This window comes from Miscanthus floridulus, chromosome 6 (genome assembly GCF_019320115.1).
Source record: "Miscanthus floridulus cultivar M001 chromosome 6, ASM1932011v1, whole genome shotgun sequence".
Classification (NCBI taxonomy): Eukaryota; Viridiplantae; Streptophyta; class Magnoliopsida; order Poales; family Poaceae; genus Miscanthus; species Miscanthus floridulus.
The window spans coordinates 31,345,775-31,416,966 of record NC_089585.1 but is presented as its reverse complement, the minus strand read 5'-3'; the positions used below and the strand labels follow the sequence as shown (position 1 = coordinate 31,416,966).

Genomic DNA, 71,192 nt, shown 5'->3' with positions numbered 1-71,192 from the left:
TCGCCTCCACTGAGAGTCGAAGGGAATGGAAGCTTGCTGCTCGACGAGTGCTCACCGTCGCTTCAGAAGAAACTACCACCGACCCCAGCTATCGTCCATGGTCCGAGATCCCCATCACCTTCAGCAGAGCTGACCAGTGGGTAGACATACCATATATAGGGCATTTCCCCCTCGTCCTCGATGCAACCATCCAGAAGGTGCTATTCAGGAAAGTCCTTGTTGATGGTGGTAGTGCTTTGAACCTACTCTTTGCCGGAGCCCTAAGGGAGTTGGGCCTCACGATATCAGATCTCACACCCTCGGACTCCTCCTTCTAGGGTGTGGTACCTGGAAGGGCATCTAGGCCACTTGGAGAGATCACCCTACCAATATAGTTTAGCATGGCAAGCAACTACCGCATCGAGCATATCAACTTCTACGTCGCCGACTTCAACACCATCTACCACGCCATACTTAGTCGGCCAGCTCTGGCCAAATTCATGGCCGTACCACACTACACATATCTAGTGTTGAAGATGCCTTCGCCTACAGGAGTCCTGGCTCTACAGGCCAACCTTTCTGTCGCCTACGCCTGTGAGACAGAGAGTCTCGCCCTTATCGATGCCACCGACCTCTCCATCTAGATGGCTAGCGTGGTCGTCGAAGCCAGGATAGTACCCATCGATGACATGGAGATTCTAGAGCTTGAGCTTCCCCGTGCCTCTGCCAAGTCTAAGGAAGTCAAGGAGGTCGGCCTCGGCCTCAATGATGCTTCTAAGACCGTGAAGATTAGGGCTCACCTTGACCCTAAATAGGAAAGCATGCTCGTCTCCTTCCTATGTGCCAACGCCGATGTGTTTGCTTAGAAACCTACAGACATGCCAGGGGTACCATGGGAGAAGATCGAGCACTCCATGAATGTCTTGCCGACCGCCAAACCGATCAAGCAGAAACTTCACCGATTCGTGCTAGACAAGAAGGAGGCTATTAGGGTAGAAATAAAATGGCTCTTAGCTACCAGGTTTATAAAAGAAGTGTATCATCCAGATTAGTTAGCAAACCCTATTCTCGTTTGAAAAAAGAATAAAGATTGGAGAATGTGCGTTGATTATACTGATCTTAACAAACACTGCCCTAAAGACCCCTTTGGCTTGCCTCGGATAGACGAGGTTATAGACTCTACCACCGACTATGAACTACTCTCTTTCCTTGACTGTTACTCTAGCTATCATTAGATCTCCCTCAAGGAAGAAGACCAGATAAAGATGTCGTTCATTACACCTTTCGGAGCATACTGCTACAAAACTATGTCCTTCGGACTCAAGAACGCTGGGGATACCTATCAAAGAGCCATTCAGATGTGCCTCGACCAGCAAATTGGCCGCAATGTTGAAGCATACATCAATGATGTGGTCGTCAAAACTAAGACAGTCGACAACCTTATCACCGACCTTGAAGAAACCTTCGCCAATCTAAACAAGTACCGATGGAAGCTGAACCCTTCAAAGTGCATCTTTGGAGTTCCATCTAGTATACTGCTGGGCTACATCATCAGTGCTCAAGGCATCGAGCCTAATCCAGACAAGGTCTCCACCATCACCAATATGAAACGGCCAACATGTGTCAAGGATATACAAAAGCTTACAGGTTGCATGGCTGCTTTAAGCCGCTTCATATCACGCCTAGGTGAAAAAGGGTTACCCTTCTTTAAGCTCCTTAAGGCCTTCGAGCACTTTTCTTGGTCGGAGGAGGCAGATTCAGCTTTCAAACAGCTCAAGTTGTTCTTGACTAAGCCGCCGATCATGACAGCGCCAAGGCCAGATGAGACTCTGCTCATATACATCGCCGCCACTTCTCACGTCGTGGTATAGCTATTGCCGTTGAACGTGAGGAAGCCGGGCACGCTTACAGGGTGCAACGTCTAGCCTACTTTATCAGTGAAGTACTCAATGAGCCAAAAACTCGTTATCCTCAGGTATAAAAGCTGTTATACACAATTCTGATTATGTCGCGCAAGCTCCGGCATTACTTCGAATACTACAAGATCGTTGGGGTCACTGAGTTTCCCCTGGTGGACATTCTTCGCAACAAAGAAGCCAATGGCCGCATCATTAAGTGGGCTGTTGAGCTCGGCACCTATTCCATTTAATTTAGAAGTAGACCTACCATTAAGTCATAGGTGCTCGCTGACTTTATCGCTGAATGGACTGAGATCCAAGAGCCCATCGCCACCACTTGCCCTAAGCACTTGGTGATGTACTTTGACGGTGCCCTCAACATCAATGGTGTCGGTGCGGGCATTCTGTTCATTACGCCAACCAAGGATAAGCTACATTACGTTCTTTAGATACACTTCCCAGCCTCCAACAACACCACGGAATATGAAGCATGTCTCCATGGTCTTCATATAGCCATCGCGCTCGGTGTCAAACGCCTCATGGTGTACGAAGACTCCGCGTTGGTTATCAACCAGCTTAACAAAGACTGGTCCTGTTCCAGTGAGAAGATGGATGCATACTATGCCGAAATCGAGAAGCCTAAAGGGAAGTTCTATGGTATCGAGTACCACCACGTGGTACAAGATCAAAATCAACCAGCCGACCAGCTCTCAAAAATAGGTTCGTCTCACGCCGCAGTTCCACCGGGGGTCTTCATGCAAGATCTCCTGGTGCCATCCATTAAAGAAGAAAAGGAAGTTGAGGAGGTTCCCCCTGCCGAGCAGTTGGTACTTGCGGTGCCTTCGGTGGTCGCCGATTGGAGGAAGTAATTCATCAAGTACCTCACCAACTCTGAAGTATCCACCGACAAGACTGACACCGAATGCCTAATCCGCTAAAGTAAGCACTATGTGTTGGTAGATGATAACTTGATGAGGAAGAGTGCCAAGGAAGGGATATTGTAGAAGTGCGTCCCTCAAGATGAAGGAGTGAAGTTGCTTCATGAAATTCATTTGGGTTCTTATGGTAATCACGTGGCCTCGAGAAACCTGGTTGGCAAAGCTTTCCAAGCTGGCTTCTACTGGCCCACAGCCATCTCCGACACAGAAGACCTTGTCCGGCACTGTGAAGGATGTCAGTTCTTTGCCAAGCAAATACACGTACCGGCACAGCAATTGCAGACCATCCCAGCTTCTTGGCCTTTTGCATGCTAGGGACTGGACATGATTGGGCCCTTCAAGCCAGCGCCAGGAGGTTTCAGGTATGTATACGTCGCCATTGATAAGTTCTCCAAGTGGATCGAGTACAAACCGCTCATTTTAGCTACTGCAAAGAAAGCAGTCGACCTCTTTGAAGATATTATACACAGGTTCGGTCTCCTGAATAGCATTATCACCGACCTCAGAACCACATTTATCGGCCATCATTTTTGGGATTTCTGTGAAGGCCGGTGCATCTCCATTAAGTACATTTCTGTTGCTCATCCTAGAGCTAATGGCCAGGTTGAGCGGGCTAATGGTATGATCCTTGATGCCCTCAAGAAGAGGCTATATCAGAAAGAAGAAAAGCATCCAGGCAGATGGCTCAAAGAACTACCGGCTATGGTCTGGGGACTGCATACTCAAGCTAGTCACGGTACCGGTGTGTCTCCATATTTTTTGGTCTATGGCTCAGAGGCCATACTACAAGCAGATGTTGACTTCCGAGCACCTAGGGTGGAAAATTATGTTGAAGAGTAGGCCGTGGCTGTTCGGACAGAGGACATTGACCAGGTCGAGGAAGAACACCTGATCACCTACGTCCGCACAGCCAAGTATCTAGAAGATCTGTGAAGGTACTATAACTGCAACGTAAAAGGTCGTTCATTCACCATCGACGACCTCGTTCTCCACAGAAAACAAAAGACCAAAGGGTTGCACAAGCTTTCTTCCCCTTGGGAAGGGCCCTACATCGTCAAAGGGGTCACCCGACCAGGATCTTATCGCTTATGTGACTTAGATGGGATTGATGTTCCAAACTCATGGCACATTGAGCACCTTATATGTTTCTACCCTTGAAACGCTCCAGATATGTACTCTCCATTTTATGATGAATAAAGTTTTGGTCTCCATAATTTGTCTCCATTTTTTCTCCTTTAACTTTCGATCTCCGCGTATGGTCGTCGAAGCATTACGATACTCCATAATGATCTCCGAAATCGCCGAACAGTTTTCTCCAAAAATGCCGAGCAATTTTCTCCGAAATCGCCAAACAGTTTTCTTCGAAATCGCAAAACGGTTTTCTCCAAAATCTCTGAACGGATCTCTCCAAAAAATGCCGAACGATTTCTCCAAATCGCCAACCACAATTTCGCCGAATAAAGTTCTCCAAATCTCTAAAATCTCCGAATGGTTCCCTCCAAAAAACACCAAACCATTTCTCCAAAACGTCGACACATTTTTGCCAAAAACGCCGAATAATTTTTCCCCAAACACGTCTCCTCTAAATCGCCAACGTGTCTCACCACATGTTTTTCTCCAAACCGCCAAATAATTTGCTGTAAATCTTTAAAGATATTTCGCCGATTAGCGAGCAGCTTACTTTCTTTTTAGTTCTCTTCAGAGAAGACCTAGCCTCCGATCTCTCCCTACATATGCCACGGGCTTCGCGCTCTGCATTATCGATGGTCGGCTATGGTTCCTTGGTCACGCCTATTTTTCCTTCACATGCACGGGCTCTGCACTCGACGTTATAGATTATGGGCTATCCGAGGCCGAGAGCTCAGAGCAGAATTTATTGCTCGATCGCCGTTTCCGCCATCTACAGTCATTTCGATAACCGCTGAGCAGCATACGTTTCGCTCTTTTCTTTATGGAGAAGACCCAGTTTCTGATCTCTCCCTACATGTGCTATGGGCTCCGCGCTCTGCGTTATGGGTGGTCGGCTGTGGTTCCTTGGTCACGCCTTTTCCCCCAACACATGCTTGGGCTCTGCGCTTGACGTCATGGACTATGGGCTAGCTGAGGCCATAGGGGTTAGTAGCAAACTAACTGCTCGGACTCTACTTATACTCCGTATAAATATCTTATGGTCATAACTACGATGATTTTCTCACCGAAATACAATCTAATTGCATACACATGCACTTTATAACATTAATCGTATATATAAGTGTTCTTGCGCTTTCATGCGTTCTAATGGCATTGCGCAGAAATTATAGATGATATCAGCCAAGCAGATCATTGGGCTATGTCACTGCCATTCGTCTCACCAAATAGATCTATGTCGCTGGCCAGTTTCTTCGCTACGTCCTCCACCTCATCCTCCAGCTTCTGGGTCTCCGCATCGCTCAGTCCTTCGGCAAAACCGCCCCCTATCGACTGAACATCGATGGTTGGGTAGTGGGACCGAACAACCACAAGGACATGAGTAGCAACGGTCATAATGGCATCGCGGTTGAAGATCTTGAAATTCTCCCACGCTGCCTTGCACCTCCGGATGATGGTATCTGACCCCTGCCTCCTATCGTCAGGTCGGGGTGCCATTTCTAGATCGACACAGTCAAGCACTGGTTTTGTAACACCCTAGGTGTTTGGCTTCCACTAATTGCATGTCATTTCATAAACATGTGCATTATCTATATCATCATGTCATTATCATTGAAACATAATGTATGAATTGCTTGTTTTACTTTTCTTATCACATGTGATCAGTAGAAGTGGAATAACAACTTTGTAAAATGGTTGATCATGGTCTAATACACCTTAACTACATTTATTTTACTTGTTGGAACATTGTTCATGTAGGTAAAAATGACAAAATTGCCCTTGAGTGAAGGTTTGACTAGAATTGACCCTAGGAGTCTCACTGTTTGACTGTTTAAAAAGAGTAACTTAGAGTCTATGCATGCTTGAGCAACCTAAAGCAAAGTTGTAGTAAATTTATTAAGGAACAAAAGTTGTTTTATGGTCAACTCATGAAAAGGTCTAGAGCATGGTCAAACATGGCCCACAAGTCAGAAATACATGCTATTTTCAACACTTAGAAAAATACCCTAAGTCATGTTGCATTTCAGTGAGATCAGGCCAACTTGGGCTTCATATAACTGCTGATCCTTGGCAAATTAGGAGATGGTCTTTGAAAGGAAAATGTAGCTGGATGGTACCTCTACATTTTTCATGTACACCATTTCTGCAAAGCATCACTGGATTAGCTGTAGTATGGCGTTGAATTCACGCTGTCAGACGATCCAAGTCGACTGAATGCGCGCTACAGTGACCGACCGTTTTCAGAAAACGCCGGACGCGTGTGCGTCGCGCGTCGCCGGCTTGCTGTCGCGCTAGCCACGCGCCGTGCACCTCCTGGCGTCGCAGCCGTGCCTTGAAGCCACTCGCGCCTGCCCGAACGCACTCGCCTCCCCATTTCGCTTTTCCTCTCCTCCCACAGCACGCAGCGACGGGCGAGCTCTGCCGTCCGCCATTGCCGACCAAGCATCGCCGCTGCCATACGAGCAAACCACCACGAAAATGCGTTGCCCCGTCCGCCTGCAGCCTCACCGTGACCTCCTCCACCTCCTCCACCTTTCAGCCGGGTCGTTTGAGCCTCGGTAAGAGCGCATTGCCGTTTTCCCCCACCGCGGCCATGGCGGGAGCTCGCCGGAGTTGGCGCTCCACGCGGCCAGCTGCCCTCGCGCCGCTCCCATTCCTTCCTCGGCCACGCGCTAGGTCATAGGAACACCACTAAAGCTTGTAGGGTCACCGATAGGGGCTTTGTCGTCGTCGGTTCACCGGAGCCGGCCGTGCCGTGACCGTGCACCGCCGTGTCAGTCGCCGACCCCTCTAGCCACCACCATAGCACCGATTGAGGTCACCAATAGATGTGCATGTTCGTGGCGAACGTCGTAGAGTAGATGGTTTCGCCGGAGAAACCACCTACGTTGAGTTCCACCGTCGCCGAGGCCGCCTCCCCTGTTTCCCTCGCTGACGCGCGGGCCCTTCTTGTCAGCCGTCGCGGTTCAGGCGGGAGCCCAGCATGGGCCACGTCGTGCTGAGCCACGCCGTGAGTTGGGCCATGCCGGTGTGCTCGCGGGCCGCTATTCCGTCGGGCCGGTCCAACAGCTGTGGATGCATTTTGATTTTTTATTTGTTTGCTTTATTATTTCACCGAATTGTGTTGTTATTCAAAAATATGTAGCTCCTAGTATATAGATCCAATTGATGTGGTTCTAATTTTGTTAAGTTCCTGGTCATGTCTAGTATTTAACAAAAATAATGTATGAGCACATGTTTTAGAAATTTTTGATGAATTAATTAGGACTTTGAAAGGTGTTTTTAGATGCATGCAAATTTGTTTGAATTTTATCTTGAGTTTCTGTGGTCCAAAAATTATGAAATTTTGTGGGTCCTCTATTTTGGTTTAGTAGAGTCTCTGGTTAAAATTTCAGAGCTAGTGCATGTGTAGTTTTTAAGTTATAGAATTTCCTTTTATTACTAGGTGGATCTTGTGTGAATTTTCATAATTTTTCTATAGATCCAGTGAAGGTGAAATTTGATGGGTGCTATTATTATGATAGAAGGATGCTAGGAAAAATGGGAAATCTGTTGCTTGACACTTTTCATTAGGATTTCTTAATTATGCCATTTTAAGCCAGTATGCCTTATCATTTTTGTGTAGACTGTTATACTAACTTAATGGCTTTGAAATTTTTATGGTAGTCTATGTGAAGCATGAGATAGGTACTGTAATTTTTGTAGATTTTTCTGAACAGTTTTACTATATATTGCTTTAATCACCTAATTAACTAGGTAAATTAGAAAAGGATATTAAATAATTTATTTAGAAGTTAGCACTATACTTTCTGATGTTTCTTAAGTATGAAAAACAAGTTGGTAAACTTGGTTTGGTCAAATTAGACTTTTGCACCATCATTAAATAATTAAGTTAGCAACCCTGTCATTGCGGGACAGATTCTAGGTCTACTGGAATTGGATTCGGTCAACTTCAGAATCATGCTTTGATGTTTACAAATGAATTGTAGAGAATTTCATAAGCTTTCCAGAATGTCCTCTTGCGAGTCAATTGGAGTTATAGAACTCTGGTTATGATAGAATTAAGTTACTACTTGTTGCATATGAAGCTTTAACTGTTATTTTAAGTATGTCTTTACTATCCTAAGTTCATGGTACTGTTCCTAGGTGTTAGGCCTTTAACTGAAGATGGGCATCTTTATCTTAGGTTATGCAAGCTAGGTAAGTTGCTCTTGTTATTTAAGTTAAGTTGGATACATGCTTAAAGTGATTTGAATAGAGCTAAGTACTCGGTAAACGAGTGTCCAGTAATACTTTCGTAAACACTCACTGTGATTCATTCATCATGAGCACCATGTCATTCCTTATGCATTCATGATATTTATATTGTGCATCGGCATGCAATAGGTGTACCAGAAGGAGTAACCCTGCTGGAATTCGAGGAACTGAACGAGCAGCAGCAGCCGACACCGAAGATTCAGGAGGAGCAGCCTTCAGGAGAAGTGCCAGATGAGGTCGCCGTTGAGTGCCCTGACCACCGTCCTTGCAACTTTGTGAAAGGCAAGCCCTAGAGCATATTAAGCCTCCTAATTTCCGAACTACAGTTACAGTATTATTATTATATATATTGTTGCATTAAGTTTAGGTGTTGGATGCAAACACTTGCTGCATTGGTTACTCATTCCTTGTCCAGATATTGTTACCCTGAATCCTATATAGCTCAGGCTCGAGTAGTGCTTAGCCCTGCTTAAACTCGGTAGAAGTCGGGTGATTTCCTGTCACCTGCGAGATATAGGATGATACATGTGGCACGGTTGGCTATATTTGCTATCGTGGAAAAGAACCAGTCTTAATTTGAAATGAAGACCGGACGGAGGCTTGCCGGTTTGCAGTGACTCCGTCTGTGTCGATTAAGGACTGAATCTTGGAGCCTTTCCTAGTTCATGTTGAATGCATGCCTCTCTCTTAGTTGGCCGGCCTTGAAGACCGACCGCGAAGCCGAGTAGCTCACCTCAGGCCGGGAGTCGATAAGTATAAAGTGCGCCTCGGAAGGGAGCCGTAGGCGTGAGTCCAAGGGCAGGTGATTTAAAAGTCCTGGTCGTCCTGGCAGAAGGGTAATCCCTGAGAGTGCTAGCGCTGATCGAACCCGTGAATTTGGTTCCTGAGATGTCCCAAAGGTGACCCACGGCTGCTCTTGCAAAGTATGCCAGGGTGAGGGTTAGGAATACCCCCTCAGCTGAGTTGTAATTCGATTCGAATCGCCGTCTCTCCCGGTTAGTGAGAACTTGACGGGCTTATCTCCAATGTAGATACACTTAATAACTTAATGGTTCGGAAATGATGATATGATGATGACAGCCTTATTATACCTGCTATGGTTAATACTGTTTGCTCCTAATAAGTGAGTGCTCTAGTACAGGTGCTAATCTAGTGGATAGGTAAATAATGATAAGCTTGATGCTAAGTTTAAATTGGTTACTATAATCTTAAGTTCTTTTATGCAACTGTGTCAAGCTAGCCCACCTGAAAAGCCTTGCATGATCCTTGGTGTCTTTATTTCTGTTTTTGTCGGGTAAGTCTAGCTGAGTACCTTCTTGTACTCAGGGTTTATTTCCCACCTGTTGTAGATGACCAGTTCTACTTTGGTTGCTGCAAGTACTGCCTTCTCCCAGCTGGGATGAAGACTAGACCGTTGGGCGCGGTTTCTACTAGTTCTCGTACCTGATAATGCTTTTGTGGGACATGACTCTGATCTTGGCAATGTATTTGAAAACTATGATGTTTTGTACTAAACTATGTTGCTTCCGCGCACTCAAACTTGGTTTGTAATATTTATTTGAACTCTGATGGATGTAATCCGAATGCTACTTGTGAAATGTTGTAACGGATGATGTGTTGTGTTGAATCATTACGATCTTGGTTTGTATGTCGAGAGTTGGTTGAAATCCTTCGTGATTTCCGGACTACCGGGATTATGGGAGCTTAAGTACAGGAATTTGATCGCTTCGGTGATTGTTTTTGTACTTACGTTCTTATGATTTGGTCGGTTCTGTTACAGGTTTTATTGCGGTAACTAGAGCATTGAAGTTGTGTTTTTGGACCTAGGCTTCCTGCACCAGCACATCGAATTGTGCCTTGGCTTTACGGCGATAACCTACAAACGTTACAATGTTTCGTCATACTAGAAAAATACTTCAGCAGTAATTCCAACCAGGAGGTATTCACCTTTCAGCTCCTCGGCCAGTTTGTTTGCTCGCTCCGACTCTTTTGCTTTCTCTTGTTGGATTTGCTCGATGGTCTTGCGAAGTTGGCTGAGCTCCGCATCTCGCTCTGCAAGCAAAATAGTTATCACCTAAAAGATGGTTGTTCAACCAAATACAAACTATATTCACCAGTAATCATACCAGAGTTCTGATCGATTAAGCTTTTCAGCTGCTGGTTTTTCTTTTCCAACTGGTCGAAAGCATTTTTCAGTTGTTCTGACGCTACGGCCAGCTGCTCGATTTTCTTCTGTAGCTATTCGGATGCTACTGCCAGCTGATCGGATTTCCTCTGTAGCTGCTCGGTTGTAGCTACCAACTACTCGGACAGAACCCCCTTCCGATGTTCTAGGTCCCACAAATTGGACTCTGCAAGGTCTCGCTCATGTCGGGCCCTCTGGATGTTCTTCTCATATAGGTTCATTGCCTCCCAGAGTTTCTTGTTCTCTTCGATAAGGGGCTCCATCCTCTTTATCAGTTGATGCCGCTACTCGGCTGTACGCGTTATACCCTATGGATGTACAATGCCAGTGATGAACTTCGATCTCCAACACCATTTATTAATATTATAGTTGAAGTACTAACCTCGATTTGAGTCATTACTCTAGCTACTGCGGATTTCAGCCTCTTCATCTCCCTGGTGGTGTTTTCTTCCTCGATAACAACCACTTCTTCCCCGCGTTTTCAGATAATCCAGATAGACTAGGGTTGAGGTTCGGCTTGCTCGATCTCCTCAACCTCGTCCTCAAAAACCATCGCTCGAGGCACCACTAGGGGGCTCTATGGCCGGACAGCGGCTCCGACCATTCCTAGCATCGTTACGGGTGGTCCAGTTTGTTGCTTGGCCATCGCCGGAGTGGCTTCCCTAGCCTCCGGTGCATCAACAGTAGCTACAGCTTCCGCTCCCAAAGTACCGACGGTTTTAGTCGTAGCCTTGGTCGCTGTCGCCAATGCGCCTGTTGTTTGTGCCAATGGTTCGCCATCGCCAGGACCGCCGGCACCTGTAGCTAACCTCTCTTCTAGTTGCTAATCACTCGGGGACTCCAGGACAGGAGCAGTCGATGTTGTTTCTACCACGGGCACGGTCCTTAGCGTTGCTCTACATAATGTCAACTTGTTGGTATTCCAAAGAGGTCAAGGAACAACATTACTACTACAAGACAAATATACTCACGGTTTGGTCTTCCTGGTTCAACTTCTTGAACCGACGATACCTGCCTGATCCTCTAGGTGTAGTTGTGTGGTTTCGCCTTAGTGCTCTGCTAGGGAGGTTCCCTGCTCCTCAAGAGAAGACCACCGATCCGATTGGTGTTCCAGATCCCTCTCCACATGCTGCTCTGAGGTTACTCCTGTTTGTTGCTCGGGGACTCCAGGTCGTCTACACCACTGGGACTTCCGTCATCGGTTGTGCAGGAATCTCTTTCATGCTTTGAAATGGGGACTTCAGCGCAGAGCTGGTGGTTCCTTCAGTGCTCGGTGGACGCGCTGTCAGGTCTTCATCATCAGTCAGAGCACTCCAACACTGTAGTCTTTCACGGTCGAGTAGCCTGGTCATCACCAAGCGAGATGCCGCTTGGTTTGTAGGAAGCGGTGCCCACTATTTTTCTTCTCTTCTGAGCTGGCTCGTCTACTGCTGGCCTTTTCCCATAGATTTTCTTCGATACTGGGGATGCACCATCCGACGAGGTGCTCAGCCCCTCCTCTTTGGGATGCAGCGGTTGTCGGCTGTCTACTCTAGTCAGCCATTCACTCCTCGGTACACCCGAGAAGTATATGGCTCTATCTTGCGAGTGGATCTTTTTATAGGTGAATGAGTCCAGATGTTTGGAAATGACGATAGATTAAAAGCATTAGGAATATAATGCTGAGACATTTACCTAGGGTGGCTGGTTTCTGCAGTTAAAGGGTTTTGAATACCCTGGCATATTGAATGAAACATGCGAAGTGAACAGCTCTGCAGCTCGCTCTTCGATAACCTCCTTTAATAGCATATCTGGTTTCTCCCAGGTACCATCGGTTTTCCCTTTGAATTCAAAGCCAGGATGAGCTCTCTCCTTGCAGGGTTGAACACGGCGTGATATAAAACTCACTGCTACCAATCCACCATTGGTATTCACACCCCGGACTTAAGTCAAGAAGCTCTTTCACTTGGTCCATATCAGCAGTTTCTTGGCATCTCCGACCTAGCTCTTTTGGTTCTCCAGGATGTGATTAGGGTCATAGCGGATGGCTAGGTCAGTCTACCTTATGTAGAACCACCTTGTGTTCCTAGTTTTTCAACGATGTGTTCAGTGGCACAGTAAGATATTCACCTACCATTCCAGTCACGCTAGTTGAAGGTATACTCCGCCGACCACTTTGGAACCACCACCGCCTCTCTTCTTCAGCCAGAATAGATAACAGAAAAGGTTGAAGTGGGGAAGGATACCAAGGAATGCCTCATAGAAGTGGATAAATATAGAGATGTGAAGAATGGTATTTGTATGGATATTGCACAAACTGACTACCCATAGATCCAACAAATCCCTAAGGAATAGATGAACAGGGAATCCCAACCCATGCCAAAAGTAATCTTCAAACACCACAACCTCATCGGTATGAGGTGTTGGGAAGGGCTCACCGAGGGTCAGGCCACCATCTAGCGGTCGCGCGGTCAGGAAGAATGCCTGCCTCAACTAGCCTATTCAGCTCCACCTCTCTAGTGCATGATGGCACCCACTCTTCATCCCTCTAGGCTTCGGTGCCCACTTTCTTTGGGATCGTCTTCCTTGGTTTCACGGCTCCCTTCTTCGGCTCCATCCTTCAGATTCTGATTAGGGTTTGGCGGCGGAGGCAGTTGTGCCTATGAATCTAGAAATGCGAGAGTATTGGAGAAAGACAAAGTGGCAAGGGGGGAGTGGGGACTGTGGCGGCGCCGTTATAAAGCACTTTCCCCACCCTTTTTTGCATCCGAGGGTTTTTAGGAAACCGTTCCCGTGATCTGCTGCCGCTCCAAATTCTCCAACACGTTTTAATGGGCTGCACCTAGGTTTTCACTGCATCCATAGCCCACTGTCATTCATTTATCGGTGTCGTTTATTGTTACTCGCCGAATGACCATAGATTTCTCCACAATTTATTAAGGCTCAGTAACCGTTACTGTACAACCGTTACTCCAATTTTTTTTGCCAATGTTTGATTGCTCTGGTATATCTGCTCATAGCTCGGGGACTGGCTGACTGCTTGGTTGGTCGTCTGTTACTTTTCTACTTTGGACCCAGGCACCATGTGACTACGTCACCTACTATCAGGCTCAGGGACTAAGTGGGCACACTTCACCTTGCGGTGAATGTGTTTCATCTTATTTCGGAAGCTACGCCTGGGGACTGGCTGACTGCTTGGCTGGTCGTCTGTTACGTCTTCTACTTTGGACCCTGGCACCACATGACTACGCCATCTACTATCAGGCTCGGGGACTAAGTGGGCACACTTCATCTTGCGGTGAATGTGCTTGATTTTTCTAGAAGACTCCGTTACTCTGAAAACAGAAGAAGATTATCTCCTTTCCTCGTGGTCGGACTCTAAGTGGGCACACTTGGTCCACTAAGAGTAAATTTTCAATTCTAGACTTGAGCTCCTTATACCCTTATGGCAAGCCATGCTTGGGGCATGCTGCTCGGCGATGGTCCACGCTGCTCGGCGATGGTCCACGCTGCTTGGCTATGATGCACGCTGCTCGCCAATTGCTCACAGTTGCTCGGTGGCTCATCATGGTGGTCGGACCATGAGTTGGACTACTCGGCTTTGTTTCGCACCTGCTCGGACAAGCTCAAGACGGTGTTGCACAATGGGTACAAGGCGCTCGAGGACTAGCTATGGGGTGTACAACCCCAGATACCCATGGTAGACTACATGGGCTATACCCCTAGGGGTGGCTCAGCCCACAAGAAGAAGCCTTGCGAGGCACGACTCTACTCGGTGCCTTCCACAAGACATTAGAAAGATATCCTGAAGATAATACGAGATCTGTTAGGATATGTATGATCCCAAGATTCCTATAATCAGTTATTACTTTCTGGTTATCTCTTAGATCTAACCGACTTGTAACCCTGCCTCCCGAACTATATAAGGTGGGCAGGGACCCCCTCTAAAATCACGGCATATCATATGATAGCTAATACAAACCAACAGACCATAGGAGTAAGGTATTATGTCATACTGATGGCCTAAACCTGTATAACTCGTGTGTCTCTATTGCCTTCTTATTCTTAATCTCACGCTCCTCTACCGATCAATCTACCTTCGTGGGATACCCCTCGAAGGACTATCGATGATAATCTATCGACATGCACTATCTAAACAACCAGCTGAACCCAATCCTTGATGGGGAAGAAGATGGTCCAAATATGGAAGAAAATGACGATGAGGACGAGGAAGAAGTGGAGCCAGAGGAGGAAGACGATCCTATCTCTGACCTCAACAGTGATCATAATGAGGATTAGATTGCTTAGTGACTAGTGGAAACACTAGATGTATCATCGTTATCTATGTAATGGACCTGTAGTTGAGTTTGGTGTTGGTGATTGGACTATCATGTAATATTGGTATTTGCATGTTATCTCATGTTTGGTTAAACGCTAATGCAATTCCAGTTCATTTATCAATGATCATGATTTGAATGTTAACGCGCTATGAGTCTGATAAGTGATCAAATTGGTGGTGTCATGTTGTGAGAATGAATTATTATGCCTCTGTTCTTATTGTATGAATTTAAGATTCTCTCTAGTAATTTCAGTTTGGCATGATTGTAAAATTCATCTACAATCTCCTGACATCATCCAATACTCACTTATTGTTGCAACTTTGCAGATGACTCACACCCGTGCAGGAGCTAGCAGCAGCCATGATGGCAACGATGGTGACTTACCGCCACCGCCACCGCCGTTTGCTCAGGAGTTCTTTGCCTAATTCTTAGGAAGCTAAAGGACAATGGAGGAAGCTCTATGCCTCATTGCGTAGAACACAGCTTGTGCCCACCCACAGCAACAAGGGCCTGAGCCAAACCAGCACAGTACCTTCAAGGAATTTCTAGATACAAAGCCTCCTATCTTCAAGGTGGATGAGGAACCGCTATAGGCGGACGAGTGGCTCAATACTATTGAGCAGAAGTTTCATCTACTAAGAGTCACTGAGCACCTGAAAGCTGACTATGCGTCCCATCAGTTGCAGGGACCGGTAGAGATTTGGTGGACACATTTCTTGTCCTCTCTACCTGCTAATGCACATGTAACATGGGAGCAGTTCAAGTTGGCCTTTCGGGGACATCACATTCCCCCAGGGCTAATGCGCATGAAGGTGGCCGAATTTATGAGGCTCACATAAGGGACTAAGACCCTCACTGAATACATGCATGCTTTCAACAACCTATCTAGGTATGCCCCAGGTTTTGTTGATACCGAAGAGAAGAAGATAGAGATCTTCAAGCGAGGTCTGAGCACGAAACTGATGAAGACTATGGCCAATTCTAAGTGCACCACCTACAATGAGTTTATTAGTGATGCTTTAACCCAGGAAAACCATAACAATATGCATGCGGCAGCTAAGGGCTGCAAGAGGGCAATTGAGGCAGGTGCCTCCGGATCTTCATGGTCTAGAGCTCCTATCATAGCTAGGCCGCAGTTCCACCCACCTGCACCTAAGTTCAGGCCTCTGCCACCAAAAGCTCAGAACATTAGGCCTCAGAAGGTATTCCATAAGGCATTCACTATTGTCTTACCTAAAGGGAATGGCGGTCAAGGAAACTCCATAGGACCTAGGAGTAATCAACCCTGCTACAACTACAATCAAGTGGGTCATTGGGCCAAAGAATGCCCCCACCCTAAGAAGAATGGCAATCAGAATCAGAACAATCAGAGGCAGGCAAATGTGAGGGCATGTCCTGGATACGTGCACTATACCGCTGTTGAGGAAGTGCCCGCTGGAGAAGTTGTCATGGCTGGTATGTTTCTTATCAACAAGCATCCCACTATTGTTTTATTTGATTTGGGACCTTCTCATTCATTTATGAGCCAAGCATTTGCATCTAGACATGATCAAAAAATAATTGAAGTAAGCAAGGGTGGTTATAATATAAGTTCAGCCAGGGCTACTATTTCTATAAATAAGATAGTCAGAAATGTGCTCATCTCTATACTAGAGAGGGAGTATACAATGAATTTGATAGTATTGCTCGGGTTATCCATAAGTGTAATCTTAGCCATGAATTGGATGAAAGATCATGGTGTTCTCATTAACACAAGCACTCGGACTATTATGTTGAGAGAACCAAAGGGAGAAAATGCCTTTCTAGTACCACTCTCCTGAAATTTTGAACTCCAACACTTAGCTTGTGCTATCCAAACCACTACCCTTTGCGATATCCCAGTGGTTTGTGAGTTTCCTGATGTATTCCTAGAGGAGTTACCAGGTTTACCACCTGATAGGGATGTGGAATTTAAGATTGAGTTAGTGCCAGGTACGACACCTATCTCAAGAAGGCCTTATAGGATGCCACCAAATGAGTTAGCAGAACTTAAAATTCAGCTACAAGATCTATTGGACAAAGGTCTCATTCAACCTAGTTCATCTCCATGTGGATGTCCAGCATTGTTTGTAAAGAAGAAGGACAAGTCCTTGAGAATGTGTGTGGATTACAGGCCACTCAATGCTGTGACCATCAAAAACAAGTACCCATTGCCTCGCATCGGCATCTTGTTCGATCAATTAGCAAAGGCAAAGGTATTCTCAAAGATTGATTTGAGATTAGGTTATCATCAGATCAAGATTAGGCCCGAGGATATACCTAAAACTGCTTTCTCCACTAGGTACGGCTTATATGAGTATTTGGTTATGTCTTTCAGACTAATGAATGCTCCTGCCTACTTCATGTACCTGATGAATTTGGTATTCATGCCCGAGCTCGACAAGTTCGTGGTCGTGTTTATCGATGATATATTGATTTATTCGGAGAATGAGGCAGATCATGCGGAGCATCTGAAGATTGTTCTATCCAGATTAAGGGAGCATAAGTTGTATGCAAAGTTTAGCAAGTGTGAATTTTGGTTGAGTAAAGTACCTTTCTTAGGTCATATCTTATCAAGAGATGGAATATCTGTAGACCCATCGAAAGTACAAGAGGTCATGGATTGGAAGGCCCCGACTTCGGTTCATGAAGTTTGGAGTTTTCTAGGGTTAGCAGGCTACTATTGTCATTTCATTCTAGATTTCTCTAAGATAGCTAAGTCCATGACTAGGCTACTTTAGAAAGATGAGAAGTTCAAGTGGATGCCAGAATGTGAAGCAGCACTTCACACCCTCAGGACTCTGTTAACTACAGCTCCTGTTTTAGCACAACCTAACATTGAGAAGCATTTCGATGTATTTTGTGATGCATCGGGTATAGGTTTGGGGTGTGTGCTCATGAAAGAAGGAAGAGTTATTGCATATGTTTCTTGGTAGTTGAGAAAACATGAAGTTAACTACCCTACGCATGATTTAGAACTTGCAGTAGTTGTTCATGCACTAAAGATATGGAGACATTATTTGTTAGGCAATGTATGTCATATATATACTGACCACAAAAGTCTCAAGTACATCTTTACTCAACCTGAGCTGAACATGAGACAACGAAGATGGCTAGAACTGATTAAGGACTACAATTTGGAAGTGCACTACCATCCCAGGAAAGCCAATGTTGTAGCCGATGCACTTAGTCAGAAATCTTATTGCAACATTGTGGAAGCATTGTTGGAAGATGGGATTAATTTGCTACATCTTGTTGTACTGCATAATATCACTATCAGTTGTTCACTTGAGAGTAAAATCATAGAACTACAAAAGACAGATGTAGGTATATTTCACATTAAGGGAAAGATGCAAGAGTAAGAAACTAAGCATTTCAGATTAGATGAAAGGGGTGTGCTATGGTTTGAGGACCGACTTGTTGTACCGAAGAACCGTGAGCTTAGAAATCAAATTCTAGATGAAGCTCATTCGTCCAAATTGTCTATCCATCCGGGTGGCAGTAAGATGTATCAAGATTTGAAAACCTGTTTTTGGTGGACTAAGATGGAGAAGGAGATCATAGCCTATGTCGCTAGGTGCGATAACTACAGTAGAGTAAAAGCTGTTCATATGAAATCTGTCGAGTTACTTCAGCCATTGCCTATCCCAGGTTGGAAATGGGAAGAAATCAGTATGGACTTTATCATAGGCCTTCCAATGACACAGCAAGGTCACGATTCAATATGGGTCATTGTAGATCGTCTCATCAAGTCAGCACATTTTATACCTGTGAACATAAGGTATCACGTGGGGAAGTGCATTGAGTTGTATGTTTCTCAAATCATGAGACTACATGGAGTACATAGGACCATAATCTCAGATCGAGGACCACAGTTTATAGCATGTTTCTAGGAACACTTGCATCAGGCTTTGGGGACTAAATTGATCAGAAGTTCGACATACCATCCACAAACTTCGAGACAAACTGAGTGAGTAAACCAGATCTTAGAAGATTTGCTGAGAGCTTGTGTTATATCTTCCAAGGGTTCATGGGAGAAATGGTTACCACTAGCCGAGTTTTCCTACAACAACAGTTATCAAGCAAGCATCAAGATGGCTCCTTTTGAAGCCTTGTACGGCAGAAAATGTAGAACCCCGTTGAATTGGATTGAGCCCGGTGAAAGGAGATACTTTGGTATCAACTTTGTCACTAAAGCTGAAGAACAAGTGCGTATTATCCAACAACATATGAAAGCCGCCCAATCCAGACAAAAGAGTTACGCGGATAAAAGAAGAAGACCACTAACTTTTGAAGTGGGAGGCTATGTATACTTGAAAGTGTCACCCATGAAAGGAGTGCAGAGATTTGGAGTGAAAAGGAAGCTTGCGCCTAGATATGTAGGGCCGTACAAGATTATTGAACAGAAAGGGAATGTCACTTATATGTTACAACTTCCACCAGAGATGAGTGCAATATTTGATGTCTTCCATGTTTCTCAGTTGAAGAGATGTCTTCGTGTACCTGAGGAAGCTATTACACCCACCAACATAAAGCTTCAATCGGATTTGACCTATGAAGAAAAGGCCAATCTGAGTGTTAGAAGAGATGGAAAGAGTAACCCGGAGTAAGATCATTAAGTTCTATAAGGTGGTATGGAATAATCATAGTGAACAAGATGCTACGTGGGAAAGAGAGGATTACTTACATGAGGTTTATCCTGCCTTTTTCCAAGAATGGTACGTCTTGCTAAATCTTGGGATGAGATTTTTATAAGGGGGAGGGGTTGTAACACCCTAGGTGTTAAGCTTGCATAATTGGACTTGTATTGCATGAGCATGAGCATCAGGCATTCATAACTAAGCTTTTACCTTTGAAACATGTGATTGAAACATATGAAACATGCTTGTTATTTTATGTTTCCTTATATATATGCATATGATCATGAGTGAATACATGTAAATGGTTCATGTGAGTCACTAAAACATCTTAGCTACACTTAGGATGACTAATGGAACATTGTTCATTTAGATCACTTTGTCTAATCAAGTCCTTAAGTGATATTATATATGTTGACCTAGGAAAGCTTTATGTGTAACTCATGTATGAAATGATTGTGTGAACTTGGGAATAGCTTAAACATGTTTAGCATGTCATCATGAACAACTTTGGTATTCATGGCTAGGGCTAATTTGGTCACTAAGTCATAGTACAAGTCATCATTTGAATGTAATAGGTTTGACCAAGTTTGAACTATATGATAGAGACTTTGCATGGATATGTGCACTAAAGCAAAGTTGTAGTGTTTGATGAGAGGAACAACTTTTGTTTTTGGGTCATAGGCTAGTTCAGCTCCTAACATGCTTGAAATTGGCTCACAAAAATCAGATTTACACTATTTTCAGCACTTAAGAAAAATTTTGTAAGTCCTATACACTAACAGTTTGACAAGCTCAACTTTGGGTTGACTTTACTTGATATTAGTTGAGAATTAGGTCTTGATCGTTTAAGAAGAATTGTAGACGGTATGAAGGGCTACAACTTTTATTTAGATTGTTGGTGCTAATACTTCACCGATTACGTGTTTGATCGCCTCCAAATCACGTCGTCAAGCTCGGACTCGGGGCTCTGATGGCCAACTTGCTCGGCCTTCAATGGCCGACCGATGCCAGAGCATGAACGCCGCGTGGAGCCGTGGAGGCCGCGCGTCGCCGCATCCTGCCCAAGCGCAGGCCATGTTGGGCCAGAGAGCACTACAACACGCCCGCACTCGCCGCTCCCTCCCCGCGCTCTCATTTCGTTCTCAGCCTCTTCCTTCGCCCACCCGCAGCAGCCGTAGCAGCGGACAAGCGCTGCCGTCACCATTGCCAGCCACCCCACTCGCCTTGCACCGTGTCACGTCGCTTCTCCGCCACCGCAGCAGTGTCGTTGCAACCCCACCTGCATCACCATGCCCCACTTTTCTAGCTAGAAGTGCATAGTAAGCCAGCCGTGCCACTGTGCGGAGCTCGCCGGCGTTCTGCTGTCGTGGGCCCGTCACCGTGGTCCGGCCAACTCCGACCACCGAGTGCCACGTTTGAGTGCGCAATAGGTTCACCAGATCCTGTAGATGCTTGGTCCGAGCCCTAGTTTGAGTCATCATGGTCCACACCGGCATATCGCCGTCAACCGCATCCGCCTTGCCACCATTGACGCCGCCGTTGTCGTTAGCGCCGGCAATAGGCCTAGCTTAGTAGCGCAATCGGTGCGGGAGGTCTTGGGAGTCACTCTGGTGTCGGTGCCATCGCCGGAGAGGGTTGCCGTCGGCGAACTCCGGTTGTCCCATGCCGCGCTCTGTTTTGTAATCGCTGACGTGTGGGTCGACTGAACCGTGGGCCCCAGCTGTTAGTGACTCGATGAAGAAAGCTAGTTCATTTGTTTTCACTTTTGTTGCAAACTTTGAAAAATGATAAGTGGAGTTGTAGAGATCCAAATCTGGTGAATCAAATTTTGTTGTATTCCTTAGGAAGTGTAGTTTTTTATAAAAATATGAAATATGCATTTTCTAGTATTTTTCATGGTGATTTAAATATAGTTAAATGAGTGCTTTTTGTATGTTTACCATTTTGTAAATTAGATATCTTGAGCTAGAAAAATGATAAAAATGCGATTCCAATTTTGTGGGTTTTGTATTGACATGCTCTAGCTAGGAAAAATAATAAGCTTGCTGTAAACTTGATTTAACTATGGTATTTCTATTTATTTATTAATAAATGGCATTTTCTAAGGAAATTTGTAGGGATAAAAATATATAAAATATTGCTATGCAAATTTTTGTATAGTAGTATGGCACTAATGTGAAGCTAGGAAAAATATATAATCTGTTGCTTGACACTTTTCTATAGGGTTTTCCATTTTCACTAAAATAACCCTTGCTAGCTTATCATTTTTGCATAGGATGTTATACATGTGCAAATGGTATGAAATTTTCACGGTAGCATATTGTGAGCATTAGGAGTCAAATGTAATTTTCTGAGAATTTATTGTGCATATTTGGCATATGTTTATTATTTACCCTAATTATTTAATTAAATTAATAAAGGCATTTAAATAATTAGATTGTGATTAACCATAATGTTTTCTATGGTTCTTATGATGCATAGTAACTATTGATGTCAATGGTAAGGTTTAGAAGTCATTGATTGTATGCAAATAACTAATTATCACTTTATAATTCAAATACAAGACTGCATTTATAGTTTTAATTGTGTGGATGATTTCATATGGATAATGGTCTTTGCTGCAAAACTTGTTAATAACAAAGTTGTAGATAACTTACTAATCTATCTTGTGTTAAATTTTCACAGTCATAGGGCTTAGGGTTTTTGAGTTCTAGCTGTTACACGTTTGTTGTCTGAAATATTTGCTTTCTAGACAGATTTTATGGAATGATTTGTTTGCCCTATATAACTCTTGAATCACAGTAATAGTATTAAAAGAGAGTTGTATACAATTTTATAAGCTTTCCAGAAAGTCTAAGATCACAGCATTTGGATAAGTAAAACTTTAGTTATGAGTAAAACAAGTAGCTGTTGTTTTGTGGTATAGTAAATGAATTGTTAAAGTGTTTGATTAAGTAATCAAGAAGAGATATGCACATACTCAGTAAAATGTGATGCACTTGTTATTACTTTAACACCATGCTGTTAAGAATACTTACACGAATGCATTCATCATGTTTCATCATACTATACTTGTCAGCATATATGTATTCACAATATCTTATACCATATTCATACATCTAGGATCGACAAAGGAGATAACATTGCTGGAGTTCAATGAAGGAGAGGAAGGGGACCAGCAGGAGATTCCTCAAGCCGCAGCTCCCGAAGGTGAGGAACAGACCCCAGAAGAGCTTCCGAAGTGCCCTGACCACCGCCCCACTTCCTTTCTGAAAGGCAAGCTCTAGAGCATTCTAAGTCTCCTAGTATTTTACAAAATATTACTCGAGTCCTTTATGATTGATGCATTAGGTTATAAGAGTTGATTGAAACCACTAGATGCATATGATTTCCTTGTCCAGAAATACTCCTTTAACCCTATGTAGGTCTAGGATCAAATATATGCTTAGCCATGCTTAGATCGGTAGAAGTCGGGTGATTTCCTATCACCTACGAGATATATGTGAATACCGAAGCATGGTTGGCTATATTTGCTATCATGGAAAAGAACCATGGGGTAATGTAAATCGAGGCTGGATGGAGTCTATGGTAGGTTGACTCATGTGATTCTGTCTGTGCCAATTAAGGACCGTACCGTTGTTGGCACTTTTGACAAGAATGAACGTATGCCTATTACTTAGCTGGCCAGATAATTCGTTCCAACCGTGAAGTCGAGTAGCTCAACTTAGGTCGGACCCCGCTCTATAAGAGTGTGCACTATGGATGGTAGTAAGGATGTGCGGGGAAGCCAGACATGAGCCCAAGGGCAGGATAGTCCTAAACGTCCTGACAGTTGGTTGTCCCTGATTGTGCAGCGCTAGGCGAACCCGTGACATGTGGACTTAAGTTGTACCAAAGGTGACCTAAGGTGACCGTTGATCTTGTCCGCCTGGTTTTGTGTTAGGAATAAATTTCCAGCTGGTTGAAATCGATTCAAATCGCCGTCTCTCCCGGATAGTGAGAAACTTGGCTAGCCCCAACATCGTAGTAATTGTATTATGGAATATGATGGTTCAGATAAACATGGAATTACTATACCTACTATGGTTACTATTGCATGCTCTTAAAATGATGCACCACATGTTTGGCACAAGATATTTGCTAATTTAGAGATGGATAGTTATAAATAACTTGATAACAGAATTATAAGTGTATAACTATGTTAATCGCTTTTTATGCAAATATTGCCAAGCTATCTCCACTTATACAGCCTTGCATAATCCTTGGAGTTAATTTATTTCTGGTTTATGATGGGTAAGTCTAGCTGAGTACCTTCTCGTACTCAGAGTTTTATTCCCCATTGTTGTAGATGGCACAGTTTATCATAGTTATTGCAAGAGTTGCTTCTATCCCGCTGTGGATGAGGAGTAAGCCTTGGGCAGGCTTCTTTATTAATCCCTCTACACGCTTTTGTGGACTGTGATCGTATGTTGGCACTGTATTAAACTATGTTGGCAAATGCTACTTTCAAACTTAATTTGCTTATGCTAGTATCTATCAAACTTGGTTTGTAATAACTTTGTTTCATACTCTGATAATGGAAATATATCTGCGAACTTTATGTAATATGTGACATGTATGTTGAATCATGTACGATCTTAGTTGTTGTGGATCGTTTATCGAGACCCGTCGTGGTACTCGATAGACTATCGGGTTTATATGGGCTCAAGTATGACAGTGCGACCGCTTGCGGGCTGCCATTGTACTTGTGCTCTTATAAATTGGTCGGTTTTACGACACGTTGGTTCCAAATTGAATAGAGATGAAAAACTAATCAACATTCATCAAAATTCACTTCTAAAAATAATAAACAAATTCACACTCATTACTGTGCATTCGGCCCGGCCTGGGGAAACACTGCGCGGCCCATTTCTCTACGCATCCGCGCGTGCGGCTCAGCGGCAGCCCAGCGGCCTGCTTCGCCCACACGCGTGCGCTCCCAGTGCCCAGGCCGCAACCTAGGCCTGGGTCGGGATTTTCCAACCCCGCCTAGGCCGCTTTCGGCCTGAATCTCTCTGAGCCGTCCATCTTCATCCGACCGTCAGCCTTCATTTTCGTGAGATCAAAAGCCAGTTGCCTCGGCGGTGCGCCCTAACCCTAACTCATTTCTACCTTTCTTCTTCTCTTTAACCGCCGTAGCCAGAAATGAAAGGAGCAGCGGTGTAGCGGCACCATCGCCAGTCCCCTCGTCGACGTGCGCGCTCGCCCTAGGCTGAGTGCGCTGCCATCGAGTGGTATGGGCGATGGTGCCCTAGTCCCCCATACATGCTAACCCTAGCTCTATCCCTCACTTCATCGCACACCATAGCTGCCACACCTGAGATCTGAAGGGCGGATGCGACGCGGGAGGTGGCGGCGCCGCCGTGGCACCCTTCGTCGGTGCACGTGTGCGGCCAGAGCCGCGCGCGGCGCCGTCGAGCAACACCGTGGTGGTGCTCTTTGCGCCCTGCGCACGTGTACGTGGCATCGCAGAGCGCCGGCGAGGCGGCGGCTCTCTTCCAGCACGCGTTGTCTTCCCGCACGCCGGTGGTACCACTAACGGTGAGGAGAACCGGGTAGGTCTCTCCCCTCGCCGACCTCTCTTCTAGGGTTAGGGTCAGGGTTTGGGTTCCGATCCGATTTGAATCACTTGATTCTTGATTTCTATTATGTTTTCTACCCCCAATCTTCTAGATCAATTATGGCTCCGATACCATTGATAGACTTGTAGGACCTCTTGGTGCAGATCAGTGGGAAAATTCTTAACTTAGATAAGCAGACTTGGTAATGTACCTCGTCGAATGCAGTCGCGGTTGTGGCGCCGCCAACAAGGTGGTCGCGACGTGTCGGTGTAGGGAAAGCCGTGCAGACGCCCGCTAGGTCGTCGACGGTAGCAGCAGCGTAGGTGCGGACCAGTGGCGACGGTGAAGGCGATGTGGACTTTCCATTGCTTATAGTGCGCCCTTCTAGATCGGACTAAGGCTAAGAACCTCGGTGGGACACTGATGGCTACAGTGAACCTCGTCCCTTGCACTCCGGCCCCCACCTTGCTCTTTATAGCGCTGCGCGACAGGGACCATCAATTAGGAGAATGGTTGGGTGCCCCCGATCAAGACACGAATAAAAGGTCTAATTGACCGTTGGACCAACTGACGAAGATCATTCTAACACTTGAGCTCCGACCTGTGACTCTGAGAAGACCTCGCCGTGGCGTTGGCCTGCTCGATCTGCCGCTCCAGCTGCTGGGCCATGCTAGTTGCCCTTGACAGCTCGGACTCGGCTCGGCCGCGCTCTCGCTACATGATGGCCCTGCGCTGATGCAGCCTCTCCGGGACTGCGTCTCGTCAAGCGTCCGCGCCGATCCACCGATGCCCTAGGTTCCAGCTGCGGTCGTCGTCCGTGGCCAAGTCGCGGCTCGTACGAGCGTGCCGAAGGCCGGGCCTGAACCCTACGTCGTGGTCTGCTCATGAGCCATAACGTCATGATGACATCATATACGCTATTTTTCCTTTAAAATTTAAAGAAGAAATGTCTTAAAAATACAAGTATACATGCATACTGTCATGAGCCGTTCATCATTTAATCTGTGGCCTAGGCAAAAGAAAGAGGAGAGATGCCTGAGGCTATGTTTAGTTTACGATTTTTGGAAATTTGGCTACTGTAGCACTTTCGTTTTTATTTGGTAATTATTGTTCAATCATGGACTAATTAGGTTCAAAATGTTCGTCTCGTAATTTCCAATCAAACTGTGCAATTAGTTTTTTTTCGTCTACATTTAATACTTCATGCACATATAGCAAGATTCGACGTGATGACTACTGTAACAGAAAGTTTTTGTAAACAGCACTCAGCATCATCGTGGCTTGTGATTGTGGCGTGTCACGTGGTATTTTTTTTAGCACGTTTCCCTCTCTAGTGGTAAAAGCGTAAAGATGCAATCGGAGCATGCGTCAAAGGCGTCGTTCGGTAAAATGGTAAAAAGTTAAATATCCCGCTAAACCCGTCTGGTGCGATCGTTTCCTCTTTCTCCGGCCTCGCGAGCTTTAGCCTACTTCCGCTTCTCGCCGAGAGAAAACTAGGGTTTTGCTCCCGGAATCTCCCTCCCCCCGCAACCGCCGACCGACCGTGCGCCGACGATACGACCGCCTCCCTCCTCCGATCCGGCTTTTTTTAACCCCGGATCCCGTACAAGATGGTGCGTCCCCCTTCCCTTCGTTTACACCTCGATCCCCAAAACTGAGATGTGGTTGGTGGCCGCGTCTGATTCGATTTTTTTTTTTTTGTTCTTGTGCAGCTTCCCCTCTCGCTTCTCAAGACCGCCCAGGGGCACCCCATGGTAAGATCCCGGTGTCTGGCTTCTTCTTTCGTCGTTATTTTTTGGCGTTGGATTCTTCGTTTAGTCTATTGTTGGTCCTGACCGTTGAAAACTTTTGTGATCTCAGCTCGTGGAGCTGAAGAATGGTGAGACGTACAACGGGCATCTGGTCAACTGCGACACGTGGATGAACATCCACCTCAGGGAGGTTATTTGCACCTCAAAGGTGAAAAATCTCGCGCCCTTGATTCACATTGTGATAGGTTCTAGTTAGCAAAAGATTAGTTAAGTGCACTGTTTGATTTTGAGGTGAACCTTTTCTCCGAAGAAAGCATGGTTGAAATTCAAATAGTAACATTGTGGGGTTCCAGTTATTCTGTCCTATTAGTTTGTGAGTTTCCTGTAGTTATGGTTTATGATGTGGCTGGAATTGCAGGATGGTGACAAGTTTTGGAGGATGCCGGAGTGTTACATCCGCGGGAACACCATTAAGTATCTTCGAGTTCCTGATGAGGTATGAATTTCTGGGTTAATGAGCTTAGCTAATCTCTATTTTCAATTTGCTCAGTTGTTAGGTTCTTGCGCTTCTCCCTGATTTCTTCCCTGTCATTATGATGTGTATTTCCCTCTGGAATCATTTCTTTGTAGTTTTGTCCACCATGAGAAACCTGAATTTTATTACCATAAAGCAACAAAGTTACAACACAGTTTACTACTTGGAGTTCAAACCAACTCCCCGACTGTATACAAAACTAGCACAGCTAAGCACCAAGGGATTGAATTGTGTGGCTAGCCTGTTGTTTTAACCTTGCAATGATCATTAACTTGAATTTAACTCTACAACAACAACAACAACAACAAAGCCTTTAAGTCCCAAACAAGTTGGGGTAGGCTAGAGTTGAAACCCAACAGAAGCAATCAAGGTTCAGGCACGTGAATAGCTGTCTTCCAAGCACTCCTATCTAAGGCTAAGTCTTTGGGTATATTCCATCCTTTCAAGTCTCCTTTTATTGCCTCTACCCAAGTCAACTTCGGTCTTCCTCTGCCTCTCTTCACGTTACTATCCTGACTTAGGATTCCACTACGCACCGGTGCATCTGGAGGTCTCCGTTGCACATGTCCAAACCATCTCAACCGGTGTTGGACAAGCTTTTCTTCAATTGGTGCTACCCCTAATCTCTCACGTATATCATCGTTCCGAACTCGATCCCTTCTTGTATGACCGCAAATCCAACGCAACATACGCATTTCCGCGACACTTAGCTGTTGAATATGTCGTCTTTTCGTAGGCCAACATTCTGCACCATACAACATAGCAGGTCTAATCGCCGTCCTATAAAACTTGCCTTTTAGCTTCTGTGGTACCCTTTTGTCACATAGGACACCAGACGCTTGCCGCCACTTCATCCACCCTGCTTTGATTCTATGGCTAACATCTTCATCAATATCCCCGTCCCTCTGTAGCATTGATCCTAAATATCGAAAGGTATCCTTCCTAGGCACTACTTGACCTTCCAAACTAACATCTTCCTCCTCCCGAGTAGTAGTGCCGAAGTCACATCTCATATACTCAGTTTTAGTTCTACTAAGTCTAAAACCTTTGGACTCCAAGGTCTCCCGCCATAACTCCAGTTTCTGATTCACTCCTGTCCGGCTTTCATCAACTAGCACTACATCGTCCGCGAAAAGCATACACCAAGGGATGTCCCCTTGTATGTCCCTTGTGACCTCATCCATCACTAAAGCAAACAAATAAGGGCTCAAAGCTGACCCTTGATGTAGTCCTATCTTAATCGGGAAGTCATCCGTGTCTCCATCGCTTGTTCGAACTCTAGTCACAACATTGCTGTACATGTCCTTAATGAGCCCGACGTACTTCGTTGGGACTTTATGTTTGTCCAAAGCCCACCACATAACATTCCTTGGTATTTTATCATAAGCCTTCTCCAAGTCAATAAAAACCATATGTAGGTCCTTCTTCTTCTCCCTATACCGCTCCATAACTTGTCTTATTAAGAAAATGGCTTCCATGGTTGACCTTCCGGGCATGAAACCAAATTGGTTCATAGAGACCCGCGTTATTGCTCTTAAGCGATGCTCGATAACTCTCTCCCATAGCTTCATAGTATGGCTCATCAACTTAATTCCCCGGTAATTTGTACAACTTTGAATATCCCCTTTATTCTTGTAGATCGGTACCAATATACTTCTCCTCACTCATCAGGCATCTTGTTCGATCGAAAAATATGGTTGAACAGCTTGGTTAACCATACTACAGCTATGTCCCCGAGGCATCTCCACACCTCGATTGGGATACCATCCGGTCCCATCGCCTTACCTCCTTTCATCCTTTTCAACGCCTCTCTGACCTCAGATTCTTGGATTCTCCGCACAAAGCGCCTATTGGTGTCATCAAAAGAGTCATCCAACTGAAAGGTTGTGTCCATATTCTCACCATTGAACAATTTGTCAAAATACTCTTGCCATCGATGTCGGATCTCATCCTCCTTTACCAAGAGATGCTCCCTTTCATCCTTAATGCACTTAACTTGGTTGAAGTCCCGTGTCTTTCTCTCACGAACCCTAGCCATCCTATAAATGTCCTTCTCTCCTTCCTTCGTACTCAAATGTTGGTAAAGATCCTCGTACGCTCTACCCTTTGCCACACTTACAGCTCGCTTTGCAGTCTTCTTTGCCACCTTGTACTTCTCTATGTTGTCCACACTCCTGTCATGGTACAAGCGTCTATAGCATTCTTTCTTCTCCTTAATAGCCCTTTGGACTTCCTCGTTCCACCACCAAGTATCTTTAGCCTCGCGTCCCCTTCCTTTGGTTACTCCACACACCTCTGAGGCTACCTTCCGAATGTTGGTTGCCATCTTGTCCCACATATTGTTTATGTCGTCTTCTTCCTTCCAAGAGCCCTCTTTGATAACCCTTTCCCTAAATACCTCTGACGTCTCCCCTTTCAGTTTCCACCACTTTGTTCTTTCAATCTTAGCTTGTTTATCCCTACGGGCACGCACCTGAAAACGAAAATCTGCCACCAAAAGCTTATGTTGAGAAACAACACACTCCCCTGGTATCACCTTGCAATCCAAGCATGCTCGTTTGTCCTTTCTTCTTGCGAGGACAAAGTCAATCTGGCTACAGTGTTGTCCGCTACTGAAGGTCACTAGATGAGATTCTCTCTTTCTAAAGAAAGTGTTGGCTATCATCAAGTCAAAAGCTACCGCGAAGTCCAGAACTTCCTCCCCCTCCTGATTCCTACTACCATACCCAAAACCTCCATGAACTGCCTCGAAACCTGCGCTTGTAGTACCTACATGCCCATTAAGATCTCCTCCTATAAAAAGCTTCTCACTACTAGGTATAGCTCTAACCAGACCATCTAAGTCTTCCCAGAACTGTCTCTTAGCACTCTCGTCGAGGCCTACTTGAGGGGCATACGCACTAATTACGTTCAAGACCATATCACCAACGACAAGCTTGACTAAGATAATCCTATCTCCTTGCCTTCTCACTCCCACCACACCATTCTTGAGGCTCTTATCAATCAAAACTCCTACTCCATTTCTATTCGCAACTGTCCCTGTGTACCAAAGCTTGAAACCTGTATTGTCCACCTCCTTCGCCTTCTGACCCTTCCATTTAGTCTCTTGAACGCATAATATATTTACACGCCTCCTAGTCACGGTATCAACTAATTCTCTTAACTTACCTGTAAGTGACCCTACATTCCAACTACCTAAACGGATCCTAGTTGGTTCGACTAGCTTCCTTACCCTTCGCACCCGTCGACTCTGATGCAAAGACCCTTGCTCATTTTTCACTACACCCGGGCGCCGATGTAGCGCGCCACTAAGGAAGCGACGACCCGATCCTTGGTTACTTGACACCATGCCCAGATCACGACACGGCGCGTCACGGGGGTGACGACCCGGCCCTTGCCCATTTAACACCATACCCGGGTTCCGATATGGCGCGTCGCTAAGAGGGTTACGCCCCAACGATTTTCTTTCGGGTTTCATCTCCATTTAAGTGGCTAGGTTTTTACATTGGCTCGCCACGCCTAACACAACCCTCCTCCTTTACCAGGGCTTGGGACCTGCTATGCTGGGACACCAAAGGCGCCCCACCATAGGCGGAGTTAACTTGAATTTAACTCTAATCTAAAAAAAAAAAAAAAGTATGGTACAATCTATAATCATTTCTTTGTATTGCTTGAAATTTTGATCAGTATCTGCTCTTGTAGGTCTTGATTTGTTTTATTTATTGCCTAGTAATTTAATTGTTTAGAGAAAGGTTTCAACATAAGAGGTTCCTATTGTATTACTAAAGACATGACCATATGAATTACTTGATCTTATGTTTCAAGGTAGATGCTGTATGTTTGACAAACTGAAGCATTGATTAGATAAAATATAGTAGCAGACTAGCAGTCAACCAGCATTCTGTACATAAATCGTAAAAGAAACTTGCATCTCATATCCTTCGATAAATAAGGCACAGATTGTGCTGTCCTTTAATATAGTTGTCCTGCACGCCTCTGGAAAAGTAGTCCTTGTGCCGGAATAAGATCATTTTGGTATCTGACAGTCATTTCTATTTCACCAACAATGTGTATAGAAGTATTTATATTCATAGCATGACTCCTGAGAATAATTATTTGCATCAAGTACTACTTTGTACTTCCATAGATAAAACTTTTTTACAGTTTTTGCTTTATTGTACAACAATGTTATCAAGCTGTCAAGTCAATCCTAGTCGCCATGGTACCAACCAGGCAACTAGTGGTCGACCATCGATCCTAGTCCTCCTATATATATCAGGACTAATACACTAAATATATATACTTATATACTATATGTTCTAGAGTACAAATCAAGCATGAAGATAACTCTAAGGTGGTGGCTGCATGTAGGGTTGCAAATTGGGCTGAAAAGCATGAGCCTAAGTAGCCTATGCCATCCCAGATGAAGCCCATGTCCTCAGTTGCCCAGCAACTCCATTCTGTTCTTGGTCGTCCACCCCCTAGTCGTCCGACTAATTGTGATTAGCCGATGACTAGTCGGAGAACCAGAAAACTAATCAGCCCAATTGAGTTGTAGCCCCTAATCGAGTTCAGGATACTGACTAGGATGACTAATTGTGATTAATCGGATGGCTTGATAACACTGTGTGGAATATGATAGAGTACAGGGGTCAAGTCAAACTGGAATCATGGTACTATGAGAAACCTAATAGCTGAACCGAGGGATTATTTGGGGGTGATTACGGGCTGTATATCTCACCCTTGCATTTTTATCGTGAAAGTTAAACTGAGTATTTTCAAAAAGTAATTAGACTGTCACCGGTTTGCTAGTGTGTGTTAATTTTTTTAGAACATAACTGAGTATAACGCCAAGTAAACTTCGTCTTGTGATAGCTTCACTAGATCTGCAAACTGCCTTCCCCCAGCGAAGCGTAATGTGAATCAGTTACCCAGAGTATCAGATTATATGGAACCACATATCTCACTAATCACTAATTCAAGCATCATTCTAAGCATAAGTACATGCAAATTTCTAGTGAACTGCTCAAAAACATGAGTATTGTGCATGAGCTTCACATAAAAACCTGATTCTGTTAGTAGTTGAGTTGTAACTGTGATAATGTAGTTATGTTATACATTACCTGTAGTTTAGTGTCACAATGGTGATGAAACTTGTAAAATGCACTCTAAAATTTCTTATACTGGATGCGACTCTAGCATTCCATTTAGCACATATCTTAAATAGTTCTCATGTATTCAAACGGTCAATATCTGAGGTGTGAATGAAACAGGAAATATGTCACACTGCCTTTTGGGTGTCTGGTGCTCAGAATGATGTCGTTGGATTGTGTTGTTCATTGATAAAACTCAGGATATGATTTTGGGTTTTCATATCGACTGAAATGCAGGATAAATTATTTATGGTCTGCTCACTTACTCAGTTTCCTTTATTTGGTCCCTTGCTAGATTTCCTTAGGAACTTCTTCAGTCTACCTAACTTTCATTTGTTAACACAGTTCAAAACTTCTGCTGCAATAAAAGTGCCCAGCAGCCATAAGTTCTTTCGCAGTGCGCTAAGATTTTATTTTTCTAAATTTACAGCTTTTTCTTCCCATACCATTTTTGTTTGTATTCTGTTATTTGTTTACTTTCTGTACACTAAGATAAATTAGCATTATTCTGTCATCCATGTAGTCTTATTTGAATGGTTCATTTCCTTCTTCAGGTGATTGACAAGGTTCAGGAGGAAACTTCCAAGAGCCGATCAGGTATGGAGTGGTTAACAATACTTTGACAGCTTATATTTTACATGTTTGCTCTGTTCATTAACCACATAACATATGAATTCAAACTGTATGTGATCAGTTTAATCGATGATATTAGTCAGGTTTGATCGTATCTAGTCTCTAATAGGCATTTTTTTTACTTATGTCACCAACCATACCATGTGAATGCAAAGTATAATGTTTCTAAAGAATGGTGGATGACTATCTGTATCATTTTCATGCATCCAATGCTGATGTTCTTAATTGTATCAGTAAATAAGATATGTCTTGTTGGCTGTTGCATGAACTTCATTGGTTCCTGATTTAAATCTGTTGAGTTAGTAGTTCCACTGTTCCTTTACATCCATAACTTTCTGATTTTGTATAATACTAATATTGATCTCAGTTTCAAAATTAAACACTGGCACGTGTTTACATAACAGCGTTATGGAATAAGGATATTTTTATTTTGATTAACAAAAAATCTGGCCCCAATATATTATCTTAATTAATGACCATGTCTGTATCACTACCATGTTTTTCAAAGTTTGCAGCGCGTTGGTATGGATGGCTATGCCTGTTTTTCGTTCTTCTGTTTCATGTAGGCACATACACGATGGTTTATTTGTTGTCAGTCATATAATAATGTTCTATTCTGTTCTGTCATTGAATTGATAAATATTGCAGTATCTGCTCATGTAGAGTTGGAGTCATTGGTTGCGAAGTAATTGGTTACTAATTTAGGATTTGATTTTTTATATACTGCTGTAAATGCAGATAGGAAGCCACCAGGTGTTGGCCGCGGAAGAGGAAGGGGGGACGTTGGTGCTAAACCTGGAGGCAGAGGCATTGGACGCGGCCAAGATGATGGAGGCAGAGGCAGTGGTGGCCGTGGAAGGGGTGGGGTTGGTGCCAAAGGTGGTAACAAAGGTACGTGCTTTTCGTAACCACTTACACATGTTTTCAGTCCCACCCCTCAGTTTCAAGAGATACCAATCTGTGGGACGCTTTACTTATTGGTGCAGGTGGGGGCCGTGGCCGTGGCTGAAGCTGGTGGACACATGGGACAATGCCGCTTTTTAAGGCCTGTAATCGTGTTGCATAGATTGCTTAGGACATGAAGAATGGACCGAGTTGGCTGGTTGTTTTGGGGGCAAAACCCAGAATGGTTCCTGTGGTCTAGACATTGAGGCAGTGGCGGCAGCCAGGCCTGTCACTGTTCCTCAAAACAGTTTGGTTGATATCTTGAGTATGAGCCTTTCTGTTCATTTGTTGAGAGGTATCCTGATTAAATGACTAATTGATGTTGCCGATTATTTTGCTAGGGGCGCACGTCATGCTGAGTGTGCGCATTTTCAACGTGCAATGTTAGTATAAAATGTTTTATAATTTTAAAATTTTAATTTATTAGCTTGCAGGGATCACTGTCAGTTAAAAAGGATAGTGTTCATACGAGGGGTCACTGTTTGTTTGAAGTATTTGTTTCACGCTAACATAGCGAGGTCGTTTTGCTTTAAACAATATCTACGTGAGTTACAGAAACTGAAGAATTTAAAAGATGCCTCATACAAGTGAAATCGAAGAATTCAAGGCCCCCTTTGGAACGCTTGTTTTTTTTTTTTCTGTTTCTATGCTTTTCCTGTGAAAAATAAAATCCTGTGAAATTTCTGTAGAATTTCTATGAAATTCCTACATTCCAAAGGGCCCTAAAAGATATCCCATATAAGTGGAATAGAAGAATTTAAAAGATGGCCCATCTAATTAATCAAAGGATTAAAAAAAAAGATGCCCCTTCCTTCTAAATGAGCTACAGGATTAAAAGAGAGATGCCCCTATCCTTTTTCTGTCCCCTATGGTTTTCTTGGATTTTCTGTTTCCCTATGGTTTTCTGCGATTTGAAAAAAAAAATGCCATTGGGGTGGGCCGAATCGATCGATTGATTCTTCGGTTACATACGCAAAATTTGGTTCCTTATAAACTGGGAATTGAAATGCTCTAAAATACTAGGAGAATCGAGCATTTTGGTTTTTGGTTCTAACTGAACCGATTGAACTTTTCTGTAGGAGCTAAGTCAACAAAACAAAGCACATGCTTTAAGAAAATTTTGGCAGCACTTCTCTATGTAGGCAATAATAATTGATAAGGAACAACATCAATATTGTAACATAAATACACACCAATTCAAATATGACACATCGAATCACACACAAAACGGAAGTCTTAACCATAGTCTTCCACCAAAAAGCAATTAAGTTCATGTCCTGCTCAAGCTCAACTCAGCAATAACATAGTTCCAACATCCAAATGGCGAAATACAACAGTTCATAAATGCTTACACATTGCATAAGTGCCATTTTAAGCCTATTTACGGGATTGTGGACAAACCCGATTGCATCCACAAGAAAAATCATAAATTATACAAACTACTTGTATAACCCGTAAAAATTAAGACTATTTATGAGTTTATGGACAAGCTCATTTGCGTCCCTATTTTTTATTAAACAAACTCTCTAAATTCTCAATTGGAGATTCATACTAATAAGAATCGGCACCTATTTTTCTCCATCCTCAAATAACTTCTCTGTATTTTATCTAGCACTTTAGAACATATAGAAAATGATTTTTACTAAAATGACTCTCCAAATGATGATTTAGAGAATGAATTTTAGAAAGATTCTTGGTGTCTTAGATAGGTTCGCGGAAGACGACAATAAATATTGTTAACCTCAACATGTTTTTTGTCTAACTAAAGGCTTGTTTGGATAAGCTAGATCTAGTTAATAGTTGGCTAACAATTAGTTAAAGCCTTGGGTAAAAAAATACCTTACCTATTAGCTCTCCTATTTGGATGCACTAAGACTAATTATTAGCTATACATGCACTAACTAATTTAGCTAATTTTTAGCCATACTATCTCATGTGATCAGATAGGCGCTAAAAAGAAAACCTCAGTCAACCAACCTTCAGGTTGACGACAAGGTACAATGATAGAAAATAGAAAAAATGAGTACAGGGTACACACGTCAAACTGACAGGTGGGCCCGTCAACACAAACATCACCACGCCCTCAGTAGAAAGTGCGTGGAAACCCTTCGCCAGCTGTGCCGGAGGAAGTTCCGGGCCTCAGTGTCGAATCTACCTGGACCCGGTCTTGGTGAACCAACGACTCATACCCGTTCCCTCCCGTGCTCTCGTCTCGTGGGGCCGGTCCGCGCACCAAGTAGAGCGCATCGCTAGTTCGCCACGCCCCCCTTCAAAAGGGGCAGCAAAACACTGCCACGGAAGGCGCGAGCCATCGGAGGCAAGCCCAAAAGGGCCGGAAAGCTTGCAGCCGAAGGCGCGGCATTGCGTTGAGCCTCGGAAGGATCCTAGCCGGCGGCCATGGCGCCGGGGGTGGTGGTGGTGGAGGAGGGGAACCAGCAGCAGGAGGATGCGCCGCCGCCGCCGCGGCCGCCGCTCGCCGTGGAGGCGCTTCGCGACAAGATCGTCGAGAAGGTGAAGGCGAACCGCGTCACGCTGATCGTGGGGGACACCGGATGCGGTAACTTCAGGGGTTTCCTTTCGCCCATTACCTTCTCGATCGGTTCTACTGTGTGTGTGTGCTCTGTGCTGTGATGAAGCCTTTTTACGCTTTTGGGGTTTTGTTGAGGCCAGGAGATGGATTTTTTTTCTTACGATTTTACTTAGGTAAAAGTTTCATGGAATTTGTGTTGCTTTAGTTTTGTGCGATTTTGTTCTACTCGTAATTTTAGGTCTGATTCGGGTTATCACTGGGGTTTTGGACGCGGTTTCTGTTGGATTGGGAAGGAACTCGAAGGGTTTTAGCAGGACGAACTTCAATTCAGTTGTCGGAGGAAGGGTAAATTGCGAGGGGAGGTTCTACCTTCTACCTTTTAGTGCGGAAATGGGAAATTCACCATTTGAGATTCGCATTTCAGATTCCCCGAATATGTCTTTGCCTTATGTACTTTTAGTGCGGAAGGACACCCTATGGATTCACATTTCAGATTCCCGAATTTGTCGTTGCCTTACCGGATGCGCATTCGAGCGCGCAGTGGAGCAAGATGCAATTTTCTTGAAATTCATTGGGTTTATATATTTAATTGCCACCCTATTCAGTTCTCTTTTCTTGCAGGGAAGAGTTCTCTGGTTCCCCAGTTCCTCTTAGAGGAAAATATGGAACCTATCCTGTGCACACAGCCTAGAAGGTTTGCAGTGGTAGCCATTGCTCGAGCGATAGCTGAATCTCGCAATTGGCAGCTAGGCGAGGAGGTTGGATATCATATAGGTCACTCAAATGTGTCGGATCTCAACTCTAAAAGGTACTTAACTCTGTTATGTGTTATCTAATGCCATTGTTTTAAGAGAAATTCGACTGCTTTCAGTTATCACACAACACTTTAGTATATGCAGCTTTATTGAGTGGATTTATGCTTTTTTGTGATCGTTCTGACTCGGGAATTACTTGGAGTACTTTAGTCTGCTGATGTGGCAGGGGCAAAAATGGTGTTCCAGAGTGCATTTTGCTTCTCTAGTTAACATCATGCTTGACAAATGCTTTCTTATCAGGCTTGCATTAGCTTTGTCATAGTTTGTGCTCTGTTTGTTGGACCTGTGCACTTGGCTCCAAGACACCATGCTGTTACACTGCTACTAAAGTTCCATCAGGGAGCATACCCTGCACTTAAGCGTTTTGAATTAGTACCGGGTGCTTTGGTTGTGCATCATCCCGTAGGGATCGTCCCTCAAGTGTCTTTCATGAATGCAAACTTGATTGAAGTCTTGTGGCTATGACTACAATCATTCCATGTTACCCTCCTATCCTTGTCAAGTGTTAAAAATTGTTCCTTGCTAGAACCCTGATCCTGAGAACCTTACATTTTGGACTCACCAATTCTATGCCCAACACTCTCCGAGTCGATCCCTATCTGCATACCTCTCCTTGATTCCTTCGATTAGTCTTTTTGCAGCTTCTAATAGTATTTTCCAATACCACAAATGGAACCCTATGTTAGTCGCTGAATTCTCACTCTTGGTAGTAGGAGAATTCTTACTCTCATCGAGAGAGGATGACACTAGGAGTTGGGGCAATTTTCTTGTCTATTTCTCACACAAGCTCACACAAATGCCATACCAACCCAAGGGGTTGGGGTTACATATTTATAGGCTGCTAGCCAGCCAAGCATATGCCAAGATGCTAGTCTAAGATGCTAGTCTAAGATGCTAATATGCTGTCCTAGCTAAGATGCTGTCCTCTAGTCTAAGATGCTGTCCTCTAAGATGCTGTCCTCTAGTCTAAGATGCTGTCCTAAAAACAGAAAAACAGCCACACAAGGACCATGACCATGTGAGCATCATAGCCCCACAAAGACCAGCCACACATGAGACTTATCCATCATTCTCCCCCTAAGTCTCGTGCGTCGTCTTGTGGGAGAGTTGAACCATCCCGGTCCTGGAGCAGAGCTCAAGGAACTTGATCCTCCCAAGGGGCTTGGTGAGCAGGTCCGCAAGCTGGTCCTTGGTGTTGATGTAGCTCGCCTTGATGCTCCCTTCCTCCAAACAGCTTCGGATGAAGTGGTACCTCACCCGGATGTGCTTGCTGCGTTCGTGGAACACGGGGTTCTTTGCCAGGGCCAGAGCGGACTTGCTGTCCACCCTGAGCTCCACCGCTCTAGTGTCTCTGCCGAGGAGATCACCAAGCAGTCGAGCGAGCCAGAGCGCCTGAGTCGAAGCGGTGGAGGCCGCTATGTACTCGGCCTCGCAGCTGGACAGGGCCACCACCTGCTGCTTGACCGACTGCCAGCTAACGAGGCACTTGCCGAGGAAGAAGAGGATCCCGCTCGTGCTCTTGCTGGTGTCGATGTCGCCGGCGTGGTCGCTGTCGCTGTACCCGACGAAGTGTGCCGCCCCAGGGCACCTCGGGTAGTAGAGGCCGTGGTCGAGAGTCCCCGCAACATAGCGGATGATCCTCTTCACAGCCTGCTGGTGCTCCGTCGTCGGTCGCTGCATGAACCGACTAACGTAGCCGACGGAGAATGCCAAGTCCGGCCGTGTGTGGGCGAGGTAGCGAAGGCTCCCCACAAGACGCCGGTACTGCGTAGCGTCCACCTCCTCCGTCGTGCTGTCGCGGCTCAGCTTCAGCCTCTCCTCCATCGGAGTGAGAGCTGGGTTGCAGTCGGTGAGCCCAGCTAGCTCAACGACGCGCTTGGCGTAGGCGGTCTGTCGAAGCGTGATCCCAGAGTCATCCTGGTGTACCTCGATTCCCAGGTAGAAGGAGAGAGGCCCCAGGTCACTCATCTGGAAGGTGGCCTTCATCTCTTCCTTGAATGCCGCCACCTCCGCATCCTTGGTGCCGGTGATCACCAAGTCGTCGACGTAGACACCCACCAACAGGGCATTACCTCCATTGCCCCGTCGGTAGATGGCCGCCTCGTGCGGGCTTTGCTCGAAGCCCATCCCCTTTAGCGTGGAATCCAGCTTGGCATTCCACGCCCTCGGTGCCTGCCGCAAGCCATAGAGGGCCTTGCGCAGGCGGAGCACCTTGCCCTCCTTGCCGGGGATCGCAAATCCCGGCGGCTGGTGCACGTAGACCTCCTCCTTCAAGTCGCCGTTAAGGAACTGCCGACTTGACGTCCATGTGATGAACACGCCAGCCCTCCTGGGCAGCTAGCGCAAGGAGGAGTCGCACGGACTCCATCCGTGCCACGGGAGCAAAGGCGTCGTCGAAGTCGACCCCCTCCTGCTGCACGAAACCTCGTGCCACCAAGCGAGCCTTGTGCTTGACGATGGCACCGGCTTCATCCCTCTTCAGCTTGTACACCCACTTAAGGGTGATCGCGCGATGACCACGAGGAAGGTCAGCAAGCTCCCAGGTGCGGTTCTTCTCAACCGCATCCATCTCCAACTGCATCGCGGCGCGCCATGCCGCGTGTCTCTCGGCCTCTGCGAACGACCGAGGCTCGCCGTCGTCACACGCAAGGTGCAACTGCGCCTCCAGGTCCTCCAGGTCATGAGGCACCAGTCCCGGCACCAACTGGTCGCCGAGAAGGTTCTCCATCGTACGGTACCGCAACGGCTCGCCGTCGTGGTACGCGTCGATGCGCTCCTCGTCGTGAGAGAGCGGAGTAGCGAGCTCAACCGGGCTATGCTCGACACGAGCTGGTGTTGGAGTAGACGTGCCCGGAGAGGTGCCTGTCGGTGCTGGAGTGCGTGGCGTTGCCGGCTGTGGTGGAGCCGGCGAAGAACTCATCGCAGCCGAGGTCCTGGCTGGAGAGCGTGGAGCTGTCGGAGTAGCAGGCGCCGGGGTCGGTGGAGGCTCGGGGACTGGGGTAGACGCGCTCGCCGAAGAAGAGCTGCCTACTCCCCCAGCTCCCTCGAAGTGGACGTACTCGACAGTGAAGTCGTCGTAAGTCGGAGCCGAGCCATCGTCCACCGCCTTGTCCCACGCCCATCCTCGCCCTTCGTCGAACACAACGTCGCGCGCCGTGCGCACACGCTGTGTCTTCGGGTCGAGGATGCGGTAGGCCTTCGAGCCCTCCGCGTAGCCGATGAACACTCCCGGAGTGCTCCTGTCGTCGAGCTTGCTGATGTGGCCAAGCTCCTTGGCGAACGCGAGGCAGCCGAAGACCCGCAAGTGGGAGACCGCCGGCTTGCGCCCATGCCAAGCCTCGTACGGCGTCCTGCCGTCGAGCGCCTTGGTAGGCGAGCGGTTGAGGATGTAGACGGCCGTCACCACCGCCTCTCCCCAGAAGACAGCCGGCATCCCCCTCTGCTTGAGGAGGGCCCGAGCCATCCCCACAACCGTCTGGTTGCGCCGCTCGACGACGCCGTTCTGCTGCGGGCTGTACGGCGCGGAGTAGTGGCGCTGAATGCCCTCGTCAGCGCAGTACGACGCGAATTCAGCCGCCGTGAATTCGCCGCCGTTGTCGGTGCGCAGCACGCGCAGCTTGCGGCCGCACTCCGCCTCCGCAGAAGCCTGCGCGCGTCTGATGGCGTCCGCAGCCTCTCCCTTGCTGCCGAGGACCATCACCCACATGTAGCGGGAGAGGTCGTCGACGAGCAGCAGGAAGTAGCGTCGTCCTCCCGGTGTGGCCGGTGTCACCGGGCCACACAAGTCCCCGTGCACGAGCTCGAGCCTCTCCTTGGCTCGAAAGCTCGCCTGCTGGGGAAAGGGGAGTCGCCTCTGCTTCGTCAACACGCAGACGTCGCAGAGCTGCTCCACATGGTCGAGGCACGGCAGGCCTCGCACCATCTCCGTGGCACTGAGCCGCTTCAGGGCCTCAAAGTGAAGGTGCCCGAAACGCTCGTGCCACTGCCACGCCTCGTCGTCCCGACGAGCAGCGAGACAGAGGGGTTGTGCCACCTGCACGTTAAGGACGTAGAGTCGATTTGCGCTTCTGGATACCTTGGCAAGAAGGCGACGACGACGATCCCAAATCCTCATGACTCCGTCCTCAACCACCACGCGCGAACCGTTCTCATCCAGCTGTCCCAAGCTGATGATGGAGTTCCTCAACGCGGGGATGTAGTAGACTCCGGTGAGCAGCCTGTGCTCACCAGACACGGCGGTGAAGATGATGGAGCCGACGCCCTTGATCTCCACGCCGGAGGCATCCCCAAACTTGACGGAGCCTCGGACGCTAGAGTCAAGCTCGGTGAAGAACTCCCGTCGACCGGTCATGTGATGGGTGGCGCCGGTGTCGAGGCACCACCCGTCAGTCTTGTCGTTGCCGGAGCTGTCGCCGAGGAGGGCGTGTGCTTTTGGCTCGTCAAGGTGGAGGAGAGCCGCTGCGGCCGGTGCCGCTGGAGGTAGCTCGATGCTGGCATGTGCCATGAACAGAGCCGGCTCCTCCTCCTCCGCCTGTGCGACGTGGGCCTGGCCGCGTCGTGGCTGTCGACAGTCCTTGGCCCAATGGCCAAGCTGGCCGCAGTTGCGGCAGGCGTCGTCTCGTGCCGGCTTGTGCCTGCCGGCGGCGCCGCCCTGGGCGCCTCCGCGGGCATCACCCTCGGCACGTCCTCGCGCCCCGGCCTGGGCGTCTCTGCGCGCCTTACGTGGCTTGCCACGCTTGCGGCCGCCTGTCGCGGAAGAAGGCTCCCCCTTCCTCCGGTCACCCTGGCTGGCAAGCCACTGCTCCCGAGTGAGAAGGAGCTTCCCGCCAGTGGTGATGGGCCCTGAGAGGGACTGTGGCTCATCACTATCGACGACCTTGAGGCGACCTATCGCCTCCTCGATCGACATCGTGGAGAGATCCAGCAGCGACTCGATCGAGCGAGCCATCTGCTTGTACTTCTCGGGGACGCAGCGGAAGAGCTTTTCGACAGCTCTCTCCTCGCCGTAGGTGTCGTCGCCGAACTGCACCATCTTCTGCAACAGAGTGTTGAGACGGAGAGCAAAGTCATCAACGTCCTCACCTGGCTTGAAAGCCAGGTTCTCCCACTCCTTGCGAAGTGCCTGCAGTGTGGACTTGCGGGCGCGGTCGCTGCCGATGCGTGCCGCAGCGATGGCGTCCCAAGCCTCCTTGGCAGTCCGCTTGCTGGTAAGCGAGAACTGCATCTCGGGCGGGACTGCAGCGATGAGAGCATCCAGCGCCCGTCGATCTAGGTCGTAGTCGACGTCGCCGTACCGGACTGCCTCCCACATGTGCCGCACCTGGAGCTTTACCCTCATCACCGCAGCCCACTCGACGTAGTTGGTCTTGGTGAGGGTAGGCCACCCACCGCCGGGACCGACGTCCCTGACAACAGCCTGGAGCCCGTGGTAACCACGGTACCGATCCGGGGAGAGAGAGCCACGCTGCCTGTGAAGGCCGCGCTCTCCATCGACCCGTCGGTACCGATCCGGGGAGAGAGAGCCACGCTGCCTGTGAAGGCCGCGCTCTCCATCGACCCGTCCGCCACCGTTGCCGTGCGCGCCTCCTCCAGGAGCGCCGCCGCCGTGCGCGCCTCCTCCAGGAGCGCCACCGGCGCGTCCGCGCCTGTCTGGGCTGCCGCCGCGCTCGTGGGCGTGCGCGGCTGCCCCAGGAGCGCCACCGCCGTGCGCGCCTCCTCCAGGAGCGCCGCCAGCGCGTCCGCGCCTGTCTGGGCTGCCGCCACGCTCGTGGACGTGCGCGGCTGTCCACTGCGCCGCCCGCGCTCGCGCTGCCTCCCTCTCTAGCAGCTCGAGGTCCGCGTCGGCGGTGTCGTCAGCGGAAATGGAGCTGCCGATGCTGCCGCGCAGAGCCTCGACCTCCGCCGCCGCCGCACGCGCTGCATTCGCCGCCGCCGCTGCTTCCGCCTCCGCTCTGGCTGCTGCCAGCTCCGCCGCTGCTAGCCTCGACGCCCTTGCCGCCGCCGCAGCGGTCTCTGCCGCCGCTCGCTCGCGTTCCTCTGCCGCGGCAAGTTCGGCCTCCTGCCGACGCCGCGTGCTCGAGGCGACCGAGCGCTGAGACTGCCCTGCGGACATGACGCGCTACCGGGGGAGCTGCTGCGTGGGGAGAGGGCTGCTTCAGACGAGCTGGGAGAGGAGTGAACAGGAGCGGCCGGAGGAGCTGCTGCTGCCAACAGCTGGGGCTGTTGTGGGGCTGGGAGAGAAGATGAGCAAGAGATGCTCAGGCTACAGGATAATACGGCTCTGATACCACTTGTTAGTCGCTGAATTCTCACTCTTGGTAGTAGGAGAATTCTTACTCTCATCGAGAGAGGATGACACTAGGAGTTGGGGCAATTTTCTTGTCTATTTCTCACACAAGCTCACACAAATGCCATACCAACCCAAGGGGTTGGGGTTACATATTTATAGGCTGCTAGCCAGCCAAGCATATGCCAAGATGCTAGTCTAAGATGCTAGTCTAAGATGCTAATATGCTGTCCTAGCTAAGATGCTGTCCTCTAGTCTAAGATGCTGTCCTCTAAGATGCTGTCCTCTAGTCTAAGATGCTGTCCTAAAAACAGAAAAACAGCCACACAAGGACCATGACCATGTGAGCATCATAGCCCCACAAAGACCAGCCACACATGAGACTTATCCATCACCCTATGTTTCCAAAATACAACCGAGCTATGTCAAAGATAGGTTCTTGGTCACACATGTGTTGAAACACCGGGTGCTATTTCCACAATTTGCAATTTCAATGTCTATTATCTATGATTATTTCTGACATATATTTTGTCAATGTGGATTCCACGTACACATTCACTAGTTTTACACAACATTGACCACTGCCATTCCTAGCTTCGTTACTCTGAATCTCCAGTTATTTTCCTTATTATTCTCTTGGGTATTCAATTTGCCTAAAGCTTATGGTCCATTTTTACCTACCTTTGATTTTGTCTTAAGTCCTGTTATGCTACATAATTGACTTTCTAAACTTATTTGACATGTGAATCAGGTCAAAAATTGTGTTCAAAACAGCCGGTGTAGTATTGGAGCAAATGTGTGATAGGGGAATTGCTGCGTTGAGGTATAAGGTCATTATTCTTGATGAGGTACATGAAAGATCCGTGGAATCTGATCTTGTCCTTGCTAGTATCAAGCAGTTTTTGATGAAAAAGAGTGACTTAAGGTAAACAATAGCGTAATGTCCACTAGTGTATGGTACATCATGTTTGTCTTTTAGCAGTAATTTTTCCCATCTTATCTTGTATTATAAATAAATTATTGTCTACCTGCTGTTGGTATGTCACCGTGTCACTCTTGGCAGGTTGGTTTTGATGTCTGCCACTGCTGACATTACTAGATATAAAGAATATTTTAGAGATCTAGGAAGAGGCGAAAGGATTGAAGTGATTGCCATTCCCTGCAGTCCACGTACAAGCATTTTTCAGCGCAAAGTCTTATACCTGGAGCAGGTGAATATTTTGTTTAACTGCTTACTATATTTGTCCATCATATATTATTGAACTTACAATGAACCAATTTGCATGATGTGTCTTTGAATCTTTTATATGTCTGGTTGCACCACAGGATGTTGTTTGTTTGTGTATTTACAATTAATCATATTGCTGATCCAATGTAAAAGTAACCATTTCCACAAATTATATTGACCCACTAATTAAACATGTTCATTTATTCATGTTTGTGTAATTAATGCCAGTTTCATTACTTTGACAACTTCATTAATGTTGCCACGGCACATTGGTTTCTGTTCCATCTCCCTGTTTGTGATTTTTAAATGGTACTATATATTCATCTCCATAAGCTTTCTTCGTCATGGTTAATCATTACATATTGCAACAATGCTTTTCAGATTGCTGATATTCTCAAGATAAATTCCCAATCGCTTTCAACAAAATATTGCTCTGGTCTGGATGCTTCTGCTGATGCTGAAATAAACTATGATGTTTATGAAGTTATCCACAAGTTATTGTTGCATATACACCAAAATGAACCAGACGTTAGCAAGAGTATTTTGGTTTTCCTCCCTACATACTATGCATTGGAGCAGCAATGGATCCGTCTATTTCCTTTTAGTTCAACCTTTAAAGTACATATTCTTCACCGGAGTATTGACACTGATGAAGCACTTCAGACTATGAAGATCTCAAAGTCTTGCCGAAAGGTACATACCCCTATATTTCTATCATACCATACGTGGTCTTTTTTCTTACCAATACTTGCTTCTATTTCTGGCTATGTGGTGCCAGTAGCGAGAAATAATGATAACAGTAATACATTGGATTATTTTATGGAATTTCTATTTATGCTCCCTCCTCTTTTTATAAGGCACACACAGATATCAATATTCAAAATTAATGAACTTTGACAAAAAAAAATGCCCAAGAGTCTGTATATGGTGAGATATAAATTTAGAAATTCTATTCATATCTCCATTACTAAATATGATGTCGATTTTATGGTCATTGGCTTATATCACATAAAGAGATATTAATGGTGAAAGTGTATCGTTGGAGACAAGAGACAACACTGGCTCAAATCACACCATACATTTTGAAATGGATGAAGTGTGGTTGTATCATTATTTTCTAATTGCAATAGCATGGTTGCTGAAATCTCAAGCAGAAATACCTCTCTTTCCTGATCTCATTTATGCCTCAGTTACATGTCATGCATCAGCATGATATGTGTTTCTTATCGCTGTATGAGTTATGGGGAATTACACTTCACCAAATATAAGATCATCAACAATTTCAAGGCTTCTTTTTTAGGAAAATACAGTAGGGAACACGCACACTCTATTCATCAAGGCACCTTTTATGCCATTTGAATTGCCTATTCAATAAAGTAAGCACCCCAATTACCTTAGTTATTACAAATATTGAGAGGTATCATAGCCATTGTACCATGGACCTTAATCACGTGCATGAGTCCAAATGGATTTATATTTGAGATGTGAAGGGCTGCCTTTTAAAAAGGGGAATTAGCTCTGTGACTGGCCTACAAGGATACCCCGTAACACTTGAAGGGATGTAACGTAATTAGTTGTAACAAATAACAATACAGATGAACTTAGTTTGGGCGCGTTTTATATTTAGATAGTTGAAATGATCTGTTACCAATAAAGCACAATGGAAGTTTTTTTTTCCCTGCAGGTGATACTGGCTACAAACATTGCTGAATCATCAGTTACTATACCAGGAGTTGCATATGTTATTGATTCTTGTAGATCATTGCAAGTCTACTGGGACCCAATTAGGAAAACAGACGCAGCTGGGCTTGTTTGGATTTCCAAGTCTCAGGTAACTAAATCACAGATGTCCTATTCCTTTTCTTGTTCAAGTTTACCTTTTAGCTTGAAACTTTTGTACTGTTCTTTAATCTTTTCCTAGGCTGAGCAGCGTAAAGGCAGGACAGGTCGAACCTGTGATGGTCAAATTTATCGTTTGGTAACTGGAACATTTTATAGCAGTTTAAATGATCATGAATATCCTGCCATTTTGAGATTATCCTTAAGGGAGCAAGTGCTCATGGTTTGTTGTGCAGAGCCCAGATCGATAAATGACCCTAGCGGTAATTCTTTTTCTCTGCAGCTCAGCCACCCTTAAATCCTTAATTCATGCTTGTTTTGTGATTTATTTATGTTATACTCTCGTTCATTGTTTTTAATTTGAAGCAATCTATGATTGTCCCTGGTGAGTTTGTCGCTATCCTTCTTTTTTTTCACACCTTCAAAGTGCAAACCTTGACACTTAAATTTCATAATTCTATATTTTTTATCAAATTACACAAAAGATTTCACACAATGGAGGTACTTTTTATGAAGAATACATCGATACTATATTCATCACAAAAGATATCACACAATGGAGGTACTTTTTATGAAGAATACGTCAATAGTATATTCATGTGATTAGTTCAAAAACTTATGTATATATTTGTGGTCAATTTTTTGCTACCTAGTTAGGTTAAGATAAACCTCTTACTATGTTTTTCTGCAGCACTTCTGCAAAGAGTTCTTAATCCACCAGATCCAGATGCTATTGAAGACGCACTAGAATCACTTGTTCAAATTCATGCATTGGAGATTACAAGTTCTGGACGCTATAAGCCCACTTTTTATGGCTGTTTGCTCAATAGTTTGCCATTGTCATTTGATTCTTCTGTTCTTGCCCTTAAATTTTGTGAGCTTGGCTGTGTCCATGAAGGAATTCTAATAAGCATCATGTTGGACATCCAGCCACTTCCTATCGTGCAACCTTTTGGCTATCAAGCACTGGTATGTGGTATGCTTTAGTTGGGTTATGGACCATCCTTCATCTCCAGTTCCAAGTGTTGCGGTAGTTATTCCCTGTTATCTGTTTTACAGCGCCAGAAGTACAGAGATAATTATTTCAAGGGAAATGGCAGTGTACAAATTGGCAAAAAGGAAGCTACCACCATGGGAAATCTTTGTGCATTTCAATTTTGGGAGTGTGTTTTTAAGGTATATCCTATGTGTAATAATCCCTGTGCATACATCCACATTTGATAGTTTTGTTTTGTAACATTAATAATTTGAAGTCTTAAAGCGTGACATGCCATCATTATTAGAAAAAGGTTTTTGCTTCAGTTTTAAAATACCCTTGAACTTTTTATTGTCTGCAATTCGGGATTAAATTCACCCTGTATTTCAGGACAAGCACCGTCTGGAATATCTAAAAGATGTGGCGAAAACTCAAGAACCAGAAGAATCACATACCTTCCTTACTAAACCCGAAGAGGAGTGGTGTGCAGTTCACAATCTCGTCCCTGCAGCGTTTAAGAACATCTCTGAAATTTGTATGTCCTCTGCCTGTACTCTTGCGATTTATGAGAGTATACGTACTCCTAGTAAGTTACCTTAGAGTAGTGGCTTAGTACCATTGTTTTTGTCATGCATTTTTCCAATATATATTGGAAAACTGTACAGGAGATATTTGAAAAGTTAGCCTTCTTGGTCTGTGTAGAAGTAGCTTGGGTTCAAACAAGGCTTACTTGGTGTTAGGATCTACTCGTAGAAGTGCAAGATATTTTCATACAATTTGAGTAACACTTGTCAGCAGCTAACTCGTTCTTTTGACTAGATGATGATGTTATGATGCAACTGCACCGTTTTAGGCCAAGTTTTCTTGTCAAAATCAATCCTCCAAAGTTTCTTCAGCCTTCTGAATTCAACCACACGTGTCTCTATCATAAAATACTGGATCTAGAGGTGGATATGGATTCACTCTCGTTGGAGGCCGAGAATTCTCACAGCGATTCGCAGAAGCGATGTGCTGCAACTCCATATGTTTCGCCAACTGATTTTGGGACCAGTACCATTGTTGAATTGCTGAAGACACTTGTCAAGGAGGTGCGCTCCAGTCGATGAATTTAATGAGTATCTATGTTAAATGCAGTCCGATTAATTCTCTGTGCTACCCATAATGATTCTTATTTGGTCCACAGATGAAAACACAACATGCTGAGGTGAAGACAATTTCTTATAAGGGACAACTTGGTTCTAATGTGAAGCCAACCTTGGGAACTGAGGCGTGTGTGTGTTTTGCTAATGGATTATGCAATCTTGGGGCTGCATGCCGCTTTTCTCATTCATCCCTTGCTCCTAAACCAGTATGCAAGTTCTATCTCACATTACAGGTATGATTTTTAATATTTTATTTTATTTTATGTTATTGGTTGATCTTTCACATTTTGTTGGCTCATGTCTTCTTCATTCAAGTTTGTAGCCCAAGCTGTTAACTTAGGCTGTTTTCCTGTGCTTCTAGTAGCAAGAGTTTTTATTCATAATATTTCTGTATGGCCAAATTCAATGCAATACAATGAATAAATTACAAATGATGCTATTTCACCTTGCATAGATTTTGTATTTTCTGAAATGCATGGGTACTGAGTTACCCCTCACATCTCTCTGTTTTGGTCTCTGATGTTATGTTCTCTCGAATCAGGGTTGTCGAAGTGGTAACTCTTGTCCATACTCACATGATTTTGGCTCCTTGGTTTCTGCACCTGTCACATCTGGAGTATGCTCTCAAGAAGGCAGAGCCACCTCATTGTGCTGTACAAGGTTGCTTCCTGCTGATGGAGATGGGTATATTCTTGTCATGAATGATAAAACCCTGGAGCTCTCTAGTAAGCTTAGCCAGTTTTATGATGCCTGTAAGATTGTTGCTGGTACACCTGGTCTTCAGTTTGCTCAGTCTCATTCGGTTCCAAAGGGCCTCAAGATACTCGAAAATTTGGCTGATCCATCTAGTCTAATCATTGGGCTTGAGCATAAATTACCAGTTCCTTGGACACAACTTAAGCGAGTTTTTTGGTTCGCTGACTTTGATAATGATGAGTCAGCCACTGAGCAGGCTCTCTTGCATAAGTTCTTCACGAATATTGCCATCAAGATTTTGTCAGAAAGGCTGTCTGACCTGCAGGTCATCCTGATCATGAAAAACACAAGATATGTTCAGTTACAGGTAAGCCATACCTCAAGGCTCATTTGAAATTGATCCAACACTTTGCGCTCAACTGTGAAATATTACTTCTGCGGCTGATTTTTCAGGTGGAAAGATTGGCGAGAGAATGCTTCTTTTTCCTCAGCGAATCGTTTATGTTTGATGAAGCAACTCTAGGATGGTTCTCAGATATCTCCAGGCAACCAAGAGGGATGCAGGTGGCAGCACCAGTCACCTACGTCTTCAACATGCATCCTCCCTCCGCTACTCAGTTTGGGGATTATCCAGCAGAACTTCGGGCGGCTTTACGCAGGGATTAGTTAGGCCAGGTTATCCACGTGTGAATAGCTACTGTAGTGTCGTCTGAATTTCTTAGTAGTGAACCTTGTTCGTGGTATTGCCACTGAAGCCCTTTCTGTTTGGTACCGTCACACGTTTTAAGTTAGACACTGAGGAATGTTGCATAACTCCATTCAGGTGTTAACTGTCGTCTTTTGGACTGGTTATTGGGCTACTGCTTGCAAATATATTTGTGGGCGTAAAGTGCTTGACCTGGTAGGTTAACAACGCTTGAGTGCTTTTGTTGACGGTGAAATTGTACCTTCACGATCTCATCTATAGTGTGCAGGCCAAAACATTATGATCTAGGCTCAAACGAAATTGACCATTTCAGCAAATTTTGGCACCTATATCAATCTGTGGCCTCCGGAGGAAATTTGTGAAATGCATTAATGTCTTATTTGGATGTAGTTGGATTTACATCAATCCACGTGTGTTGGGTCGGATTGAAGTAGAACTTTAACTAAATTCCACCTCATTCTATCCCAACACATGTGGATTAAGGTGAATCCATTCATCCAAACAAGGCCTAAATAGGGAATCATGGAGCTAAAAACAATGAAGAAGCATCTAGTTGAGCATCTCTACCGGCTCACCTAGGTTATATAAAGAAGACCGAAGGAGAGCTCCATATAAGAGAAAAAAAATAAAGAGCTCATGTTGTGCTCTGTGTATACAGTGGTAGATCCAGGCGTCTTTTGAAAGAGTGATTTTCGTGAAATATATTTCCCTGTAGCAGCCAGCGCTCTTTCCATGTAAAGTTTTTTTTTTTTGACAAACCAATCGGCAAGCTTAATTGATTGAGAGTAGTTACATTATTTGTTGGGCCAGTCTCAGTGAAGAGTTTCATTTCGTTATTTCTAAGACTGTCATGTCAAGTAGAATGAAATGAAACTTGGATGAAACACCAACTTTTAATGGAAAGTTTCATTCTATAGTTTCATAGACATTTAATTCCTCATAAAGAGTTAGTAACTGTGCCAAGAGAGTTTCATCCCCATGAAACTTAATTCTTCTCTCTCTTCGTTAAAACATTGTCATATCATCGAAAATGCATATGTGGCAGGCTATTAAATGCAAATGAAATTCTAGTGAAACTCCCTATGAGACTAGCTTTAATAAATCAAGAATAAAGCTAGAGGCATCATCATCCCAAATACAATTTTCCTTTCTATGCATAGCTCATCTAGCCAGCTCATGTGTCGCCTGCTTTCCTGCTGAAATGCTCAATGGAATCTCCTGAATCCCGCACCAAACCATATTACATTCGTCATACATCACAGTAGCTGAATTAGTAGTGAAACCTCCGTTGCCCATGATTTCAACAACCTCCATACAATCGGATTGAACGATCAACCGGTCGCAACCAATATGTAGTGCTAACATCAACCCTTCCTTCAAGGCGTAGGCTTCCGCCATAGCTGCATCCACCAGGTGAGGGACAAAAGTATTCTGATCTCGTACTTCTGCACCCCCTATCTTCATCAAATGAAGCATCAACATTCAACATCTGAAATCCTTTCGGAAGTTTCCGCCAACCTTGGACGTAGCTCGGTTCTTTTTTTTTTTTTGCCGCTAACTTATAATTCTTAGTAAGAGTAGCAATAGACAGGCCTGATCTTAAAGGTCGTTGTAAGTTCTCTCCATGCACAAGTTGTCGTCTCTCCCACCCACAGGAACCGGCCTCCAATCAGAATTAGTTCAGCTAAGCCTACCCCCAGGCCTTGAACTTGTTCTCTTCGAGTTACCTCTTCTAGTACAATAAATAGATCCCGATCGATCAGTTTCCAGGAGTTACATGATCCTCTCCTAGACTCCGAGCGATCTCCACACTGCTTTTGCTCGATCACATGAGAATTTCATATGCTTAAATATGCTTAATCGACCTGTTCGCTGGTTGGTTTCTGGACTGATAAGTCCGGCTGATGCTGATTTATTGTGAGAGAAAAACATTGTTGGCTGACTAATAAGCTCTGGCTGAAACAAACAAGTGAACAAATGTCTTCCGCCCCATTCTGACACAGTGGGCAGCCACAATTATTAATAATGTGTCTGTTAGCCAAAACCGCTCGGCATGACATCAGTCGAGCCCTTCATCCGAAGATCTTTGATCTTCCTCGGCACTATGCGAAATCTTGTAGCATTTATTTTATACCAACAATTATAAAGATCAATGATCCCATCTCCAGTGGTCGCATTATGCGAAATCGTGTCCCACTTATATTATCGAAACCGGCCTGGTCCCGCAAAAGCCCATAGCCCAACCCACGATCGGCCCATTCTCCCGCCACTAAACCCTAAACCCTTCCGTTAAAACCCCCTTTCTCCGTTGCCACCACGCCGCCGCTCCCACCTTTACCCACCGCCGCGAAAACCCTAGAACCTACCCACCCCCACGGCCCGCCGCAATGTCGTCCGCGACGCCGGCCGTCGCGTCCCCTGCCTCTGAGCAAGCCAAATCGAGGAAGAAGAAGAAGCACAAATCGAAGGACGACCCCGCCGTCGCCGCCGCCGACCCGCCGTCGCTCGTTGAGGCCGAGGAGAAGACTGATGGCTACCTCATCAAGCCGCAGTCCCTTGTGCCGTCCCTCGACACCTCCACCTGGCCGCTCCTCCTCAAGAACTACGACCGCCTAAACGTCCGCACCGGCCACTACACCCCGCTCCCCTCCGGCCACTCGCCGCTCAAGCGCCCCCTCGCCGAGTATCTCCGTTACGGCGTCATCAACCTCGACAAGCCGTCGAACCCGTCCTCCCACGAGGTGGTCGCCTGGATCAAGCGCATCCTCCGCGCCGAGAAGACCGGTCACAGCGGCACGCTCGACCCCAAGGTCACCGGCAACCTCATCGTCTGCATCGACCGCGCTACGCGCCTCGTCAAGTCGCAGCAGGGCGCCGGCAAGGAGTACGTATGCGTCGCCCGCTTCCACGCCGCCGTGCCGGACACCGCGCGGGTGGCCCGCGCGCTAGAGGCCCTCACCGGCGCGGTGTTCCAGCGCCCGCCGCTTATCTCTGCTGTCAAGCGCCAGCTCAGGGTGCGGACAATCTACGAGAGCAAGCTCCTGGAGCACGATCCCGAGCGCCACCTCGCCGTGTTCTGGATCTCCTGCGAGGCAGGTACCTATGTCCGGACTCTCTGTGTGCACCTTGGGCTGCTCCTTGGTGTTGGTGCGCATATGCAGGAGTTGCGCCGTGTCAGGTCGGGGATCCTCGGGGAGCAGGACAACATGGTGACCATGCACGATGTGATGGACGCGATGTGGTCGCTGGACAACTACAAGGATGAGTCATACTTGAGGCGTGTCGTGATGCCACTAGAGGTACTGCTTACTAGCTACAAGAGGCTTGTTGTGAAGGATTCTGCTGTAAATGCTATCTGCTATGGTGCTAAGCTTATGATTCCCGGGTTGCTCCGATTTGAGAATGATATTGAGACCGGGGAGGAGGTGGTTCTCATGACGACCAAGGGTGAGGCTATCGCGATTGGTATTGCTGAGATGACTACTGCTGTGATGGCGACCTGTGACCATGGCGCAGTTGCAAAGATCAAGAGGGTAGTGATGGACAGAGATACGTACCCAAGGAAGTGGGGGCTTGGCCCGGTGGCACTCAAGAAGAAAAAAATGATTACTGAAGGTCTCCTTGACAAGCATGGGAAGCCAAACGAGAAGACACCAGCTGAGTGGCTTCGGAATGCGGTGCTTCCCACTGGTGGTGATGTTTCAGTTGCCAGCATTGCAGCTGCTCCTGAGCCAGAGAAGGCAAAGGTGGAACAAGACACAGCTGTGACTGAAGAGGTTAAGGAGAAGAAAAAAAAGAGGCAGAAGGATGATGAGGATACTGATGTTTCTGTTCCCGCGAAGAAGATCAAAGTTGAGGAAGCCACTGAAGCAGTGGAAGGGGAGAAGAGTGAGAAGAAGAAGAAAAAAAAGAAAGACAAGGGTGAATCAGGATCAGCTGAGGCTGTGGAGGTCAAGGAGGAGGTTGATGCAGCTGATGAGAAGGGTAGTGAGAAGAAAAAGAAGAAGAAGAAAAGCAAGGAAGGAAGTGATGCTGCAGCTCCGGAGAGTGCTCAGAATGGAGATGGCACAGATGCTGAGAAGAGTGAGAAGAAAAAGCAGAAGAAAAAGAAGAAGAACCAGGATACAGAGGAGGCACAATAGGTGTAGTTTATGTTGGCTGGCTACCTTTGTTTAGAGTTGCTGGGGAAGATTGAAATGCCTTTCTTGCTTGCCTTGTTGCTCTTGCAACTGCTATGCCTAATGTACCATCCTTAGGTTATTACTATTCTATTGCTTTGAACTGCTATGCCAAGTGGTGGTATTTTCATTTGAACTCTTGAACAACGACGACTGTATTGTTGTTTCGCTTACCAGATAATGCAATGAGTTTTGCTCTCATCTTGATTTTCAGGACGGCCACTCAGTTGATATTTTTTAGCTTTCCCAGTCTGATCAGCCTTCTGTGATGATGTTCTTGAGCGAAAGTAGAAAATCTTGGTTATTATTGGATCTCAACATTTACACCACACTGGGAGTAGCTTATGATGTGGTTACACTTAGTTTTCTGAGAACCTGTGTTACTTCCTCCTAAATTGTTATTCATGCTTTGGTTCAGTGATTTGGAGAAAATATAAATTGTGCTCTGCCTAATGTTTTCTTGGCTCTCAAGAGATGTATTTCTGTTTTGGTCCATGGTGCTAAGGGATGCTTAGGGCGTATTTACTCTAGATCATTGCTTTTACCATTTTCTCCCGAATTCTTTAGGTTTGTATTATTATTTCTTCAATAGTGTTCGTTGTTCTATTTTATGTCATTGTAGGTTGCCCCGCTGTACGTCGCTTGAATTCCAGTTGTTTCACTATCTCCGACAACGGCACCCAAAATACAAACCCATTTCATGTTTGGGTAGTGCTATAGGCAAAGAGTTTAATACTATTTTTTTTTTGTTTCTCTAACAACAATATCCAAAAGAGAACCCTTTTTATAAATGGGTCTCCAGGAGAGAGGATACTCTAGATTTAGTCTGTGTCTCTCCTGGTACCCAAAATGGGCCTCCTGTATAGGTACTCTGTTGGAGACTGATATACTACTGTCGGAGACCTATTTTGGGTGCAGGTGGTCACCTGCTGGAGACCGTCCAACATTCTCGCTGTTCCTCGCATCATGGTTCATTCAGAAGTATTGGTAACTCTGCATTTGGGGTATGGTTAAGATGTGGTAGGGACAACATTTTGTGCACACGTTGCTTGTTCAGTCTTTCTTATCAGGTGTGCATGAGGTTAGTCATAGGTATAGGCATAGCTTCTTTACTGGTTATCAGACTTTGGCACTTGGCTCCAACCTCCAGGGTGCTACACTGCTACGGAGTACTTCAGATTCTTCAGTGAACATACATTAAAGGGCGTACCCAGTGCAGAGAGCTCTCGCTCTGTGCGGGGTCTGGGGAAGGGTGTTAGTGGCAAGCCTTACCCTCGCCTGTGCAATGTGAGGAGATCGCGACTCGAACCCGGGACCTTCTGGTCACTCAGTGAACATACATTGCACTCAAGTATTTAGAATTAACACTGGGTGCTTTGGGTCTGCACCCGTCCCCTAGGGATCCCCTCTTAGAGGGTCTGATGCTCTACTTGGTGCAAAGGAACTTTAACATTTCTCATATATCTCATGTGCCTGATTCAGGCAACATTTAATTTTGTAATTATTTGGCTATAGACAAAAAATTCTGAATTGTCTGTTTGGCTATAGAAAAGTTGTGAATCGTCTCTTTGTGAGTTGTCCTTTTAATTGTACTAGTTCATAAGCTAATATAAAGATCAGAGAAGAAGTGCAAGAAAGCTGCTAAAATCATGTCCATATATCTGGCCCACATCAATATGTGCATTGGTAGTATAATAATTGAAATCTAGCATGATGATAAATATATGCATGCAAACGTTAAGATTGAATGTCTTGTGACTTTAATCTTGTCAGTTTACACCATTTCTTAATGTTTATCACAAACCTGATTGAACAGCTCTGCCTACAAATTTGTAGTGTAGTCGACAGGTGACATTGTTCTCAACTGCAAAGCATAATTCCTCTATTGATTTTGTTCAGGTGGAAAGAGTGGCAAGAGAGCTTCTTTTTCCTCGGTAAATCATTCATCACTCACCTAATTACGTTCTCGACATGCAACCTCCCACTACCACTTTGGTGAGTGGTGACCGTTCAGCAGAGCTTCTCGAAGCCTCATGCAGGGATTGACACAGTTAGGCCAGGTTCTCCCTCCCTCGATTCCTCTTTTGCAGAAGTACCACCTGAATTCCTTGCTAGGGAGCCTTGTTCAATGTTCATGGCATCAGCATTCTGCGTTGTTGCTGTTACTAACTTGTAATGTTAGTATTGTACACATGCAGGGTACACATGCTTGACGGTTGATGTCCTGTTTCCAAATCTTTGTGGCTTTATGAGCCCCACAAGTCATGAGTCTTGATCCACTGACATCATAAGAAATATAGCATTGTACGTTGGCATTGCTTGCCGATGATCATGCAACATCAGGTACCAATTCTACATTGGGACTCGAATGGTCTGCGAAGAAGGAGCACGCAATGGGAGCCATGGGAGATTCAACAATGGCTGATTGCGGCAAGCAGATACCACGGGCATATCTGAAAACCTGACATCACTAGCAACTCTTTGTAGAGGAAAAAGAATGTGGGCCAAGCAATGACTGTCTTACCATGCACCAAGGAATGCACGACGCAAAGCAATGTACTGTAGTTACCAGGCTGGACTATAGTTCGCTGTTGTTGAAAATTCAGGCCACTCTTCCAATCCCCAAGCCACATTTTTGCAGGTGGTGATGCCTCATTTTTCCTGAATGAAAATCTCAATACATGTGTTAGCAGTGACCGTTGACTGCGTTGGAAGTATGAAAATAATTGAGGAAAACTGAGTTGAGATTTCTTCTAATCACCAAACAACAGGTTGATCTGGAGTCTGGAGTTCTGGACCCTAGGATCCAAGTGAGACCATGTGTGGATCATGATAGTCTGATACTTATAGAAATTTCGAATAAAAAAAGGTAATGAAGACAAGGGTCTGTTTGGTACACAAATTTTTTAAGAATTGTATAGCAACTAGAAAATGACTAGGCAGGGTATCTGAAAGTACAAAACAGACTAAATTTTTGAATGGCCCTACAGAATGATCCCCTTGACTCGAGCACCTGAAAATTTTGGGGGACGACCAAATGGCTTAATTGATTATATATTATGCTTTAGCTAGTAAGGGGACAAATTTTAAGTCACGTTCCATATACTTACTATTTTGTGATGCAGGTTTCATGATTTGTCCAAACGTTGCCACACAAAGCAGAGCAATTCTATGTCTTTTGAAGCAATGGAGATGGATCCGATGACAAAGTCAATGCTGTACAAAGGTCCAAGCTAACACTCCAGTAGTCTAGCGCAGTTTAGGTAGTCTCGTTATAACGAACCGGTGTACCTAGTGTCCCCTGTTCGCTTGAATTTACCTGTCTTATCAGCCATAGAATCATGTTTTTCTCTCGCAATAAATTAGCTTCAGCCAGCTTATTAGTCGTAGAAACCATCGGCCGTACAGCTTAGCCTGCAAATCGGCTCTATGGACCTATTTTTACACGACATGTGTTTTTGATGCGAAAGTATTGTCATCACTTTTCAAATCATATATTCTTTCTTCCCATTTGGCAGCACGGTCCTAAATTCTTTCTTCAGGTTTGCAGCACAACGTGTGGTTGAATATATGGTTACATATGCAACGTGTGATAGAATACTAAAGTGGTTACACATGTAGTGACCAAATTCATGCCAAACTATAAAGTTTTGAATTGCAAACTCCACTGAAAATAGGAGAACCCCACAGATTTTTCGAAAGTAGAAAATCTTACTACTTCCTTTATAAAACTATGATAAATTTTACTACTTCCTAATTGTTTGGGCCCTCCAAAAGAAGAATGCAATTCCAACTTAGAAATATTTTAACAATTCAAACAGAACTTCTTTTAATTTGAATTGTGCCCTCAAAATATTGGTGCAAATTTAGAAATATTAACAATTCAAAGTCAATTTCTTTAGATTTGAGGTTCATACAAAACAGAGACCCTGCAAATATTACACTCAAACATTTGGTCCAATTTTAGAGATTTTTACAACTTTAAAATTAAAACTTAAAGAGATTTTTTTTATTTGAATTGTTGGGTCCCTCCAAAATGGTATTCTTTAGTAAAAGACGAAAGAATAGTTAGCTATGTGTGCACCGCGCATCTGCGTGCCATCTCAAGGTCGCCCTGCCCTCCTTATATTCTGTGAAGCGAGGTGGTACTAACACTCGCGAACTAACACTAATTCGTTCTTCTGCCGCGCGGCCGCGGCCGTAGATGCGCAACAATAATTGGGCCAGCACAGCAATTGCTGATGGACCGGCCCAGTAGCATGGAACAGGCGAACAGCGATTTCTGTGTGCTTGCTCTCCTCTGGACCTTTTGGTCTCCTCAAGAAAAATACTGAGTTTATACACGACCAGTCTGGACAAAAAAAAACTACTTTATTAGTCACTAAAGCAGCATCACATATTCACAGCAGCAGCATGTTGTGTACTCAAATATCTGATTTTGAGTTCAAGAGTTGCATACGAAAAGTAGTAGGGGATTTGCTAGCTATAACAAGAAAGAATTTAAAATTACAAATACAACTTTTGCGTAGTACTACTCCGTATTGATGTCGGCCATTATATTTTTTAAAGAAAAGATGCAAGACATTCTTAGTCATGGGAGGAATATGGGTAGCTCCTGCCAACTCAATAATAATTCGACTTGGCAGCTGTGTACAACTATATTCACATAATTCAACATTGAGAAACTTTGCCCAGTTACATAGTTTTATTGGAAAAAGGGTACCAGAATACAAAATTCACCACCGGTAAACATTCCACGATGAACCTATATACATTTTTTCGGTATGATCAATGTCTATATTTTGTTTATTGACAAACAACAACAAAAATGATTAATCAATTTATCTAAAAGCGAAATTCAACAGGAACCTCAAACCCATCCCTCTCAATGTACTCCCTCAGTCCCTCTACCTCAGAATACTTCACACTTTAGCTACAGTTGTCTAGATTCATAGCTAAAGTGTTAATTATTTTTGGACAAGGGGAGTACACATTATGATGGTCAGATGTGCAAATCCAATAACGAAATCCGTAGGATTGTACTGTAAGATTGTAGCAAGTAGTGTGGCTGGAAAACTAAAGATTTGATATGATTTCACAAAGAAAAAACATGATTTAAAAAAAAAAATCTATGTTCAAATGCAAATGACATAGTATAATTTGCAACGTCCAAAAATGAAACAACACCACCTAGCCTACGAGTAACGTCACCTTATACTCCCTCCGTTTATAATTATTATTCGTTTTGACTTTTTCTATACATCAATTTGCTATATTTGTAGATATAGCGAATGTCTAGTAGCAAAATCTGTGTACCAAAAAATTAAAATAACTTATAATTTGAAGGGAAGAAATAACAAACAAAGTAAATGAGCAAAACCGTTGGTGCACGTCTTCTAGTCCTTATCGAATGTGCGACAACCGATTTACTCCCATTCGTTTCTAAATAATAAATTAACTTTTAGAATTTAAAGTCAAATTCTATACGCGTGGATAGATTTGTAGAAATCAACACTACAGTAAAAAGTATATGATTGAAATGTTGTTTTTATAAATAAAGTACTCCTTCCTAAAAAAAACGTAATTCTAGCTTTCAACCTGGACAAGTGTGTTTTTTTTGGAACGGGGGAAGTAATATTTTAAAACGTTTGAGCTAAAGATAAGTCTAAACGTTGATTTATTAAGAAAAGAAACTAAGGGGGTGTTTGGTTCCACCTCCTAAATTTTAGTCGTTGTCCCATCGAATGTTTGGACATATATATAGAGTATTAAATATAGATTATTTATGAAACTAAATGCACAGTTTAAGACTGTTTTGCGAGACGAATTTTTTAAACCTAATTAGTCAATGATTTGATAACGTGGTGCTACAATAAACATGTGCTAATGATAAATTAATTAGTCTTAATAAATTTGTATCGCGAATTTCTATAATTTATTTTTTTATTAGTATCTAAACAACCATAATCTGCATAATTCATGTGACACAACTAAACTTTACCATAAATCCCTGGAGGAAGGGAGTAGTCTGTACCGTCCTCCCACCTGCCAGGCTAACACGGCACGCGGCGACGACCCAGCGCGCCCGGCTGCCACCCGGCACCCACCACGCCGCGCGTCACACCCGCATTCGCGGGCGCGGCTCCCCGACAGGCAGCTCGTCCTGTCCAGCCCCCGTCCTTGCGGATGACGCCGTCGGCGGTCGGCCAAAGCCGACCCAGGCAGACACGACCTGGCCAGCTGACGCCTCGCGCGCCCCGTCGGCCCTCCACCAGTTGGCGCCTCGCCCGCACCGCACGCGGCACGCGCCTTCCCGCAGACAACGGGAACGGGGGCTTTGCCTTTGCCCTTTCGTTGGAACCACCAGGCTGATCCGCGGGGCCCGGCGTGTCTGGGTGTTGGCCCGCCTGCTGGGCTGGCAATTATTTTCGCGCCCCCCCCCCCCCCCCCCCCCCCCACCCCCCCCACACACACACACACACACACACACACACACTTTCCTTGGAAAACCGAGGCGCTCGAGGTTCGCCGCGTTGGAACGTGACGCTCACTCCCTCGAGGCCAACCAAGGGCGTGTTTAGTTGGTTTTTTTTTTTTTTTTTGTGCTAACGTAGCATTTTCGTTTGTATTTAATAATTAGTATCTAATTATAGACTAATTAGGTTTGAAAGTTTCGTCTCGTGATTTCTCATCCAACTATGCAATTAGTTTTTGTTTTTCGTCTATATTTAGTACTCCATGTATGTGCCGCAAGATTCAATGTGACACTTTGGGCGTAAAAATTTTTGGTAAACAGGGCCCAAGTCGCGCCGCGCACTCACTTCGCAAGCGACATGTGATTTGGGGGACGTGGCTCGTGGCGGGCCGACGGCGCAATCGGCGCGCACTCACTTTGTGTGAGTGATGAAAACTCCGAATCATGCAGCAGCGGATCAGCAGCCTACGCAGCTGTCGACTTGTATGTAGCCCCTCGTGCCCAGCCACCACAAACACAGACGTTATCCAGCAGCTGTCGAGTGGAGAATTAGGACTGCTCCACTGCCACCTTTTTCTTACAGTATTTTACACCTGAAACAGACGGCAGATGAGAACCGGAGTAGGCAACTTCGCTCGCTCTTCCAGGACCCGTCGGCGTCGTGCCGCCGTCCCTAATCCCGTGAAACGCCGAACGCCTCCACCAGACTTGCAGCAGCGAAACTTTCCAAACCAGGCGACCGTATCAAATGGACGACGACGACGACTAGTCGTAGTCAACGACTCAAGCAAGCAGTGAACCCGCAGAGCCGTTTCCCGCTGCGCACGTGCCGACCCGCCCGTCCGCTTTGACGGTTCCCGGGCCCCGAGGCCGTCGCGATCCATCCAGGCGCAGGGAACCCGTGCGGCGGCCGCGCCGCTTGCCTCTCGCACCAGGCACCGACCGGCCCACCAGCTCCGCCTCCGCCTCCGCCTCCGCCTCCGCCTCCCAGCGTCTTTATAAACCCCGCCCCCTCCGCTCGTCTCCTCCCCCACAACAGCAGCCGCAAAGCAGAGCACGGGAGAGAGCAGAGCGCCACCAGCCAGCCAGCCAGCCGTCCGATCCTTTTGCCTGCCTGCCCAGGCAGCATAAGGCCAGCAGCTGGTCCGATGGCTCTCGTCGCTCTCTCCGCCTCCTCCACCGCCCGCGCCGTGCTCGCGTCGCTGGCCCCCAGGGCAGCCAGCAGGGGCTACGCGGCGTCGGCGGCGTCGGGGGCCATGAGGCGCGCGGCGGCCGCGGCGGAGGGCGCGGCTGGCACGGGCGAGGCCAAGGAGGCCGGCAGGCGCGCCGGCGCCGCCGCCGGCGAGATCTCGTGGGTGCCCGACCCCGTCACGGGCGACTACCGTCCCGCCAACTGGGCCGCCGCCGTTGACCCCGCCGACCTCCGCGCCGCGCACCTCGCCCGGGCCTGAACAGCCCCGGCTCCCTGACCCCGCTCCGCCTCGTCGTCTCGTAGTATAACATACCAGTACCGTACCATGGTGGAAAGAGGTGGGGGTGGGGGTTCGTCTGGCGAATGGCGTCGTCGCGCCGCGCGCGATCTGGTGACGTGACGCCCGGCATGTTCTTGGAGAGCGGGAGGTCTTCTCTCGGTCGGTCGCTGTGCGATGTGTTGGGAAGCTGGATCATCTTGCGTCCGACGACCAACGGGAGGTTTATGGTCGCCGCCGTGTGTTTGCGTGCGTGCGTGACTGGGCTGGATGCCCTGCTCTGCTCTAGTGTGCTCGTATCCTATCAGATTCAGATCAGATGTACTTCCTCCAAGGAGCAGGGTTTTGCACTTTGCTGCTGTTTTACGTTCGTTTTGTACTCGCTACAGAGCTATTATATCATCACGTAATAAAGTTGCAGTTTCTTCCGATTGCTATCCTACCTTTCACGTCATCTCGATTACGAACTGAACTTGTATGCTGTTTTTTTCCCCATCTGACAAAACTTGTGTCCATCAATTATTCAATTCAAAACTAACGAATGGAACAACCTATCGATGTGGGACGGTGTTGATTACGCCTAGCTATATTATAAACGAAAAATGGAACGTGGTGCGAACGCTTCGAATCAATCAGACGCAGTATGGCAAAAGTAGTGATGTACTCTGCTATTTGTACAGGCGGTCTGAGACGCGAAACGGTGCATATTTTTGTCCGCCGCGAGAATCTCTACGAAATCTCTTCGCAGACGCCCGTGGCCGTGCAAATCAACGCGACGTACCTGGCCGGTGCAGAGAACCCGGCCGGTCAGTATGGCGTGGTTGGTCCCACGCGCGTAGCCCTCCCACGGTCCACCGCCTACCACTGGCATCCCCACCCCCAGCACCAGATTTTTTGTTTTTTTTTTTTGCTTTTTTTTAAAGTTTTTCACAAATACGTCCCTAAAGGTATGATTTCAAAATGTAGACCCTTATCTCAGCGCGGGAGTTATTTACGTCGAGCTTACACGTCTCGGCGCCAGTGCATATGGCGCCTAGATTTTGGGGCCACATAGGCGTCAATGAAAACGTGGCGGTGGCCTGACATGCACCTTAACGCCACAGATCTTGGCGTCCAGCTCGGCGCTAAATATCTTAGCACTGTTCCAGCCTTACAGGTGGGTCCGTTTTCTTTCTCTCCTCCTTCCTCTCCTCTCTTCCTCTCCCGTTCTCTCTCACGCCTCTGTCTCTGGCGCCGCTCGACGCTGGCGCGACTCGTCGTCGCGCCGCGCTGCCCCGCCCCGAGCAACTCCGGCCGCGGCCAGGCCGCCCATCCTCGTGCGCCGGTGCCGCGCCCCGCCCCGCGCCCCGCCGCGCCCCGCCCCGCGGCCGGCCGCGCGCTGCCCCGCGCGCCCGATCCCGCCTTGAGCACCGGCGCTGCGGCCAGCTGCGCCTCGCCTCGCGCGCCGTGCTGCGCCGCGCCGACCGGGAGTGCCCGGCCACGCCTATCCTCACCCCGCGCGCCGAGCCACGAGGCGCCATGCCCTGCCCACGACTGTTGCGCCGCCCTACGCATCGTCGAACCCGGACGACCGCGACCGCGCCAACCCCCTGTAGGGTCGAGATGACGACTAGAGAGGGTGAATAGTCATTTCTAAATTTAATCGCTCCAGCTAACCGAAACACATGTGAAATTTAAAACAATCGGTCTAGCCAAGACTACAGCCCTCTATCGAAGTATAGAAGCTCCTTATAAAGATCCTTATTAGACAACAAAGGTGTCAGGCTAGCTAGAGCTCACCTATCCAATTCTAAGAGCAAGGTCACACAAACCTATGCCATTAGTACTTTAATCAATGAGGGAGCTCCTGCACATGCTAGTAAGCAAAAGCACAAAGCTACCTAAGCACACTAGCAATGCTTAATAATAAGGCTACACAAGCCAAATTATAGAGTGCAAATTACTTAGCTACACAAACTAAGCAATGTGACTAATAAGGTTACACAAACCAAATTAGCCACGCGAGGGAGCTACTTCTATGCTACACAAGCAAGAAGATAGCTACACAAGCTAACTAATTACAAGAGTAACTACACAAGCACAATGTATATGAAAGTAACTACAGGCTTGTGTAAGGGAATTGCAAACCAATGGGAAGAACAATGTTGATACGGTGATTTTCTCTCGAGGTTCACGTGCTAGCCAACACGCTATGTCCCCGCTGTGTCGACCGCTCACGTGGTGGTTCGGCGGCTAATTGGCATCACCCGTCAAGCCCGCACATTGGGCACCATAAGAACCGACTCCGAAAGTGAGGGTAGCTCAATGACACGCTCAACTAGAGTGCTCTTCACGGCTCCCGCGGGGCGAGCACAATGCCCCTCACAAAGCTCTTCTCCGGAGCACCATACAAGCTTCTTACGGGCTTCAACGGAGACCACCACCAAGCCATCTAGGAGGTGGCAACCTCCAAGAGTAACAAGCACCACTGGCTTGCAACTCGATCAACTAGTGCCACTCGATGCAACCTCACAATGCAATCATACTAGAATCGCTCACTCACTCGATCGGATGAACACTATTAAGCTCAAGTGAGTTAGAGGGCTCCCAAGCACTACCACATAAGCCACTAAGGATCTAGTGTGCTTAGCCCCAGCCATGGCCGAGACCCCTTCTATTTATAGCCCTCACGAAAATAGAGCTATTGTACTTCACTGGGCATAGCTCGGGGTGACCGGGCGCTCCGGTCAGATCGACTAGACGCACCTAGCCAGCATTTGGTCAACGGATGCACGCCATGTGTCGCCTCCGTTCAACCTCAGTCACTAGATCTCAATGGTCGGCTGTCTTGCGTCAACAGTCAAGTCGCGATCGAACACAGCACAGTGAGATGACTGGACGCTATTACGCCTAAGTCCGGTCATTTCTAGAGAGCTCCCCGAGCCTCTGTTTTGCGACCAGACATGTTCGGTCGGTCATGATCGGACGCAACATCAGCGTTCGGTCCTTCTCCTCTTCTCTGCGCTACCACATCAGCGTATGTCAGCACTGATCGGACATCGGCCCTGTGTGTCTGGTCACTCTTCGCGCCAGCGTCTGGTCATAAGACCGAGACCACGCGCTCACTGTTGCCACTGACCAGACGCACCGGTCCTGACAAGGCCAACATCCGGTCACTCACAGTGACCACTGTTTGCCTCCGTTTCTTCACCGAGTTGATCCACATCAACTCTAACTTCTTCTCCTTTGCAAATGTGCCAACACCACCATGTGTATGTGTGTTAGCATTTTCACAATCATTTTCTAAAGGATTAGCCACTCAACTTGCCACGCCACTCAATCCTAGCGATGATGTAAAGTTAGATCACTCGAGTGGCACTAGATGACCGATATGCAAATAAGTTTGCCTCTCTTGATAGTATGGCCATCTATCCTAAACCCTGTCATCGACTTCTCTACACACCTATGACTGGTGAAATGAAATACCCTAGGTTATACCTTTGCCTTGCGTATTCCATTTCATCTCCTCCAATGTCGATGCAACACATGCACCAACATGATCAACAATGATATGATCCACTTTATATCATCACGTGATCATATTGGTTCATCGATCTTGACTTCACTTGCTTTTCACCGTTGTCTTCGTCCATCGGCACCAAGTCTTGCTTAAGCTTCACCGCCACGCGGTCCATCGCTCCAAAGCCTTTGACTTGCCCTTCACGCTTGCAACCGGTCCATTAAGCCAAGTCATGTCTTGATCTTCTCCACCTTGATCACATAACTCAATGGCATGTCTCATGTGCAATGAGCTCCTTCATCATCAGATGTGTGAGCTTTGCAACATCTCCAAGCCATTTTCACCTTGATAGCATATGTTGCTCACACACATGTACTTGTGGACTAATCACCTATGTATCTCATATAAACACAATTAGTCCACCTAGGTTGTCACTCAATTACAAAAACCACACAAGAACCTTTCACCCCTGCTCTAATCATAGGAGGCACTATGCAATGATCCATATTGCACCTGCCCTAATCACAAGAACAAGGGGCCTTCGTCGTCACCCCCGCCGCCACCACCACCAACAATAGGAGGCTACTGTGGAGAAGGTGCAACATAATTTGCTATGTGACCACACTACTAGGATGACCCTATCTTATTCACATGGTACATCCATGTATTTGTTGTTTAGTTTAATTACCTAAGGCATGTTAGGTTTAGTTGAAGGAACTATGTACCCTTGTTTGGTACATGTTCTCACATGCCATTTTCGTGTGCTTGTTGTTTGCTTCAATTACCTAAGACATGTTAGGTTTAGTTTAGGACCTCTGTACCTTAGTTCGGTATATGTTCTCACATGTCATTTCATGTGTTGAATTATATAATACCCTATTTTGTTAGGTTTTGTTTGCGGCACATGATCACATTTCACTACATCCGTAATATTAAAATGAATATTATGACCATAAATAATGAAAACAACTATATAATGAAAAATCCAATACTATAACACATTAAACAATACAATAATACTAGAAGTACGTGCCGACAAACTAAAATTGCATCTAGCCCTTTAGTGGGTTTTGGATGATTGAATGACAATGTGATTAAAGGTCTAACCCGTTTGCTAAGTGCGGAAGGTAATAGGTTATCTCACAGGTACTTAATGAAAGCCAAAATGATGTGTTGTTGTATAAATAATCTAGTTCAAGCACAAGACAACAATGCAAATAGAATTCATGCAAAGGCTTATTTATTGTGCGATTTCCATGTACTATGTGAAGGCAAGCTTGGTAAGAATTAATTAATGAGACATGAGGGATTGCATATGGAGTGGTCTCATATTTGGAGTTTGCTAAATTGAAATAAAAAAGATAACAATACAAATGAATGGATGATTCAACACAAGATGTGACTTGATGGCTTGAGATGGTGAAGATAGCAAGGAAAGGCTTCGAGGTACTAAGCAAGGGTGAAGGGCAAGCGACGGCTTGACAGTCGAAGAACCTAGCTAGGGTGAAGAAGGAAGTACTTGCATTTAGTTGAGGTACTAATCAAGCTATGATGGTCATGGTGATGTGGAGGATCAAATCACTATTAGAGTGTTTGATGGAAGTGACTTGATACATTTAGGATTATTCATATTTGATGAATGGAATCAAGTCACATGCTCAAGATGGCTATGCTCAAGTAAAAAGATCAATATCGATATGTTGGCACCCTCACTTGATGAAGATTGAAAGACATGGCATCAATTCAAAAGAGATCAACTCGAGCGGTATAAATTCGTTTTTTCTTAGATCTTGAGTTTAATAGGTATGCCATACTATTAAGAGGGACGCATCATGTTGATAGATAATCATTCATAAGTGCTCATGCCAACCCATGTGAGTTTTGAGTGTTTGAGAGACAAAAGAGCTAACTTGTTTGTCGTTGGTCTAGCAATACCGGATGTGTCCAGTGTTGATACCGGACGTGTCCGGTGTTGGTACCGGACATGTCTGGTATTTGCCTAGCCATGGTAAAATACTTAGTGTTCTTCGGTTGGTTTGATGGGAGTTCTGGCAATCATCGGGAGTTCCAACATCTCGCGCTTAACTAATACTTGGTGTTCTTGGGTTGGTTCATCGGGAGTTCCAACGGTCGAGAGTTCCGGCAATCGTCAGGAGTTTCGACGTCCTGACACCTAACTGACTTGGAGAGTTAACTACTTGGTCACACCAGATGTGTCCAGTATTCTACCGGACGTGTACAGTATAGTAGGCCAGAGCCCAACGACTTGTTTTCAAATGAGCTAAGGGTCAGGAGTTCCGGCATTCGTCGGGAGTTTCGACGCCTCACAACGATACTTTACTCAGTTACCGTTGGCGCAATGCAAGTCATACCAGATGCATACCGAATGTGTCTGGTATTCCAACGGCTAGAAAATGACTAGTTTTTCAAAGGGGCTATAAATAACCCCCAAGCCTCCACCTTTAGAGGTTGCTGATTCTGCTGGTTGCAATACACGATTTTTAGCCTTGCCAACTCTCCCAAACCCTCTCTTAGTGAGTGTGTGATCCAAATTGCTAAATCCATTAGTGGGTTGAGAGAAATTCAAAAGAGAGTAATCCAACCACTTGAGCACTTGTGCATATTGTCAATCTCATGATTTTACATTTGTTACTCTTGGACTCTTCGGTCCTAGACGACTAGGCATCGTCGAAGAGCACCCGAGAGATTGCGTTGTGCCTCAGAAAGTTTGTAATGGTCGATTCCGCCACCTTGGAATCAACTAGTGGAAGGAGGCAAAGGAGTTATAAAAGACTCTGGCTAGAGTGACCTTCGTGGTACCCTCTAGGGCTAACCTTCGCTGGGTCACCTATAGCCCCCTCAACAGAGAGTATGACTCGAATGAGTCTGAACTTCGGTAAAACAAATATCGTGTCTCAATTCACATTTTATTTGATATTTGTGTTGCTCTAGCTATTGTGCAGGTTACCTATGTGTGGCACTATCTTTAGTGTGTGCCTATAGGTTGGATTAAAGTTTGGAATCAAAAGGAGCAAGTTAGGGGTCACACTGCATAACTTGTGTATACCGAACGTGTCCGATATAACTACCGGACATGTCCGATATTGCCTGAAGTGTTCGATCAAACTGGATGTGTCCGGTACCTCTACCGGACATGTCCGGTATTGGCCCATGCTCTATTTTTATCTATTCATTGCACTAATCGTTGTGTTGCAGGGTTGTGGCTACTAGATTTATTTAGTATCTTTTACATACTCTGTGGCTAACTTGTGAGGGGTGGTATTACTCTTATTTAGAGTTTCCATTTTAGAAACTCCCTTTACTAATCGTTTCTACATTTCAAGGTGTTAATTTTTAGAAACGTCTATTCACCCCCCTCTTGGTGGCATCCTAGGTCCTTTCAATTGGTATCAGAGCGAGGTTCTCACCTAAAGTTTCACCTCCGTGAGAAAAGGATGTCGACGCCTATCGAGTTGGAGCCGGTGCTTCTCCAAAATGATGGTTCAAACTATATATCTTGGTCATTACATGTACTCAATACTTTTTGGGCTATTAGCCCTCTTGTTGAGCATATTGTTGATGCAAGCATACCTCTTTCTATAGTTGATTGGAGCAACTATAAAAATTTGTCAAAAGAGGAAGAAATATGCGTGCAACTCAATGCTCAAGATATTAATGTCATTTTGAGCACATCGAGTGCAGAGGTTCAAGATGAGGCAATCTTTAATGGACAACCACCTCTGGAGAGTGCTCATCTCATTTGGACTAGACTAGTTGAGTTATATGGAAAATCCAAATGTGATAATGCACTTGAGATCGAGTCAATGGAAAGTATGTCCATTGTGTCTTCATGCAGCGAAGAAGCCTCACAAGACCTCAAGAGCGCTGAGCCAGAGCAAGAAGTGCAAGCAGCGCATGATCTGCTATCTGCCTGCACATATCAAACATGTCTGGTATGCCTACCGGACGTGTTTGGTATGGCCAAGGCAATAGAGCAGCAAGCAGTTGTTTGCAAGGATGCTCAAGACCAGTGGCGGCCAAGTGATGAGTCAACCTTAGTATCCAATGAAACTCATCACTTATGTCTCATGGCCAAGAAAAGCAAGAAGAAGAGTAACAAGAAAGATCAAGAAAAGGAGAAAGCACAAGTAGATGATCAAGATAAGAGTGATGTTGAAGTTGAAGACAACTACAATCTTGATCATCTCAACCGCAAAGACAAGTTCATCATCATGAAGATAGTTGAAAAGAATGATGAGCTTGAAGAAGAGATTGAGAAGCAAGAGCAATCACTTCAAAAGCAAGAATTGTTTCTCATCTCCAAGATGGAAGAACTAAAGGCTCTAAGTGAAAGGTATGAAAAATTGTCAATTGAGCATGCTTTAGTTACTAACTCCTCTTCTAGTGTTTCACAACTAGAAAAGGAAAACTTTGAGCTCAAGGCAAGGCTAGATGAACTATCAAGCAAGTATGATGTGCTACAAGCAAACTATGTTCATCTCAAGTGCTCATATAAGGAAGTAGTAGAATCAAGCATCATGCTGGAGATGGCTCATGAGGTTGTGATCGCATCGGTAAAAATTTCTCAACCTCTCACACATTCACTCACTAGTACACCATCTAAATTAAATATTTCTTGTACTAATGAGTGTGCTTCTCAAGCAAGCTAATCTTCGATTGAGCTAAATCTCATAGAAAACATAGAGCTCAAAGAAGAGGTGGAAAGATTAAATAAAGATGTGATTCGGTTGAAGGGTAAGGAGAAAGCACAACCTTCTCAAGATAACTGTGATAACATGGTGAAGAAGCTTAAGAAGGGTTCAAACCTTGCTTCCTCCAAAGCCCAACAAAAGAATCACATTTCAAGCAAGGCCAACACAACCAAGAGCAAGAAACATGGAAAAATGTTATGCTATGGTTGTGGATTATATGGACATGGATGGGCCATGTGTCCACATAAGAGTTGGGCCGACAAGTGTGAAGCGGCCAAACAAAAGGCCGCAAACAAGTTGGCCAACCAAAAGAAAAGTGATGGACAAAGCGCTTGTCTCATGAGCAAGAAATTAGGGCATCCTACCAAGAAATACCCAATGTACAAAGAGGCAAGAAAGGAAGCCCAAGTTGCAACAAGAAGATGCTATGAGATGGGTCACAAGGTTGATAGATGTCCATACAAGCAAAACAAGCATAGAGCAAACAAAGGCCGCATATGCTATGCTTGTAGAAGAAAGGGGCATCTAAGCTATGAATGCCCAAATGGTAACACTCCTAAGCCAAACACATTTGTTTATAATAATATGCTTAGGAAGACCACAAATGGAGTTAGCACTAGCAAAGAGATGTGTTCACCACAAACTAGTACTAAAGCCATTTG

General features: G+C 45.7%; 4 protein-coding genes and 1 non-coding gene across 5 annotated transcripts; 4 read left to right on the top strand and 1 right to left on the bottom strand.

The window, feature by feature from the left end:
• The first annotated feature begins 26,394 nt into the window (after positions 1 to 26,394).
• On the top strand, positions 26,395 to 34,311 carry LOC136455891 (probable U6 snRNA-associated Sm-like protein LSm4). The gene is made up of 7 exons (XM_066455601.1): positions 26,395 to 26,575; positions 26,675 to 26,716; positions 26,823 to 26,921; positions 27,132 to 27,209; positions 32,956 to 32,998; positions 33,773 to 33,925; positions 34,021 to 34,311. Exons 1-7 carry the CDS (start codon positions 26,573 to 26,575, stop codon positions 34,041 to 34,043), a joined length of 441 nt encoding a protein of 146 aa, XP_066311698.1. The 5' UTR covers positions 26,395 to 26,572; the 3' UTR covers positions 34,044 to 34,311.
• A 1,958-nt stretch (positions 34,312 to 36,269) lies between these two features.
• On the top strand, positions 36,270 to 50,475 carry LOC136455890 (zinc finger CCCH domain-containing protein 4-like). Its single transcript, XM_066455600.1, has 14 exons — positions 36,270 to 36,536; positions 37,131 to 37,317; positions 44,362 to 44,535; positions 44,674 to 44,821; positions 45,220 to 45,531; positions 46,523 to 46,669; positions 46,760 to 46,940; positions 47,369 to 47,646; positions 47,737 to 47,853; positions 48,044 to 48,188; positions 48,473 to 48,741; positions 48,837 to 49,028; positions 49,337 to 49,858; positions 49,945 to 50,475. The coding sequence occupies exons 1-14, from the start codon at positions 36,377 to 36,379 to the stop codon at positions 50,155 to 50,157; spliced, it is 3,045 nt and encodes a 1,014-aa protein (XP_066311697.1). The 5' UTR covers positions 36,270 to 36,376; the 3' UTR covers positions 50,158 to 50,475.
• A 2,046-nt stretch (positions 50,476 to 52,521) lies between these two features.
• LOC136458018 (H/ACA ribonucleoprotein complex subunit 4-like) lies at positions 52,522 to 54,607 on the top strand. Its single transcript, XM_066458024.1, has one exon. It carries the CDS (start codon positions 52,585 to 52,587, stop codon positions 54,337 to 54,339), a length of 1,755 nt encoding a protein of 584 aa, XP_066314121.1. The 5' UTR covers positions 52,522 to 52,584; the 3' UTR covers positions 54,340 to 54,607.
• Positions 54,608 to 58,352: 3,745 nt separating this feature from the next.
• Positions 58,353 to 58,468, bottom strand: LOC136462033 (U5 spliceosomal RNA). The gene has a single exon (XR_010760560.1). It is a non-coding gene; the product is annotated as a U5 spliceosomal RNA (small nuclear RNA).
• A 3,398-nt stretch (positions 58,469 to 61,866) lies between these two features.
• Positions 61,867 to 62,748, top strand: LOC136458017 (protein SENESCENCE-ASSOCIATED GENE 21, mitochondrial-like). Its single transcript, XM_066458023.1, has one exon. It carries the CDS (start codon positions 61,999 to 62,001, stop codon positions 62,299 to 62,301), a length of 303 nt encoding a protein of 100 aa, XP_066314120.1. The 5' UTR covers positions 61,867 to 61,998; the 3' UTR covers positions 62,302 to 62,748.
• The last annotated feature ends 8,444 nt before the right edge of the window (positions 62,749 to 71,192 follow it).

What these genes read in the sequence shown, in the direction of transcription:
- LOC136455891 (XM_066455601.1), top strand. An exon ending in AGGTTATTTGCACCTCAAAG is followed by an intron (nt 26,922 to 27,131) that starts GTGAAAAATCTC and finishes CTGGAATTGCAG; the next exon opens with GATGGTGACAAGTTTTGGAG. An exon ending in TGCCAAAGGTGGTAACAAAG is followed by an intron (nt 33,926 to 34,020) that starts GTACGTGCTTTT and finishes TTATTGGTGCAG; the next exon opens with GTGGGGGCCGTGGCCGTGGC.
- LOC136455890 (XM_066455600.1), top strand. Translation starts at nt 36,377, where the DNA reads ATGGCGCCGGGGGTGGTGGTGGTGGAGGAGGGGAACCAGCAGCAGGAG. An exon ending in AAGTCTTATACCTGGAGCAG is followed by an intron (nt 44,822 to 45,219) that starts GTGAATATTTTG and finishes AATGCTTTTCAG; the next exon opens with ATTGCTGATATTCTCAAGAT. An exon ending in CTTTTGGCTATCAAGCACTG is followed by an intron (nt 47,647 to 47,736) that starts GTATGTGGTATG and finishes TCTGTTTTACAG; the next exon opens with CGCCAGAAGTACAGAGATAA.
- LOC136458018 (XM_066458024.1), top strand. Translation starts at nt 52,585, where the DNA reads ATGTCGTCCGCGACGCCGGCCGTCGCGTCCCCTGCCTCTGAGCAAGCC.
- LOC136458017 (XM_066458023.1), top strand. Translation starts at nt 61,999, where the DNA reads ATGGCTCTCGTCGCTCTCTCCGCCTCCTCCACCGCCCGCGCCGTGCTC.